This window comes from Capricornis sumatraensis, chromosome 17, assembly GCF_032405125.1.
Source record: "Capricornis sumatraensis isolate serow.1 chromosome 17, serow.2, whole genome shotgun sequence".
Taxonomy (NCBI): Eukaryota; Metazoa; Chordata; class Mammalia; order Artiodactyla; family Bovidae; genus Capricornis; species Capricornis sumatraensis.
In genome coordinates, this window is record NC_091085.1 from 47,725,585 (window position 1) to 47,797,673 (window position 72,089).

The 72,089-nt window shown below is 39.0% G+C and overlaps 1 protein-coding gene and 1 pseudogene across 1 annotated transcript; one reads left to right on the top strand and one right to left on the bottom strand.

The window, feature by feature from the left end:
* Positions 1-6,630: 6,630 nt before the first annotated feature.
* TMEM144 (transmembrane protein 144) lies at positions 6,631-51,955 on the bottom strand. Its single transcript, XM_068990308.1, has 12 exons — positions 51,825-51,955; positions 41,844-42,015; positions 38,893-39,015; positions 36,036-36,135; positions 33,931-34,011; positions 26,672-26,753; positions 24,354-24,436; positions 22,168-22,286; positions 19,228-19,347; positions 16,985-17,082; positions 12,281-12,334; positions 6,631-6,714 (listed from the first exon to the last, which is right to left on the bottom strand). Exons 2-12 carry the CDS (start codon positions 41,950-41,952, stop codon positions 6,631-6,633), a joined length of 1,053 nt encoding a protein of 350 aa, XP_068846409.1. The 5' UTR covers positions 41,953-42,015; positions 51,825-51,955.
* LOC138093926 (ubiquitin-ribosomal protein eS31 fusion protein-like) lies at positions 28,846-29,314 on the top strand (annotated as a pseudogene).
* Positions 51,956-72,089: the final 20,134 nt, after the last annotated feature.

Consider the following 72,089-nt stretch of genomic DNA (forward strand, 5'->3'; position numbering starts at 1 on the left):
AAAGATCTTATTGCCAAATAAGGTCACATTCATGGGTACTGAAAATTAGGACTTGGACATACTTTTTGGGTAGTCACACTCAACCTGGTATAATGCCTAATTATTATCTGATGTTGTTGTTTATGAAAGTGTGACAGAAGAGAAGTTTCAGTAATTTAACCTGCTGCAATTTAGTAACAGAATGCTCACCAGAGGGCTTCTGCTTCTGGCAAAGATGAAATAACTGAAGTCACATTAATCTTCACACAATAAAGAAATTTAAACATGAGTAAAATATATAAAATATTGGGCCATAGGCAGGACAAGACTGTGATACCTGTTATAAAGGGAAACAAGTTGAGTTCTACTATTTGCCAATTTTACTTCCTGGATAGAGTTTGCAGGCTTCAGTGCAGTAACAGGCAAAACAAACAGACCCCAGAAATCTTCCTGAGTTGAGTAGACAGAGATAAGAATTTAGGAATGTCAAGGTAGGTACAGTAAGTAGGATTAAGTACTAAAGAGGGGGAAGGGAGAGAGTGAGATCGAGAGACCCAGCAATATCCAGGGAGTTTCTCAAGTCTTCAGGTCACTAAAGTGTTGGAGACTGGGCAAAGAACCAAAGAAAAGGAAAGAAACAGGTGGGGAAAAAAATCCCCCAAATGACCTAGAGTTTGGGAGATTTCAGGTTCACCACTGCCAAACAAAACAAAAAACCAACCTCTCCCAATACAAGAAACAAAACCTAACAAAGAGCAAAAAATCAAATAGCAAAACCACTAAAATTCTTATAATATAAAAGGATCTGAGTATCAGAGTACACAGAAGAGTAGTAAGTTCTGAACTATAGCTTAAAGATATTCTTCAGGGTATATGGTAAAAAAAAGTTACTTCCCCCCCCCCTCCCCCGGCCATGTGTCTATACTGTACTGTGCTCTTGAGATATAAAGATGAATTAAACAACATTCACATTTCATGATAATTTTAACTATCAATTGCCTATAAAGCTCATATAATTCTCAAAGGGAGACAAAACAGCTTTCTGTGTCAGAAAAACTTAGAGGTGAGTTTCATAATTCAGAACTTTATGGTCTATGTAAAAGACAAACTTATAAACCCTTTAATTATGGAAGGTATGAATGAGTTAAGAGTACTTACAAGCACCTTGTTGGTAAGAGAAAAAGGAAAAATAGATCTCTTTCTTAGCCATGTCACCTCACACTGGTCAGAATGGCCACCATCAACATATCTACAAATAATAAATACTGGAGAGGGTGTGGAGAGAAAGGAGCCCTCTGACACTTTTGGGAGAAATGAAAACTGGTGTACCCACTGTGGAGAACAGTACGGAGATGACTTAAAAAACTGAAAACAGAGCTACCATATGATCCAGCAATTCCACTGCCGAGCATATTTCCAGAAAAGATGAAAACTCTAATTTAAAAATATATACACAACTCAGTGTTTATAGCAGCACTGTTCACAACAGCCAAGGCATGGAAGCAACCTAAATGTCTATCAACAGAGGGATGGATAAAGAAGATGTGGCCCATGTATCCAGTGGAATATTACTCAGCCATTAAAAAGAATGGGATAATGCCATTTGCAGCAACATGGATGGGCATAGTCAATCCTAAGGGAAATCAATCCTGAATATTCATTGGAAGGACTGATGCTGAAGCTGAAACTCTAATACTTGGACCACCTGATGTGAAGAACTAACTCATTGGAAAAGACCTTGATGCTGGGAAAGACTGAAGGCAGGAGAAGGCAACAACAGAGGATGCGATGGTTGGATAGCATCACCGACTTGATGGACATGAGTTTGAGCAAGCTCTGAGGGTTGGTGATGGACAGGGAAGCCTAGCATGCTGCAGTCCACGGGGCTGCAAAGAGTCACATGACCAGGCAACTGAACTGAACTGGATGGACATAGAGATTATCAAATTAAGTGAAGTAAGTCAGACACAGAAAAACAAACATTATATAATATCACTTATATGTGTATCTAAAAAATGATACAAATGAACTTATTTACAAAACAAAAACAGACTCACAGACATAGAAAACAAACTATGGTTATCAAAGGTGGGGAAGGGATAAACTCGACATATACATACTACTATACATAAACTACATAATTAATAAGAACCTATTGTATAGCACAGGTGACTCTAGTCAACACTCTGTAATGACCTGTATGGGAAAAGAAGCAAAAAAGAATAAATATATGACTGATTCACTTTGCTATACACCTGAAGCTAACACAATGTTGTAAATCAACTATACTCCAATAAAATTTTTTTAAAGAAGAAAGAAAGGCATATAAAAGAGAAAAAAATAGCCAGTGTCTTAAAAGACTCTCTGAGGTTCTCCAGAAAACCATGTGGAATGCTGTATTTGTGACTTATACCTGTAATACGTAGTAAGTTGGGGTCAGGCTTGCAGCCTGCTGTCTCCACACATGAAACAATTTTCACCTTCCTTTCCAGTTCATTTCCAGTGATTTGTTTCACTGGATCTTGCTGCAAAATATCCATTTGGAAGTTGGGATTTTTGTTTGTTTTCATGAGATCTTGTCTATATGAATTGTGTTAGAGATTTTATTATTAAAGGAAGAAAGAGTCAGTTTGCAGAATCTGAAGTAAAAATAGATGTGGCCACTACCTGGAGATGATTTAACATATGGAAATTAAATGTTTGAACCAAAAATAATAATACAATGCTCAGTTATTATTGTTGTTATTTTTTGCTAAAAATACCACTTAAATGGAATGGTTTTAAGCATTTTGTGTTTTTCTCCCCCAAACCATCATAAAATTAAATGAATACCTGTTTTTTAAAAATAACTTTTCTCTCTTCCTCTAGAAGTAGAAGACAATACTCTTTATTTTGTAAGAACTTAGTACTTTGAAATTCTTTAAATATCAAGGTATAAGTCATCACAGGTTCAAAAGAATTTAGAGTTCAGGTGTGATAAGAATCACCAAGAGCACTTGTAAAAAGCGCAAATTCATACTGTCCAGCCCCAGACATAGTAATCCATTGTAGGAAAACCAAGAGTATGCATTTTTTTTCAACATGCAGAAAATGGAGGTGATCTGGTTTAAGCAGCTTAATATTTTACAGCTCCTCAAAAGAGAACATTAAAGAATGGGGATGGACTCAAAGAGTAGCTAAGAAGTCTTTTTAATTACACTTAATTTAAAACAGTGAATTTCTGGAGCAGGATAACATCACACACTTAAATATAATAATTCCAAATGTTAGTCATTTTTGCTTTTGTTATTTTGAATACACACATATGCTTTCTTCCACTAGGGAAAATAATTGAGAATGAATTATAATTGTTTGAGATCAAGAAAAATTGTTCAAGAAGGGCTAGAACATGGAAGAAATCAGATTTGAAGGGTACATTATATATGATCTCATTTATATGAAATTTTAGAATAGGCAAAAAGTAATCCAGAATGACAGAGAACAGACCATTCGTGGCCTGGAGCATAAAGTTAGCTCCAAAGAGGCAGAAGGGAACTTTTGGGGTTGATGGAAATGTTCTGTGTGTAGTGAGTAGTGGTGCTTATATGAGTGTGTATTTGCAAAAGCTCATATAGCACTGGTCACTTAAAATGGGAGAATTTTATTGGATGCAAATTATACCTCATTAAAGTTAATAAACAGACTGTAAGACATTTGTGTGTGTGTGTGTTTTTTTTAATGAGGCCAAATTTCTGAAACAAGCATGTTCGGTAGCTCACAGGATCTCAAGCAGGACCATGGAACTAGGCTTAGATCCTACTGCACGGAGGCCATGAAAGTGAGTTTCTGGCATCCACCTTCAGGAGGTGGGATTCCCAAGCTGGAAATTTTCCCAACTGTCTCGATTTTTGCTGCTTTTATTTGTGTGTACCTGTGTGTATGCATTCTTGTTTTGAAATTTTAACCAGTACCAAAAAGGATAAAGAGGAAAATAACATTCCTCCACACTCTCTTTGCCTAGTTTTAATTACTTCAACATTTAGACATATGCTTCTAAACTGTTTTGCTATTGATTCTTTAATACATATTAACAAACATGTAGATAATTCATTGCCATAAAAAGTAGAGTATTACAGGTAATGCTCAAGGTTACCTTGACCCAGTGTTGCCATTTTTATCTCATGTATCCTCACTAGAAGCAAACCTTATGAGTTTGGTGTACATGTTTTTCTAACATGTTGCATACATATGAATTTATAGAAAATGTATACATTACTTTGATTTTTACAATTTTTTAAAAATGGTATCACAATACTGTGTACATGGTTCTACAACTCATCTTTTTACTAAGTGTGTTTTTCAGAAGCTCTCCCAATATTGATACACACAAGGGTAAGAGGTAGCAACTCTATCAGTACAAATAAATCAGTATAACAGGGCTAAAAGAAGATTTGGTAGCTCAGAGGAAATGCTGTATTATTCATGCTTTAACACTTGTTAGGGAATTTTAGTAATCAGGAATTTTGGTTGTGGTAGTAGAAAATTCTTACTCTGGATGCCAGTTTCACTGGGAATAAGTGTTGCCTTTCTGCACAAAGAGACAGAAAGCAAGGACAAAGTTAATGCAAACACAAGAAGCTGACCATACTAAGCCCCAGACTCCAAAAGACATGGGCGTTAACTTCCTAAGGCAAGCAAAAAAAGTGGAGATCTACAATTGCCCATCGAGACTAGCCTCTACCTAAAAAGGTGCTGGTTTGGTAAGCATTTCGAAAAAGCTTCTTTTCTCTAACTTTTACTAACACTACTCTCACTAACGCTATAGGCACTTGCCTGGTAGCAGAAACTATACAGTGGTAATGAGATTTTTTTTTTTTTCTTTCATTTTTCCTCTGCAACTGCTTTACTTCACATTTAAAATTTTGCATACAAATTTGCAACCTTAACTAAGAAGTAATTCAATGCCATTAATATAAAAACATTAAATATATTTAAGTGAGAAAAATAGTTTTGCTTCCTATCAATTTAATCAAAGCCATCAGTATAATTAGTGATTTTCAGGTTAAAATTAAATGAGATTTTGGAAACTGTTAATCAAATATTTACTTATACTTGCAATTCAACAATTAAGCAGTGTCATTTTTAAATTGTACTCATAGACAGGTATAGGTAGTTGCTTGGGTTGTGGGGGAGTGGTAGGGGAAGCAGTTCTTACAATGTATTCTCTGATCTACAGATACAGGTTTTTTTCCCTGAAACAAGATGTAGTAATAATAGCTGAGAATTATACAATGTTTGCCAAGTGCCAGACAATCATGAAAACATAGATTTTCACTAATTTGAACTTCCTGGTAACCATGTGAGACAGATACTAGCAATAGCCCCAGTTAACAGATGAGGAATCTGACTCAGAACATTGATCCCAAGTCACACAATTAAGATGAAGCGGAGGTGAGATTTAAACCCACACAGATCAGCTAGAGAGGCACACACATCTTGCCCCTCCAAGTAGCAAAGTAATGTGATATCATCAAGTGGGAGTGGGTGAAACTTACACTGCACTATTCCAGTTTTTTTTTTATACTATTATTTTAAGAGTTTGGGAACCACTGTAATAAACATTGTAATAGCAGTTCCATTTCAGTTTTCTTAAAGACAACTATCACGTTCGGTGATTTTCTTTGACCTAGTGTAAACCACCATTTAAAAATTGAAGAAAACCACTGGTTACAAGAGGAGTTTTAGAAAAAATATATTTCAGAAAAAAATTAAATTGTACATCTAATGGAGTGTATTGGTTCCTTAAAATTCTCACTGTGATAAGCTAGAACCCTGCTTCAGCAATTCTAGAATTTCTCCACAAGTTAGAGTACATACATATATGTGCGTGTATTCATGGGTGTGTAATAAGCTAGAATCTTGCTTCAGCAATTCTAGATTTTACCCCCAATTTATAGTAGAACATTCATATATGCATGTGTATTTACAGGTGTATACTTGTAAACATATGTATATGTGTTACACACATATTCTCAACAGTGGGAAGGTTTTGTTCCCGAAGGATAGATTTTATCTGGAGATATCAAAGGCATTTTGAGCTAACTGGGTGGGTGATTGAGAATCGGGCAACACTAATTTGAAGTAAAAGTAAGTCTGGGCTGAAAATAATGAAATGGCTTTTTTAACACTCACTTGTCAACTCTGACATTTACTTTTTCTCACAAAGGCTCTAAATATCTTTGGATCCTAATTCCATCATAATATGTCTTCTTCCTGCTCCATCCCCCACGTTTTCATGCCTGTCTTCATCAGTGAGGCTCATATTTTGGAAATGCGGACACATACAAAATTCTTGACATATGAATGCCGCACTGTTTGCTAAATTATGCACCGGTAAACACATATTGTGGTCAAAGCAGCATCTTCAGATACAATGAGGTCAAGTCCTACCTTCATAAACAGTTCATTAGAAGAACTTCTCATGTTTACACTTGACTGAAAGCTGGTTTTCCTTCAATGTCACATTTGTGGGAAAGAAAATCATTTACCCTAATCCAGGACGGATGAAGATCCACTTGCTGTGTGAACACGAACTCTGTTCTCAGCACAACCTCTTGTGTCCAGGAGAGAAGTGTTCTCAAGTGCTGCTGCCATCTGCTGGCCTCGTGGTTGTCAAATTTTAGAAAAAGCTGTGCATAAGGCTCCAGTCAAGATGATGCAAAATGCAAGCATCATCAGCAGGTAGTTTTTTCGACCCTGAGTAATAAAAAGAACAACTGTCATTAAGAAGACCTGAATCAAATATGTGAAAAGCACAAACTCTCAAGATTTCTGTGGACCTTGCTAACCATCTGGTCTACCTCCTGTATGCTTTTCCATTATCCCTCTGTATGAATCTTCCAGATTCTCAGGCCCTCTGCCATTACCCATTCAATAAATACATGTGCACTCCCACTATCCATCCCCATGTTCTGGGATTAAAATGGGAAGCAAAACGTGCCCCTGTGCAGTGACTTATGTAATGTGGGAGATGGGAATGAGTACCATGTAAACAGCGGTGGCTGTGGTGAGTGCATCACATAGAAATCTTAAGAGGCAGATCTAGAGTTGAGTTGAGCTCCTAAGTATCAGTGAATTGGGGGAAGAGGAGGGCAGCAGATACAGATTTTGAGTAGAAGGAATGTGTGTGCAAAGCTCTGTTTTAAGAGAAACATGGTACTTTCCAGGGACTGAAAGGTCTGAGAGGGTGCAGCAGTGAATTAAGTGCAGCTCAATGAGGCTGGAGGCTATGCATGTGCCTGAGCAGGCGGTATCTTAGAGGCCATGTTATACTTTGGATTTACTTTTCAAGCAATGGGAAGACATGAGAGGAACAGGCAGAGCCAAGTATGTTGAAAAGACAGGCTTGCATTTTGTAAAGCCCACACTTTTGCAGATTAAGACCAGATTGGAGGGGGCCAGAATGAATGTGAGGGGACCAACAAGGAGGTGACCACAGTCCTCCTGGAAAGAGAGGATGAAGTGCAGATGCAGAGACAGAGACCAAGCTAAAGGGCAAGGGAGAAATAGAAACAAAGATGACTCCCCCAGCTACATGTGGGTGCACTGGTCTTAAAGGTGGAACCACGGAGGATGCCAGCCAATCTTCATATGAACAAACATATACCACTCTGTGTTCAGTAGAAATACTGTATTTCTCACAAGTTCCATCTCTAAGAGTACAGATAGATCAATTCTAATCTCTCTCCCACAAGGTAAACCCCCAGACACTGGAAAATAAGTGTACTGTATCCCTGAAGCATCTTTTCCCTTGGTCAATATTTTAGCTCCCCTGACCATCTTTCATAGGGAACAATTTCAAGCTCCCACATAGTCCTAGCTGACTAGTTCTCCTCTGAATGATTGCCAGGCTAAACAGTCTATATGACTGTTTAAATGTAGACCCAATACTCTGAGGCAAGTGGAACAGGATCTCAATTACACTGAGATCTCCTGGTAGTCAAATCATATGATACTATTATCAGCTTTCAGTAAAACTAATGACAATTAATATATAACCAAAATGTCAAAAATGTATATCCCCATTTTTCATCTGAATAAAGAATTGGGTTAGAGTAGGTGATTCTGCATCTATCTGATGACCAGAGGGGTCTTTTAAAGTTGGATTTGGCTGGCTGAATTGTCTGATTCACTGCCAGCACAAACTCTACAAAAGTCACTCTGGTATAAGTTCTACAAGTGAAAGACAGCATAAAACCTTGCCAAGCACAGGGCAGCTAATTTACTCACACCCACATACAACACACACAGACACATAAACACACACACACACTCCTGAAGGCTTTAAGGTTTCCTGACAACTTTTTCTTAATGGCTGCAGCCTTTGCCTAGATACCAGAACTGGTGCAGAGTAGGCACTCAATAAAAATTTGTTCAAGGGTCAATACACTCAATTTCCAAATGTGCTGTGTGAATTAAACAACTGATGAGATCATTGACATAAGGAAAAACAATATATGGGGTCTCAATTATTAGCACTTTACACCCAAATTATGTGAATATGTTGTAAGCTCTCTGTTTTATTGTCTTTGGAGACAGAAGAACAATGTTCTCAGGGACTGAAATTTTTTCCCTTTTAAGGTTAAGAATCTGAGCAAACTTCCTAGTCTCCTAGAGAAAAAGACCAATTATATTTGGGCAAAAGCAGTAGTTTTACTTTGTCAAAGGTGAATGCTAACTCTTAGAAAGAGCATGCTAACATTCTCCCCAAAGCAAAAAGTGTTAAACGTGCATTTCTGAGACAGGTACTAAGATAACAAATCATCTCATTCTTTATCTGGGAGTCGCTATTGACTTGTAAATTGTGGTAGCAATTCCCTGCTTTGGGATTACTGTGCACATTCTGACTGAAGTGTGTTGCTAAAAATATACTGGCGGTCTAGCTTAAAATAGCTAAATATGAGATTCTAAAACAAACTTTCCAAAGAGGAACAGATAGTAGATATAAAAGAATGTCACAAGGGAAAAGCATCCAACCAGAACACTAATGGCACTGAAATGAAATAAAATCTTTAAACTCTTCCACACAGTGCTCGGATCTCCAATTAAGTCCTCACTGTTGTAGGTTGTGGACTTTTAAATATGTGTCTTCAAGGACTGCTTCAAGACATAGCTGACAGGACCTACAAGTCACAAACATAAAATGTTTTGCTAATAAGGACCTACTGTATAGCATGCGGAACTCCGTTCAGTACGCAATGACCTATATGGGAAAAGAATCTAAAACAGGGTCGATATATGTAGATGCATAGCTGATTTAATTTGTTGCACAGCAAAAACTAATAGAACATTGTAAATTAACTATACCTTAATAAAAACTTTTTAAAAAATTGCTTTTTTTCCCCTCTAGGGTTTTGTTTTTAAGAAAAATAATCTTAAAAATTCAAATAGGATTTTGGTTTCAGTGTCTAGTTAAGCTCTTTAACTCATTGGCATATAAAGCATTTAAAACTGTCCCTTAGGTCATCTGTCAAGAGGCAGTTAGGCATCTGCTTTGAATGATAAGTACTGCGGACACTTCTTAAGTTCTGCCTGGAGACAGATTTGTAAGGTGTTTGAACTAGAGATAAAAGGTCAACAAAACTCACTGAGCTTTCAGCTGTAGCCCTCCAGGCTCCTCTGTCCATGGGATTTCCCAGGCGAGAATACTGGAGTGGGTTGCCACTTCCCTCTCCAGGGATCTTCCCAACCCAGGGACTGAACCCATGTCTCCTGCTTGGCAGGCAGATTCTTTATGACTGAGCTATCAGGGAAGTGCAAAAGGTCAACAAAATTTGCTGTGCTTTCAGCTTGCCTTCCCTCTCTCTATTTGGATACATACTTGGCCAAACTCAAGCACTCACCTGCACATCTATAGATGGAACACCCTGGGATTTTATTGGAATTACACTGATGGTGAATGCAGATGCTGCCCAGTAACAACAGGGAGCTGTTCTATCAGGGATATGGTGATTGCTCATTTGTTATGACAATCTTTGACGTTCTGTAGTAAGCTTCTGCAGTATAGGAATTTATTTCATAAATCCAGCACATTTCTTGCTATTTTCTTACATTTTTATCATTTTTGTTGGCATTAATAGCATTTATTTTTTTCTTTTTAATTGGTTCTTGACGGCATATTGGAAAGTTACTAATTTAATATTTATATGTCAGTGCCTTACAAAGTGATCTTATTGGTTCTCCAGAGTTTCAGCCAATTCTTTTAAAGAAGAGAATATTATATGCAAACAATATTTTTTCTTAGTTTTCTCTTATGTCTTAATTTTATCTTAGCCCACTGGCTATGATCTCCAGAAAATACTGAGTAACAGCAATGATGGAAAGATCTTTGACTTATAGAGAACTCATATTCTTTCAGTTCTATTGAGATATAATTGACAGAGAATGCTTATGTGTCACTTTAGTTATGTATTTACATAGTTTTTGAGAGACATCTTATATCAACTAAGCTTCCTCTTATTTCCTAGTCCTCCTATTGTTAAAGGTTGTTCTCTCAATTAAAAACTGGTTTTTAATTTTAGTAAATACTTTTTGAATGTATACTATTATACAGTTTCTTTTCTATCTAAAAACAGTACAATAAATTACATTATACATAATATGATCCATCATTGCATTCCTGAATTAAACCCTACTTGAAGTGAAGTGAAGTCACTCAGTCGTGTCCGACTCTTTGCGACCCCATGGACTGTAGCCTACCAGGCTCCTCTGTCCATGGGATTTTCCAGGCAATAGTACTGGACTGGATTGCCATTTCCTTCTCCAGGGGAATCTTCCCAACCCAGGGATCGAACCCGGGTCTCCTGCATTGTAGACAGACACTTTACCATCTGAAAAGCCCCTCCTCTAACTGGTCTCAGCTTTTTTTCCAGGTATCTTAAAAAGTCATTTTGTCTTTTACGTGTCTCTTTAAAAGACTCTCAAGAATTAACAGTAGGCCCAATGGTTAGATATTCTCTTGCTCAAGTAAGTTCCTCTATCTAGGGAAGAAGATTTTTAATTCAGTATTGTTATACTGTAAAATAATTTTTACATGCTTCATAATAAATCTATTCTTAGTTTATGTTTATTTATACCCACAGTTGTAAATAGGCTTGTGATTTTTTAAGGTTTCAGCATGTTATGCTGAATAATACCCAGTTCTTAAATAGGAATCGTTATCCCTTCATGAAGCAGATGAAATATTTGTGAAGAGATTTAGAGTGTGCTTTGGCATAAAATTATTTTTTTGTGTGGAAAGCAATCCTAACTAAAATAAGTAAAAAACATATTCAAAAGAATAACATCTATAAATGTTTTAAGTTGTCTTGTAAATTTAAAAACACAGCAATCAAGATTGTGATCCAAATATCTTCTAAACAAATTTATTACTTCTTTAACCTGAAAATCTTACTTGTATTAACATCTTATGACTTTCTAAGTCAACACATTTCATTTAAAATGAATGAAATGACTTTTTAAATCTAAAACTGAATAATCATTTTAAGAATTTTCCAGGGACATGTTCACTTTATGGCTCCCAGAGATTAGCAACATCAGATCTTCTTAGAGATAGGAATTATTTGATTCTTGTTAAGGCAAAAAATATTATATCCATAATGCCTTGACAGTGTCTCTAATTTATATTGTTTTCAGTAAAAACTACTATGAAATATCATTCACATAGCCTCAACTGAAGGCTTTTGCCACAAATAAAGGTAAAGGGGAAAAAAATCTTAAAAACAATTTTTAATGAAAAAATTAAACACACACACATCCTAGAACTACTTGGTAAAAGCATTTTAAGTCACTATCATTTACACTTGAGAGGGTGTTCTCCTATAAAGATGCTGGTTGGATGTGGAGGACTTTGAAAGGTATGAGATTCAACAACAACAAAAAATCTATTTTCAAATTCCATTTGCTTCAAGGATGTTTTAATCTGGGGAGTAAAAATCTTCATCTTGTTTATCTAACATTTTTCACTAGATAAAATTTATATCTATCTTATTTTATTGGATGATTTAACCAAAATTTCTTAAGGGAAAATAAAGTCAACTAAAGCATTTTTCCTCTAAGGTTGGGGTGGAGAAAAACATATCCATAATAATTATCATATGGTTAGTATTTTCTTTTCTAATTAGAGACGGTAACACTTTGAATATCTGACCTGTCAAATTCATTCACATGTTTTCTGCTCTGGGCTTTGGTGTTGCAGTTTTCAGAAATAACACACAGTATTAAATATGTTTCTTGACTGGACCTACACACTTTGTGTACATACCTGTATTTCCTTAAACATGAAGACACCCCACATTGTAGCTATAAATCCTGGACCCTTAAATTAAAAAAAAAAAATTAAATTGGCTATTTTTCTGTGACTGTACTCTACACAAATACAGTAAGTTGGACACTTTTATCAAATAAACTTTGATTGTAAATCAATATAATAACATTGTTAGGAAAAACTATTCATAATTTCAATTCAAACTTAACATTAAGTTAAACTAAGCAGCATTAGGAGAAAAACAAAGACTTTTTTCCTTTTTTTCTTTATGGTTTTCATTTTTATTTTTTGATGATGATAGAATATTGTGTGCCATAGGATGTTTTTCTTCAATGTGATTTATAACAAAATATTTTCATAAGCAAATTGATAATCTTTTTCACTAGTTCCTCAAGATACTAGAAATGGGCTTAATAGGAAAAAAGTGTATGAATAAACATAACTTCCTTCAGCATGGGATAATTTCAAAGCTGAAGAAATTCTAATATGTTATTTTGGACCTGAAATATAGCACGTACTTTAAAGTTTTCCTTAATTGGAGAAGGAAATAGCAACCCACTCCAGTATTACTGCCTGGAGAATTCCATGGACACAGGAACCTGGGCAGGTACAGTCCATGGGTTTGCAAAACAGTAGGACACGACTCAGCAATTAACACTTCAACTGATATTACTGGACAGTAATCAGCTATATCTCACATCTCACTCTAATGAATGCTAAAGATAGTATTATGGCAAGATGGAAAAATCATGATGGAAAAATAAACAGTGGGTTAGTAAGCGGGAGACAAAGATAGGAATGAAATAATATAGGACAAAAGAGAAGAAACGAGATGGAAAAAAGGTTTGCAATTTGAAAATGTTAAGCTCTTAAAGCATATTATTATTTTGCTTAGAAAGGAAAACATTGGAACTTAGATCAATTGCCGTCTTTGTGGAAAAGAAGTATTACATCAGCATTCTGATGATTCCTTTTCAAGTCCTGCACAAACTCTGGAAGAGTTCCAAATGAACAATCCCAGCCTGTTTCCCCTGTTTCCCAGTTGTACATGACTGGATCAGCAGAGCTGTACTGCACTCCTGACGGGTAAGCCAAGCAATGGGAACACATTACATTCTGTTTATCAGGTTCCAAAAGAGTCAAGATCCAAACAGCTAGAGAAATAGGTCAAAGGAACTATCTTCCACCCTGATGTATGGTCTTAAGCCTCAAAAATCCAAACCAAACAAGAAACACCTGGGCCCTTTAGCAATTCCACACTGACTTTGGGCAGGATGGGAGGGAACAATAGCACAGGGCACAAAATACTAATGTTATCATGCCAATCACACTTTATCCTCTTCAATCTGGAAACTCATTTCCCTTTCAGAGTACGTGGGTGAAGACTATACCAAAAGGCACCGTTGACCTCTGCAGGTTTTTGGCTGATGATTTTTTAAAATATGAGTTTGGACGTGGCCTAAGGGTTATTGCAAGGAGCAATGCAGTGCTTTGCTAGAAGTAATCCAGGCAGAAGTCAATGTGCCTGGCTCAGCTCAGGCAAAGGAGATCCGAGAAAGGCTGCTGTCGGTCCCTAAGTCACACCTGAATCTTTGCGAGGAGGGAGGGCATCTTAAACAAAAGAGACAACTGTTTTGGCATTGGGATCATGCATTTTTCTGCTGTAAATTAACACAAATTACACATTTATAAATTGACCTTTGAAAAGAAGGTGAGCTGGAGCCATCTGGAGAGGCTGACCCTTCTGGAGAAGCTGATTTGGCTGTTAAGCTCCTTGAGGAAGACTGGAAACAGAGCCCTTGTCCTGCTACACGGGCTTTTCTTCTTTCTTCTCCTTTTTGCTTTTTAATTGAATATTTGCCAAGGAACTGTATAGATAATGCTTTCAAGGAACGCCCGGTTTAGTCACCGATGGATTCTAACAATGGAAATGCAGGTCCTTGGGAGGAAAAGTATGCTGCTGGGATGTGAAAAATGTGCTCTTGATGAAACACGATTAGCCAGATCCATACTTCCTAAAGCTGGGTGGTGGGTATTGTCGAAATTTTCCCTCAAAAAGTTAAGCTTAAAGCAAATCTAGCTCTATGTGAAAAATAAAGAGGAAAGCAAGATCCTGGAGGTTATGGCTGAACTTTTTCTGCATGTGGATAAGGCCATCTTTGAACTGAATAATGACAATGAAACCGAGCAAGAGCCCAGTAGCAGTAAAAACCTAGGCCCTCACCTCCCAAAGATACCTGTCCTTCCCAGGAGATAATCCTCAGGCACCAGAGGAAGCCACACCAGGGGGGTGAGATGCCTGCTTCCATCACAGTGGTCAAGAGTCATCCTTCTGACAGTCAGTCTCCAGATGCCACAGAGACCACTCCCACCAGCCCTCCACCCACACCCACCTGCCTCAGCAATATATTTCCACTCCATTTGGCTGTCATGTCTTGCCCTAAGTCTTCACTGTAATTTAATACAAGAAAGAATAGTAAGAAAATCATATCTATCTACTATAAAATTTTTGTGAAGAATATTATTTATTATTCTTCCACATCTCCTGTATAAGGACCCACAGGATAAATTCCATTAAGAATTCAGTATTTTTTAAAGAACCAGAAAAAAAAAAATTAGTGTTAGAAAATAATTTGTCTTTTCTGAGGAAATAATGTTACCAGTCAAAAAGAATTAACTATCTCACTGTCTCACCCGCTTCTATAAGCACAAAGCAAAACAATGTTTAAAAAAAAAAAAAGCTTAATCACATGACTGTTTAGCCTCTGTGCTATTTGCTGACGCTCTCATTTTCCTCAAACTTTGATTTTCTATTTGTGTTTGTATTTCTCTTTGCCTTGTGTGACTTAATTGTATCTGTGTGTTTTACAGAAAGTTGCCTCAAACTCATTTTGAAGAATCCACATTTGTTCAAGAATATAGCTTGACTGAATGACAAAATCACCATCACATGACCAAGTTTAAGTTTGATATGATTAATGACTTACCTATTTCAATATGTGCCATTCTTCCTTACGTAGTGGGATATGACCGTCACGCGGCATTTGCATCCCTAGTCGAGGTGCCTATCATATTGTATACTTTGCTTAAATTTGTTTAATTTCATTTATTTTTAAGTACTTCACTGATAAGTTTTATATCCCATTGCCCATTACTATTTTTCCTGTTCTATTGGTCAATTCTAGCACTACATATCTTTGAAAAAATGAAAAACAAACACTTTTTGGGGAAAAATTTGGGTTTTTACCACTCCAATGATGAGGACTTAAACTATTCCTTATAATTTGCTCAATTTTGATAACATTTTCCCTCAGTACAGATGAAGAATGTCAAAATGTGAGACCTTTAAGTTAAAAAAACCCCAAGCCTTTATTATGTGAATTTAATTGTACACTAAAGCTAACTATTTTATGAACACAGTAGAACTGTCAAAAATATGCTATTTGAAACCCAGATTCCTATTAAAATTGAAGGATGTTTCAAACTTTTATGTAGTTGTATTTTAGACTAGACAATGTATTTTAAAAATTCAGTTTTGTATGCTTGCGCAGGTGTGCGGCTAAAATGTTTCAGGCAAATTTTATTTATGATTATGATTTAGGAAGCAGGGGAGGCAGGTAAACAACTGAACAATCTAAGATACCAAGAGCAGAAATAAGAGCAATCAATTCGTGTGTAGGCATGTCAGTCCTGGAACCACAAGGAACCTGAAACATTCTCAACTGGATTTTATACTGAAGGCAGAAAGCAGTCCTGCATACAGTAAACTCTATACTAAGAAGCCTTGAGGTGTTCCGTGGCTGTGTCCCTTCAGATGCTGCTCTTAGCTACTGTCTCAATTTTCTCATCTTCAAATCGGGGACAATCCTATTAATACTAGTCCTATCTATATCAAAACAAACATTTTTGTTTTTCTGTAACCTGACTATGTGCTACATGTCTGGCACTCAAAAATATCAGATGAAGCAAATTACATTATGAATACATGATAAACGGCACCATCAAGAAACAATACTTTGCTTCAGCACTTTCTGAAAACCTTCTTTAAAACACTGACATACACTATGAAGAGGGGCTAAAGTACTCTCTGTCTCACAAGGATGCCATGAGATTCAAGTGTGACAATATACACAAAAGCATTTTTATATCTATAAACTATTACCTAGAGATACATATTGTTATTAATCAGATTCCCAGGTGACACAGTGGTAAAAGAATCTGCCTGCCAATGCATGAGACACAGGAGATGTGGGTTTGGTCCCTGGGTCAAGAAGATCCCTTGGAGGAGGAAATGCAAACCACTCCAGTGTTCTTGCTGGGAAAATCCCACGGACAGAGGAGCCCGGTGGGCTACAGTCCACAGGGTCACAGAGTCTGACACAACTGAGTAACTGAGCACACACATTGCTATTAATAGCAAATTACAATGTATCCCAAAAGAAATTAGGCAAAATGACCAAACAAAAACTGCAAAGGTATCGAAGATGAACAAACTTGTTAAAATGAAGTTAGTAACATTCCCTTAGCCATCAAGGACATGAGATTAAAGGTGTCAGTTTATCCACCTGAATCTGTTCTACTGCCTGTACTCCTGAAAAATCAAACTCCATGACAGACTTCAGTGATTCACTAAGAAAGCTTCAGAAAAGTGTGATTTACATTTGGAAAACAAAAATTTGGAAATGCAATACAGCTACTTACGGCAGTGATGATTGGAAAACTGACCACAGCACTGAGAGAGCGGTTCGCTATGAACCAACAGCAGGTGGCGATCGCCCAGAGGACTCCGGACAGGAACCCTGAAACACACAGACAGCACACGTTCGCCAACCACATACCTCTCCACACTCCTATCAACACCGACAGCCAACGTGGGTTTTTGAGTCATGTTTATGACTATTTTGGAAAACAAATCGTTTCTCTTTTTGTGACTGCACTAGGTGTAAGTAAGGGTCACCTTTTACCTTACTGACGTTAAGTCAAGTACCCAAAGTAACAGGTGCAGTAAAGACTAGGTAATGGAGCGGGACCCGGGGAAGGTACTGGGTCTGAACCTTTTCTGAAAACACCATTTACTCTAAGCCATGTACGTAAAAATATGTGAAATTCAGAATGATGCTTAAATAAGGGGTGGGGGACTTGGAATCTGAATAAAAATACCAGCTTAAAATGTTCAGGATACTTTAGCTAGACATTCAGTAAATATCCTACCATTCTTCTAAAACTGTGCAGTGAAGTAGTAGCACTCTGGCTTAAATGAATCAAGCCCTCAAAAGTGAATCTCTGATACATGCTTTGTTTTGTTCCTTAAAAAATTTTTACTTGTGGACCTACATTCCATATTGAATTACAATAAATTCTTAAGTGAGAAATTATAATTTCTTATTATATACAATTTGTTTTTATAATTAACTTAAAATATATTAATTTTAATCTTTTAATATATAACACATATTTAAATTGAATTATATATCTTTTAAATAATTACATATTTATAATTCTTATTATATATAATTTCTCATTGTATATGTGTGAGTGTATATATAAATATATATATATATATGTATGGTCTCATATGGGCTTCTCTGGTGGCTCAGATGGTAAAGAATCCACCTGCAATGCAAGAGACGTGGGTTTGATATATATATACAATTATATATAACTTTCTTTTTATAATTTACATATTATTTATAATTCTTATTATATATAATTTTTCATTATATATATGCATATATATATGTGTGTGTATATACATACATATATGAGCATATATGGGCTTCCCTGGTGGCTTAGATGGTAAAGAATCTGCCTGAAATGCAGAAGATCCATGTTCTATATATATATATATATATATATATCTATATATATATATAGATATATATATATACATACATACATTACCATCAATGCCTAATAGATTAAATTCAAAAGCATGTATATTTGACATAACTTTTTTTACACTCTGAAATAATTTCTCCTTTTTTGAGAAAAAAATACTTGTTTTCCCTAGTGACAATATAAAAATATGTGAAATTCATAATGATGCTAGCTAAGGGGGAAAAAAATCTGGAATTTGAATAAAGATAGCAGCTAAAATTTTCAGGACATGCAGTAAGAATTCTACCATTTTTACATCTACTAGCACACATTATACCATTAATATAATGTCTGAATTATAGTGAACATTCTGTACTATAAAATGGTACAATGGTGTAGTGGTATACTTTGGCTTAACTGAATCAGGCACTCAAAGTGAATCTCTGGCATATGCTTTATTTTGTTCTTTAAAAAATTTTACTTGTGGATCTATATTCCAAATTGAATTACAGTAAACCACTAAATAATTGAGAAATTATAATTCTTCATCATATATATATGTGTGTGTGTATATATATATATATACATATATATATAACCAATAATGCCTAACTGATTAAATCCAATAGCATGTTCATTTGACATACCTTTTTTAAACTCTAAAATAATTTCTCCTAAATTTTTGGAGAAAATGCCTATTTTCCCAAGTGACTGCAGATTTGTATTTGTGGACACCTTTAAGAATAAAAGAGCCCCAGCACGCTGACTTTTAATGTGCATTCTTAGTGAAGAAGAAATACTAAAGTCTCATGCCCGTCACACAAGGTATTTCAGCAGAGGAAACAATCTCAGACTCACTGGTCCAGTTCCAGGTTTAGTATTAATGACCTGGCATTTCAAATCCAGTTTCATAGTTTTTAAATCCTCCATATTTGGTGGTGAACTGAACCAGAGCAATTGAGGGAAGAAACACACATACACAGACACACACACACACACACACACACACACACACACACACACACACACAGAATGGCTTCATTTCCAGAAGATGAATATTCAAGCTAAATTAACAGGGAATGATGCTTTCAAAGTGTAGGAAGGTTTTCTGTAATAAAGATTCTTACCTGGCAAGACTGCTTCAGGATGTAGTTTAGGATTATTTTTCATGGCTACACAGTAGGCCAGAAAGTAGACTGTACTTGTGAGGAAGATGCCACTGAAGTGTGCAAAAACGTAGTCTAAATCTGGAAGTACAGATTATAAAAATCTCAAGCATATCATTTTAGTCATTTCAAATATATTTAGAGTTCCAAGAATAAAACAAGCTCACCAAAATTAACCTTAACTGTAAAGGAAGCATTCATTATATTTTATCATACTATTTTTCTGCATGCTATTTATACAGAATTTTAATTAACATATTTAAAATATAAAGAAGTTAGTTACTACAATCAAATCTAAAAGGCTGGCTTTTGTATTGTCTTGGAAAGCGAAACAAGAAATGACAAACATTATGTGAATATAACATTAATATCTCATTTTTTAAGAACAGGTATTCAGACTTAATATTACTGATGGCTATAGAAACTAGCAAATCTCCAAGTAGATGGTATTTAGGGGGTAGTATGTAAAAAATTTTGGCAGAGCTGATTTTATAGGTTGTATTGATCAATCTGGAAACCAGTGTCCAGGTTGCAGCTATACAGAAGGATATTCAGGAAGTTGTTCCAGAGAATTTAATTATTTATTATAAAACTAATTACATGGGGAAGTTATTACACAGATGGTGGCCTGAATTCTAAGAAACCCAACTCCACTGACTAAAGCAGATGGTCATTTTCCATAGAGATGGGTGTAGCAGGTTCTTGGCCGGGAAGGTCACTTTGGGCCCAGTGTTTTTCTCAATGCAATCTAGAGGATGGGCAGCCATGCTTAGAGAGGAGAGCTTGAAAGTCAAAGAGCTTGCCTATTCTTCTCAAGTCTTACATCCTGCTTCTGAGTCATATCACAACATGTCTGTCCCAAGACCATCACAAAAGGCAGTTTAATCTAGTGATCAGAAACACAGACGACCTGGTGAGACTCCTGAATCCACCATTTGCTAACTTGGAGACTTGAGTAAATTAACTTTTATCTCTCTGTCTCATCTTATTGTAAAACCAGGATAATAATGGTACCCAAACAGTAAAGCTGCTATGAGGATCAATCAAGTTATTATTGTAATTAGAAGAGTGCCCAAGACACAGCATACACTACTTATGTGATTATTAAATAAATGAAATAAAAACTATGCCCCCTTGAATTAGTTTTGAATGAATCAAAATAAAGTGTGTTTCTATCAGACTACATTTGAGTTGCCATAAAAAGATCCCTTAGACCTGATTGTACTATTTATGTGAAGAGATTGTTAAGGACATTGTTCATTATGCTCCAGGACCAAGAACAACTGTGCTTCTGAACAATCAGTTGTTTTTATCTTGTGTTTGCTGAATTCTGGGACTGATCTGATTTCCTTTGTGGCTTTAAGAATCTTAGAGCCAAATTTATGACTCATTACTAGCAAGTGTACAAGTGTGGTGCAGTTTTTAAGACTCGTTCATGGTTACATTTTACTTTGTCATTCATTTTCCCTTCCCTCTTAATTTTTCCTAAGTGATTCTATGTTTATTAGTTTTTATCCTTTAAAACAAAAAGAATAAAAATACAAAAAATATTTGCATAAAATCTTAAAAAACACAGAAGGTAATAAAAGTACTTTGGGAACTGTTTGTGGGGCTGAACATATAAGGGGGGAAAAAAAACCCATGGTATCTATTCAAAGTCAATCTGTTCAATTAGAGTTCAGATCCCAGTTTTTCCATCCACCTACCCCTCATGACTTGCCCTCAGATGACATTCATTTTCCATGCCACTGAGGTAGAACTGACTTAGCCATGATCTCTTCTTTTACCATCATAGATGTGAGCCACATTTCAATATAACCACAGGATCCTGAACTAGACCCTCTCATCTCCTTCTGAGCCTGTAGAAGAAGGCTGTTGCATGCAGTGTGGAGGTGACATCTGAGAGATGAATTCTATCACTAGAACCTGAGACAATTTGCAAGCATTACGTTGGGTCTTTCAATGTACTACTTTGTGCTTGAAAAATAATATCCTAAGCAGGCTATATTTTGACCTTTACTTGAATTGAAAGCACTGTATGCCTCACTTCAGTTTCTTTTTTAAAGAGGAGAAGAACACACATTTTCCCAGAGATCATCAAACTGGAAAATAACCTCCAAATCTTGCAGCAAAGCCAGAAACCATATATTAAGATCCAAGTAGCTGAAATGAATCTTGACTAAAATCGATTCCATTCATATGTTGAAGATCATATGAAAATATTGAAATAGTCCTTTATTTCTTTTAGTTTCCAGGGCCCTTCTAATTCACCACTTACAATGACAAAGTAAGATCAAATCTGATGAAAGGAAATTTATACTTTAAGACGGGATGAGAAAGCTTAAGCATAAAATTCTGTCTGTGTCTGTCTGGGCTTTCTCCCTCTCTAACACAAAGTGTGCACCTGCCTTTGACTTTAATCAGAGCTTCTCAAAGATGAGGGCACTTGCTTGACCATAAAGATCAATTTCTTTCTTTCTTCTCATGCTAGTGATGTATTAATAACTTCTTAAAAGAATAACATTCCTTCCCAGCTCTGCAGGGGGTCATGGTGACTCGCTGTTCACTTTGTACTATGCTTCCCTAGACTGTGTGTCCTTGGTGAACTTTACGTGAAATGTCAGTATGTCATTTTGATGTACATCCTTTGTCTCAAAAGTGCCTTCAACTTTTAACAGGTGGAATTGTTCTCAGAGCTTCAGAGAGTGGGTCTCCCGGGTGATAATGCTCAGTTTGGCTCAGACAAAATTTCCCTTTTTTCCTTCTTAACTTGATTTTTCATTGTATTTCCATCAACCAATCTATGTACCAATATCTACTACAGTCCGTTTCTTTTTATAGTCTTAAGTAGAAACACAGGTATTGAGTTTACTTATGAAGTAAAATGACTTTTCCTCTCACCATTCTGGCTTGCCCCTGCATATATACTATCATTTCTTTTGCTGTGGTCCTTGATGTAAATGATGGGCACAAATGTAGATCCATAGAGAATTCCAGATATCACTGCGAGACTGCAGCCCCTTAAAAAACAAATACATTTCTATTCATCTTGGCCCAAAGCAATATTTCTGCCAAACATAAATGGAATCATATCTAAAGCATGCTTCAAAATGTAAATCACATGGCATCATGTAGCAATTACCCATCTATCTCAATCGGGGTGATGAGCAAACGTCCCAGGAATGCCCTGCAGCATCCAGGTACCTTGCTGGGACACAGCTTCAGCCCTTCACTATCTAATGGTGGAAGGACATGATTTACAGACACTGTAGAGGATTATTATTATAAATTATCTACAATTATAATTATATTATAATTATATAATTATAATTAATTATAATTATATACAATTATAAATTGTCGTTACATAGCCGAGAATATTGCTATCACAGTCTACAAGTGACATGAAAAAACATGGCTCTCTAAATTAGGACTTCACTGATGGCTTGGTGGTAAAGAATCTGCCTGCAGTGCAGGAGACTCGGGTTCGATCCCTGAGTCAAGAAGATCCCCTATGTGATCCCTGAGTCAGGAAGATCCCCGTAGTAGGAAATGGCAACCCACTCCAGTATTATTGCCAGGGAAATCCCATGGACAGAGGAGCCTGGAGGGTTACAGTCCATGGGGTCCCAAAAAGTTGGACCATCCTGGGTGACTTATAGAATCTTAGTTCCCCAGACCAGGGATGGAACTTGGGTCCACAGCAGCAAAAGAGCCAAGTCTTAACCAATCGACTGCCAGGAAATTCCTTAATAAAATAATTTGAATATTTCAGATAAAACATTACTTTTATGAAAAGAAAATGTTTTGCCTTAAGCAGTAGAGTCATGTTGGGCCTTCATACTTGGGCTATATCTGCTGAAGCAACAGTCTTCATTGACTGTGGTGGGAGGTAATATTTTAGAACAGTCCCTTTAGCTTAAAATAAAGGAGAATGGCATGAAACAGGAAAGAATTTTAGGCAAAAACCATTCCTTTCTAAGCTTAAAAATAAGTTCTTAAAGTCTATTTTTGTGGTGCTTTGAGGAATATAAGACTGTAGGTACTCAAAAGACCAATGAGCTCTGTTCATGATGGAAACCTCTACATCGTGGTAAAGACCACAAATCCTGGAGGGTCCCAAACACAGACCAGACTAATGGGCTAGGCTGTCCAATGGACAACTGAAAGAGTGAACAAATATTCCCTTAATGAAGGTGATGCTTCGTAAAAAACGTTTTGTTGGAGAGATCGATTTTATTTCAAAGCAAAAATAACATATTTTTTGCTTCCAAAGCCTATAGGTTAGTTCATTCTTTCCTTCATTTAATTGATTCAAATATTTTTTATGTGCCCAGCACTGCTTCTTTCCACTGTGAAGACAGTGTCTATACTAACAGAGGACATGCTTTCTGTTCTTAAAGTATCACCACATAAAGTCTAAAATAGCCCTCAATTGAAAAATGCAAGCTACATACTATTATGTATTCATATTTCTTACATAAACATATAAAGGTTCATACATAAAACGTATCATTCTCATATTTCTTTGCTAGCCCCCCGAACCCCTAAATAGAGGAGCTATTGTTGAGTCTAAGTCTTCACTCTTTACAGAGACAGTGCAGGGGTGGGGACTAGGACCTACATGGACACAAAATATTCTACCGTATTTGACAATAAATACATAAGTGGAGGGATTCCTAGGGCACAGTGGTCATCTTGGCTAGAGCTGTGGATTGCCTAATTCGACAGTGATTGCTGGGAGCCTATTAGTTGTCACACTCTGTGGCCTGTACTTTTCCTTTACTTTGCTTTTTAAAAAATCTTTCCTTTTACTTTAGGCATGAAAGTCCTGCAAAATGAGATTGCTTCTGTGAGTAACTTATTGACTAGAAACACTGCAGGGGGTTGGGAATTCCTTGAAGCACTGAGATCAAGGCCCTCTGTGCTGTAAAATTCCACAAGGGACCAGAAAGTCTCTCTACCATGAAGTTAAGAAGTCAAAGCTTGTGTGACCATTTTTATCTTGAGCTCAAATGGATACAACTCCACTCTGCTTATCCTTGCTGTAACCATATATGACACAGAATAACAGAACCTCTTCTTACACTAAGCGGCTTTGTGTGGTGGAAAGTTTATCCACCCAGGAACAGTCAGGATCAGGATCAGGATCTTGAGTTTTGTTAATCACCTATTGAAAACATTGGAAAAAACAGAAAAAGAAAAAAAGAAAAACAGCATTCAATTAATAGCCACACTGGTGACAAGATTTTCAGTGTTTTTCTCTTCTGTCTTAAATACACTTTAAAATAAAATAAAACCATGTCACCCTGTATTCTGATTCTGTGGGCATCACTAGATCACATGTTTCCGATTCTGTTTCTCTTTTACTCAGAATGGTCTGGTCTCTTTTAAAATGTTTTTCACAGTTTAATAAATGGCTACTTTGATACACCTATCAAAACTAACGAGGTTATTAGTGCTTACATTTTATTTGCAAACTTTAATAATCTGTCAGAGGATGAGATGGCTGGATGGCATTACCGACTCGATGGACATGAGTTTGGATAAACTCCGGGAGATGGTGATGGACAGGGAGGCCTGGCGTGCTGCGATTCATGGGGTCGCAAAGAGTCAGACACGACTGAACGACTGAAATGAACTGAACTGAACTGAACTGAATAATCTGTAAAGAAATTAGAACTTAAGACTCTTCTACTACGGAGTACTTAAGATCGACAGGCATATTTTTATCCAGATTTTTAAAATCTAAATTGGTTGCTTAAACACTTCCAGCCTTGTTTCAAGATTAGCTCATATTCTAACTTAGGAAAAATTTGCCCAAGTTCATAATATTTCTATCAAAGCAATCATCTTTGTCTCTTAGCTGAGGTTTCCTTGATGCTATACTCCTAATAAAAAGAAATGAGAAATTAGAATTGAATTCTAATTTCAATGTGCTAGGTCAAGCTTTCTTCTGACAACGATGCTTTCTTCCCCCATGAAGACCTCTGGATGTATGGCTGCATCATAATCAACACTTTATGCATCTTTAATCTTAGTTGGCTTACCTACTGCCAGCTTGATGGAAAACTCTAAGGCAATTAGACTCCTATGCAGCTTCCCCCAAGTTGCATTTATTTCCTCCGCTCCTCCATTGTTTGAAGGGAGGCTGGTTAGGAGGTATCTGGAACACTAAAGTACACAAGGACACCAGACACCTTCTCCCCATCTCTCTTCTCCATCCTGTCTAAAGAGCTCCCTGATTAGAGGTGCCCGTGGATGAATACATCTCTTTGCTCTTACACCTAAGCTACTTATTATTTAACTTAACTCCCCTGGTGACTCAGATGGTAAAGAATCTGCCTGTAATGCAGAAGACCCAGGTTCGATCCCTGGGTTGGGAAGATCCCCTGGAGAAGGAAATGGCAACCCACTCCAGTATCCTTGCCTGGAGAATCCCATGGACAGAAGAGCCTTGTTGGGGCTACAGTCCATGTGGTCCCAAAGAGTCAGACATGACTGAGTGACTAACATACTTAGTGTCAATTTAACTAAGGTTTCTGTCACCTTAGTTGAGAAGAGTTTTGATATGGGAAAGATAAGAGGGGGAAGAAAGATTAATTTTGAAGTAAGGAGTAGAGGCTGTGTCTTCCAGGGGGGCATTGCCTGAATGTGGGGGTGGGATGCGGGATTGAGGCCAGCTTGCTAGCACTGGGCCCTGGCAGGTGGACAAGACACGTGACACAGGAGGACAGGAGTCTGTGCTCATGGCCGTGGGGGTTTGCCCTGAAATTGCTTCTGTGAGGTGGAGCCACTGGGACTGGTGCTGTGTGGGTTGTCTTGGAAAGACTGTCCCTGCTTAATTTAGGTTTGCTATGTTCAGACTCATTTAGCTTCTTTAAGGTCAAAACACAGACTCCTTACATAGTTCCTGTCTTCTCCTTTGAGTGGAAGAGATATGGCAGAAAAATGAGAAGAAAACCAAGTCTAATTCCTACATGCATACAACCTGATTTACCTTTTCATTAACTTCCTGTGATCGGTTACCTGCTGCCCTCCCTGGAGTTATTAAAACCTGCTCCCTCCTCCTTTCTATGTACTTTTCACTCCTCTGTAGTATTTAGAATTCCTGTACCACGACATCCTTAAGTTATTACAAAATATGGGCTTGTATGAACATCTCCTACTAGGGATCTACCATTTAAAAAAACAACTAGACCTCTGTGTTGGTTGAGAAATTTTACTGTGGAAATATGGACTGACTGCTACATAAACCTACCTATGATAAATATGCTAAGATATTTCAGATAGCCTTGATTTAACAACATACCCCACCACCCTCTCATCTGAGTTCAAATCCATGCAGTTTCCTTTTATCCTAATTTCACGTTTCATATCAAGGTGGTTCTCATTCTGTACTCACATGCTCTGATATCAGTGGTGTGGTGTCCACGGAATATGTGTTATTTGGTATTTCACTTTTGATGAACAAAAATATGAAAGCACTGTAAAGAAAATAAATTTTAGTGACGTTTATCATAACCCTGGTTCACATTAAGATGCCTGCATTTTAAGGGAAAACAGAGCTAAAATGAAGACCTAATGGTATTACTTCCAAACTTCCTTTGCAGGGATCCTGCCATTTCTCCAGCCCTGACATTCTCTTTGATGTCTCTCCTCAATCTTATTTTAAAGTTAAAAAAAAAAAAAGAAAAGAAAGGTGGATTCTTAACCAGTAGACCACTAGGGAAGTCTTCTCACTATCTGTATTTGTAAATAAAATTCTGTTGGAACACCAAGGAAAAAAAAAAAGCTAAACTCATAAGCTTCCCTCCCAAATCAGCTCTTTCTCCCAGTTTCCTTATTTCAGTCAATGACCTCATCCTTCTTTTTATTCCTGCTTAGTGCTGGAATTGCATGGCAAGAAAAATACAAATGAAAACTACATTGAAATATATGTCTCACCTATTCTATTGACAAAAACCCAAAAGCTTAACATGCTTGAACAACCTGGAGGAGAAAAGCACCACTGACATGAGTGCAGACTGTGCGACCCCCAAGGAGGAGACTCTGGGGCCAGAAACCAAGGGCACAGGTGCGTCCACTCCTGCCCTTACCAACGCTGCTCCAGGCCCTATAACACAGGCACAGCCACACTCAGGTGAGCTGATCTGCATGGTCGTGTGATGAAAGACAACACAGCCATACAAAAGGAACGAGGCTACCCTCTATGTTCTGACATGGAAAGACCTCCAGACTATATTTTAAGAGATAAAAACACATGTAAACCTAATGATCTTTTTTGCCCTTGAACCTCTCTCTCCTAATTTACTAACTATTCATGTCCAGCATCTTTGTAATAAATACCTCAATGACCTTGACTTTTAAACTATGCAGAAATGTTAAAATGTGTTAAAGTATTTAATTAACTGAAGGAAAGTGACAACTCTAGTATTCTTTTGCTATTTCTGTTTTTAAAACATTTGCATGGCTCAAAAGTGAAAGCAATATAAGAAGTTTTCAAAGCACACATGAGACTGAAATAGTATAGATAGGTGGGTGCAGACTGGGCACCCAGATATGCTATCATGTGTATAAAAATTAAAAATGTCTAGTGGCTTCCTTACTTCAGTCTCTTGTTTGCCTTATACACTTAACTGGCTCCATACTCCATCCCATAGGAAATTCAAGTTTCCTTTTGATTTTTTAAAAATGTGTTTATTTATTTATCTTGGGCTGTGCCGGGTCTTTGTTGCTGTGTGCGGGCTTTCCCTAGTTGTGGCAAGTGAGAGAGACTCTCGCTAGTTGTGCTGTGTGGGTTTCTCATCGCAGTGGCTTCTCCTGTTGCAGAGCACAGACTCTAGGGATGTGGGCTTCAGTAGTAGTTTTGACGCACAGGTCTATTTGCCGTCTGGCGTGTAGGATCTTCCCAGACCACAGATGGAATCGTGCCCTTGCACTGGCAAGCAGAATCTTAACCAATGAACCACCTGGGAAGTCCTTCTTTTATTGCTCTCTACTTCATGCCACACCCAACCTTCCTGAACATAACTCCCCCATGGACTTCTTTCTCTGACCAGTCCCTGCTCCAAGCTTTCATGTCTTGCTTGCCAGTCTTCCTTAGCTGAGCATACCATATTCTTGCCTCTTATCCAAACTACAGAAGAGGTGACTACTGACTGTGAGAGGGGAGCTCTCCCCAAGCCAATCCTCCCCAAATCCTCCTCTTTTCTGAATTCCTGCAACACTGAGAACCGTCATCACACAATCCAGACTATTTTCCGTGCAATCTTTTTTCTCTAAAGATGTTCCAATTCCATAGAAAATTGAATAGGAACGACATTTTCTACTCTTTCAAGGTCCTCAAAGTACTTGTCTATCTTAATTGTTAAATATGTAAACATGTGTGTGCTCATATATATGTTAATTCACAAAGCTAATATTAAGACACTACCTTTGCATTTTCTCCACAAAATTACCATGAAAACTTTGTACTTTGTATAGACCAGTCTGTTTTCTAATAACAATAGAGAATGATATTTTAGAAATACTTGAAGGAGCTTCGGATCTGCCATCTGCGGTGGAACGACCGCCAAGATGCAGATTTTCGTGAAGACCCTGACGGGGAAGACCATCACTCCTGAGGTCGAGCCCTCGGATCCCACAGAAAATGTAAAGGCCAAGGTCCAGGGTAAGGAAGGAGCTCCTCCTGACCAGCAAAGACTGATCTTTGCTGGCAAGCAACTGAAAGATGGATGTACTCTGTCTGACTACAACATTCAAAAGGAGTCCACTCTTCATCTTTTGTTGAGACTTCGTGGTGGTGCTAAGAAAAGGAAGAAGAAGTCTTACACCGCTCCCAAGAAGAACAAGCATAAGAGAAAGAAGGTTAAGCTGGCTGTTCTGAAATACTATAAGGTGGATGAAAATGGCAAAATCAGTTGCCTTTTATGAATGTCCCTCAGATGAATGTGGTGCTGGAGTTTTTATGGCCAGTCATTTTGACAGACATTATTATGGCAAATGTTGTTTGACCTATTGTTTCAACAAACCAGAAAACAAGTAATTGTATATTGGTTAATAAAGATATGAGCTAACATTAAAAAAAAAATACTTGAAGGATCCAGAGAAAGTCCTTGAATGCTTCTTCAAACACCTGTACGGCTTTCCAACAAATCAGTTAATCTCTCTGACCTTCAACTGTTTTCATCTAAAAAATGGGGAGAGACCCACGTTACAGAGCTGTGATGAGCAACTGTCCTCCAATAATTATGTTTTGGTCTATACTTCTCAATAGTGTACAATTATAGTCTTTGATAATTAAAAACAATTTAAAAAATGGTCACAAAATTCTCAAGGTACTTATTGGCACATGAAAAAAACTCAAAATTTGTTAATCAGTTGAGAATCTTAACTATAAACCGGATGGAAGAGAAGGGTGCTGAGCATATGATAGAAATCAAGACTAAGTCAGCCATCTGAGCCTGGGTGACTAGACACAAAATGGGTAAGTCAGAAAGAAGAATCCCAGCTAAGTCAGGTCAAGAGAGGATATGGTGGCACTAAGTTAGGGCAAGGTAATGAGGTATATCATATATGTCAATATATTAATATGAACATAAAGGTAAATAGATCACGTAGCCTTCTGGGCTATAGATACAAAGAACTTGGTGCGGTTTGTCAAACACAAAGTTCCATGAGAAAGTCTAGAAATCTTGTCAAAAGCATGGGAAGCAAAAAAAGAAAAAAAAATCAATTATATTACAGGCAAGGATGCTTTTCTACATTTTCAATCTTTCCAATTTCCCTAGATCTGCAACTTTCTATTAGGAAAACTCACATGCGTGTGTGTTTACACTGAAAACTGATTTCAACAAGCGTTTACTCTGAGTCAAGCACTGTCTGATAGTGATGGTGGGGGAGATGGTACAAAGAGCAGACTTTGTCCTTCAGGATCCCATGGTTTAAGGATAAAGATGGTTGTGTGAATAATACAAAACAGACCTGGGGGATGTGGATAATATCAATAGAGGAAGGGCAAAATACAGTAGGAATTTAGGAAGAAGAAAACATCATCAGATGGGAAATCTTAGCTGAAATTTCAGGGTGGCCAATGAAACAGGAAAGGGCTCTTGGGGCTGAGGGAAGTGCCAGGTATGCTGTGATAAGTAATTCCAGGTCAATGAGGTGACAACACAGGAGAAACCATGCTGGAAGGAAGCTCTAGATCTGTAACTATGGGGGACGTGCCAGACTAAGGAAACAGATTTATTGTGAATCCAGTGGGGAGCCTTCAGAGGTTCTTAAATAGAAGAGTGATGTCCTGATTTGAGAGCAGATACAAGCAAGTCATTCTGACCAAGGAAAAAACAGAACTAGGGAAATGAGATGCGAGATTTTTACAACTGTATACAGGTGAGTAGATAGAAAGGGGCCAAGGCAAAGGAGGGGAGGAACTTGTGAAACATTCAAAAAGAATTTTACAGAATTACATATGGGGGGGTTATAAAGGAAAAAAAAAAAAAAAGCCCGAGTTTCTGAATTTGGATGACTGTGACTGATATCTTCCATGCAGAGAAGAAATGCAAGAAGAGAAATCAGTTTTCAGGGAAGGCTAAAGTAAGAAAAGTATTCATTTTTTTAAGACAGTACTTTTAAAAATAATTAATTTATTTGAACATACATGATGTGGGAATCTTAGCTCCCTGACCAGGGATTGAACCTGTGCGCCCTGCATTGGAAGAACAGAGTATTAGCCACTGGACCACCAGGGAAGCCCTAAGAAAAGTAATTCTGATTGAAAATGTTGCAGGCAAAGAGAAAGGAAGCAACAGCCCAGGGTTTGCACAGTCCTGGCCTTGTTCCTGACCTGGCAGGGTCCCCTTCCACAGGGAACTCCACCTGAAATGGAATAGGAGGTGCCCAGAGAGCATCTACCTTAAGATGACTAGCCTGCTCCACAGTTCCATGTAAGGACCACAGCTCTGAAGAAAGGTAGGGGCTGGAGTCCAAGACCTGGGTTTCCTCACAGAGCCATTCCCCAAGGAAAACAAGTTAGGAAAGTAAAGAATGGAGACAGATTCAAGGATAATCCAGAGCCTGCTTTTAACTGAAAAGGAGATCTGTCTTTTTATGAATTCTGACTCCTGGATCTTCACTAAAGCATGTCTAAAAGAGTGTCTTAACTTTGTTTCTTGGCATCAGTTCCGCTTCTCTCCTGAACCATGGAGCCCAGAAGACTGAAAACTATGTTTTCCCAAACTGTGCTTCATCTTGGCTTTGCCAGCAGGAGACACATGAATAAGGCAAAAGTAGGGAGGCGCTATATTGCCTTCGTGGGGGCTCCATTGGTGGCAGTAGCTCAGGACAGGGGAGTCTGTCCCCACAGCGCCAGCAGGAACAGGGGCTCTGGGGCTTCTGGTGAGGCCACTTTCCTCCCTCTGCTCCTTTGGCCCTTGTAACACTTTTGTCATCAATTCCCTCTGTTAAATCCTCTGCTGCTTAGCATGCCTGGAGTGGTCCGAATGTGGAAAGTGACTGATCCTTACAATAGATATCATGTAGGAAAAATGTAATGCTAGACCTGACCCAAGCAACCCTTTAAAAATGATGGTCCGGAGGACTGAAGCAATCACTGCAATTTTAAAAAGAAAAGCAACATCCTAAACCAAGATGACCACATGTCAAGTTTCCTTATACTGACCATGAGACTCCAAGGTATTTCAGTGAATTCCACTCAGAATAAACTAATTTATAAATTTCTCTTAGGAAAGCATAAATTTTTTAAATAAACAAAACCTTTACTTAAACAGAGGGAAAGGAAATTTCTCACACCCTGTGAGGACGGTAGAGCCAACAGAAAGGAAAAGGCGCCTCTTCCTTCCCGGCCAGGACTCAGTCAGGGAAAATCCATGCACTCCTTGCTTACTCCAGCCTTCCCAGCTTCATTCTCCCCTCTATAGAATTCTCCTCCCCTTGATGTGGGAGACTGGTACTGGCTCGTCATGGCTGCAGACCCCGAATGGCAATTCTCTGTTATCCCGAATAAACCCATTTTTGCTGGGGACGACCTGGCTGTGTACTATTTATTTTAGGTCAACAAAAGAGAGCCAGGATGCACCACAGGCAGAGACCATTGCATCTCCCTGCCTCAGATCAAGCTGCAGGCCAAACTGGGAGACTCCCCAGGCACTCTGACTAGCTGACTGCAGGGATGGACACCACAGGTCCAAAGAGGAAAGAGTAACTGAGTATACAAAAGTTACTAACAAAAGAATGACTGCTGTAATTTAAATTACCCAACATATAGAGTATTAGCTACGTGCCTACCATATTTTATTTCATTTCATGCTCAAAATGTCATATAAGGCTGGTGCAATTATTATCCACACTTTATCTCCAGACAAAGAAACCAAGATTTAGAGAAATTAAGGTCACACAGGTGGAAGTGGTAAATCATGAATAATCTGTCATTTCAAAGAATGTACACTTTCTAAAGGAAGAAGGAATACGGAAAAAAAAAAAAACAACAATGTCTGATGGACTGGGTAAATTGGTCTTAAATTACCATTAAGTCAAGATAAAAGCATGCCACATTCCAATTCTAGGGAGTAAAGAAATGGTTTTTGAGAGAGCTATTCAAAGCTCGAATGCTATGTGAATTGTACAAAATGCACAAAATTGCCTCTAACCAAAAATGTCAAGAATCTGCTATTGTAGAATAATCTATGTTATTTCCTCTCTGATTGGCCTGGAACCACTCTTGAAGGCAACATTTCAATGACAAAGAGATTGTTCCTGAATGTGACTGGGTAAAAGTCATCACCACAGGAGGAAAAGAAATATAGTGTTCTTTCCCTGAAGAATAAAAAAGTACTAAAATCTTCGCAGGCAGTGTTATCCATTATGTGAGGTCCTGACAGGAAATATAGACGGCGTCTAGAGAGGAGAAGGGAGTGAATCAAAGGTGACCTAACTCAGCAATGATTTTTATGGACTGAACGCTGCCATGCAGAGACTCAGAGTCACTTTCACCCTCGTTCATACAGTGAGTATAACTAGACACCCCCAAAGAGGTAGCTACAGAAGTGTGTGTTGTCACAGGTGAGAGTGTGCTTATTTGAGCAGGCTGAGGAGATGGGAGTGAGGCCATGGGAAAGCAGAAACTGAGTGGCAAAGAATCTGTATGAAACAAGAAGAGAGCGCCAGTAGCTATTTCAGAGCAACAGGAAGCCAGCACAAAGCTGATTCATATAGGATTTTCTAGTTTGCAAAATATTGGGTTGGCCTAAAAGTTCATTGGGTTTTTCCATAAGTGCATATGGGAAAATTCGAATGAGATATTGGCCAACTCAATACATTAACTGCCATTTGATCCTCATTTATGAGCCATGTTTTAGAGGACTTTCTGAAAATTACAGATAATGAAAGTGAGCTTGACAACAGCCGAACAGTTTCCCGGGGTCTCGGAGCTTTCTAGCTGTGAAGCTGGGGCTCTGAACCCCAGAGCTGACATTTTCTATCCTCTGAAGTCATGGCTGTCAATGTAAATGAAGGATCTGAGGAAAAAAATCATGCTGATTGATGAGATGTGGATATAAAACAATGTAAACACATCAGGATCTTTAAAAATGGTTCTTGATGTTGGGAGGAAGAATTAAATGATGACACATGGCCACGTACCTTACTACAGACAGCCCAGCTCCAATATAATTGAGCAGCGGTTTTGCCACTTCTTCTGCGTTCATTCCAAACCAGCCAAACCTGGAAACGGAGAGAGTCACAGCAAAGCAGATGTTGCACTGTTTGCAGAGACATGGATGGGCCTAGAGACTGGCACACGGAGCGAAGGGAGTCAGAAGGTAACATACCATAAAAGATCGCATATTAGCGCATATGTGGAATCCAGAGGAACAATACAGATGAACTCTTTGCAAAGCAGAAATAGACACACAGGGGTAGAGAACAAACATATGGGCATCAAGAGGTGGAAGGGGGGTGGGATGAACTGGGAGCCTGGGACTGACATATATAACCACTAGGTATAACACAGGTAACTAACGAGAGCCTGCTGTATACAGCACACAGACCTCTACTCAATGCTTTATAATGACCTATACGGGAAAATGATCTAAAAAAAGCGGATATATGTGTAGGTATAACTGATTCACTTTTCTGTACAGCAGAAACTAATGCAACATTATGAAACAACTATCGTCCAATAAAATAAATAAATTGTAAAAAAGCAGATATTTTTGAATATGTGTGCATCACACTGTTTAAAGCCATGGACTCAAGGTCAGATTCCTGATTCAAAGCCTAGGTCCATGATTTATTAACTGTGACTTGGATAAGTTAACTCCCTTTATTGTGTCTCAACTTCTCATGTTTAAAATGGGGATAATTCTATCTATAATTATACCTAATTACAGGTTTCTTATGAAGATTAAATGAGTCAGTATATGTAAAAGTATTTGTCTAAAAGAAAACTCCCTTTCACGCTAAGACTAAGAAATAAATAAGAAAAAATAGGTTAAATGGCTAACTGAATGCTGATAAACTGACTGCAATTTCGTACAGAATTTGAAGTAAACTTCAGTGACTATTTGGTTAAAGATCTCTACTCTTTGGCATTGCTTTAAATTCTGTTTTTAATCCCTTGATCTTGCAGTGACCATTACCAATACTCACTGTGAACCATCCAAGGATGAGAAAAATGGAGACAAGAAGAAGAAGAAGAAAACAGCAGGCTGGGGGTGGAGAAAGGACAGGAGAGAATGTCTTCGAGGTTAGTTTGTTTCATTATTACTGAGGTTGCTGTAGTGCTTTGAGTAGGAAGAGGAGCTGGAAAAGTAAGGTTAGAATAAAATCCTCCTTCTATTTATCATCCCAAACTCAACTGGAATGTTCATCTTAATGCTGACAGAGGGTGGTGCAGTCCAACAGGACTTCTCTAATGTTCCATGGCTGTTCCATGGTTGCACAGGGCAGCTTCTAACCAGATTCAGTGATGGAGCACTTGAGATGTGGCCAGTACCACTGAGGAACTGAATGCTTAGTTTTATCACATTTTAATGAATTTAAATATACACAGCCACATGTTTTGTGGCAACCGCATCTGACAGCTCAACTCTAGAGCTGAGGGGTTGGCTACCTTTCCCATAAAGGGCAAGAGAGTAGATATTTTAGGCTTTGTGGACTGGATGGCCTCTGGTAACTGCTCACCCCTGCCTTTATGGGGTAAAAATAGCCATGCTGTAAATGTTCCTAAAATGGATGTGTTTGGCTCTGTGCCAATAATATTTTATTTACAAAGTGGAAGCTGGGCAATGATTTGCTGACCCTGGCTCAGACCCTACAGGGAAGAATACAGTCTCTAGAGCTACTAGGCCTGGGTTTGAACTCGGCTCATTAGCTCTGTGACCTTCAACAAGTCACTCATCTTTTTGCGTGTCAGTTATCTTCTAAGACAGCACATACCTCATTTGTTTGTGGAAATAAGATTAGAATGATGACGTGTACAACACGTGAAACAAAACAGTCACACACAGAAAAGGAAAATAAATATCAATGCCATTTCTCTCTCCCTATTTCATTCTCTAAAGAAAATTATTTATCTTGATTGGCGTGTTAGATCACTTCTTTAGAATTAAGGCAAACAATTCAACATAACACGTTACGTGTATGTCTTCCAAGAAGTGACCTCTGTGAGGGCAGGAATCAGCGTCTGCCTTACACAGAATGTGAGTGAAGAGAGTCTGAGTTGAAAACACCCTGTTTTGTGTTACCTTGAGCTTGCCCATCCAGTTAAGGCATTAAATGATCCCCAGATTAAGATTCCAAGGCCCAAACCAATGGTTTTGATAATTGGGACAACAGCTATGTTACCTGTAGATGAAATATACAGAAGAAAGGTGTTATTTTTCAATACAGAAAATCTATTTATAAATTAGATTAGTTTTAATTTCAGATGAAGCTTATGGGATTTGGACAAACTTAGTAAAGCCTAATTCCTCATTTTAAAAATAAAACAACCAATGTTTGGCATTAACCTCATGATTATGATTGCTAAAAGAGCCAGGCTTAGGGCAAAATCCTACAAAGCAAATGTTAAATTAGCTCTTTGCTTAACTGCGCCAATGTTCTTCATCTTTAGTGTAGGTCTCCATTCTGACTTTTTTGCAGAAGCTGGTCAATGATAAAATTAATGGTGACCATCCTCTTAGACTGGAACTAGACCAATCATTGGCAGATGTCCTTGGCTCAATATGGCCCCAGACTTTGCTCTCTCATGCTCATTTACTTGTCTTTTGGATTGCCCCACCCAGTGCTTTGTGCTCTTGAGGGTCACTCAGGACCAAAGTCATGGTCATTTTTTTTTTCCCCCCAGTTCCTGACCTGCTATCTGACTCAATCAATATCCTCTTGAAAGGTTTTCTCTCTTGGTTTTCAAGATGCCTTCATCATCAGCTTCCCTCCTGTTCTCTCATTCTTTGGCTGTTCTTTCTCATCATACCATCTGGACAGAGGTACCCTCTAAAGATTATCCCTAAAATACACTCCTCCTCTTGCTATATTCTTTGGGCACTTCACTAGTTTCATGATTTTAGCTATCAGCTAGAGACACATGCCTCCAGCACTAGCCTGCACCTTCTCCAGAGCTTTAGTGCTAATAAGAGATTACTGACCAGATGTCCCCCATTGTGGGAATATTAGGAACTTTAAACTAAAAAGGTTCCAAGCTGAAGTCATCATTTTCCCTTTCATCCATGTTCTTTTCCCTTTTCTCCTCATCCATGTCATGACACTGTCACTCTCCTAATCACTTACAATAAAATCCCTACATCACTGTTAACTCTTCCTCTTCCTCTACCAACCATATCCAGTCAGCTACTGTGCCCTACACTGTGAGATGGTTAGACAGCATCACTGCATCAACGGACGTGAATCTGAGCAAACTCCAGGAAATAGTGGAGGACACAGGAGCCTGGTGGGCTGCTGTTCATGGGGTCCCAAAGAGTCAGACACAACTTAGCAATCAAAAAACAATGCTACGACCCACATCATCCCAGTCTGCAGCAGTTTTCAAATTAAACTTTTCCCACCAACTCCTTGGACCATAAAGAAGCCCGAGGGCTGAAGGACTGATGCTTTTGAACTGTGGTATTGGAGAAGACCCTTGACAGTTCCCTGGACTGCAAGGAAATCAAACCAGTCCATCCTAAAGGAAATCAATTCTGAATAGTCATTGGAAGGACTGATGCTGAAGCTCCAATACTTTGGCCACCTGATGCTAAGAGCCTGACTCATTAGAAGAGACCCTGATGCTGGGAAAGACTGAAGGCAGGAGGAGAAGGGGACAACAGAGGATGAGATGGTTGGATGGCATCACCAACTCAATGGACACGAGTTTAAGTAAACTTCAGGAGATGGTGAAAGACAGAGAAGTCCATGGGGTCGCAAACAGACACAACTGAACGACTGAACAACCACAACAACCAACTCCTAGGATGAACAGCCGTTTGAATATAAATACTGCAGTGGCTGTCAAGATCTGCAGGATGAATGATTGGTCTCTCTGTTCCCCTCTCCTATTTAAAATGATGATCACAATCATACTAAAGTAGACATGAGGTATAATAATTATAACTCTAGCAAGGAAATGGCAACCCACTCCAGTACTCTTGCCTGGAAAATCCCATGGACGGAGGAGCCTGGTAGGCTGCAGTCCACGGGGTTGCTAAGAGTCGGACACGACTGAGCAACTTCACTTTCACTTTTCACTTTCATGCACTGGAGTAGGAAACGGCAACCCACTCCAGTGTTCTTGCCTGGAGAATCCCAGGGACGGGGGAGCCTGGTGGGCTGCCGTCTATGGGGTCGCATAGAGTCGGACACGACTGAAGCGACTTAGCTGCAGCAGCAGCAGTGCAAATTTAACTCTTTTGTCCTCCAACTCACCATCTTCACTAAATCACTTAATTCTGTAGAGATTCAAATTAATTAGGAGCCCAATAAGTTTTTAACATTTAAACATCTATTTGCTTTTAATCAAATTACCTCTAGAGATCCTTGATTTTCTTTGTTAAAGAAAAGAAAACTCTCCTGGGGTTCTATTAATAGACAAAAAATATTCCTGATAGGCCAAGCAAAGGCATAAACTCTAGTTATAAAATTTCAGGCAATAGTGATAAGGCAACAAAAGGAAGATTTTTGTTTGTCTTTGTTTTTCTGCCAGTGCTTTTGAAATGATACTGTGTTTGTGTTTGTCTACTTTTAAGGACAAGTCCTAGAAACGCTATTAGTAGAGAGGATTATTTAATAAGTATTTTCTGATAAACATGTTAGAGAAAGGGCAGAGCACTTATGCTTGAACAAATAGCAAGTGAAACATTTTTCCTATAATAATTTTATATAATAATATAAATATAATAATTTTGCTATAATTTTCTAGCAGGAACAAGAAAGAAATCATTAAAAGAAAAGTGTCAGGAAAAATATCTGAGTCAAAAATATGAACCAAAAGTATTTATGGAGCATATAAATGAAAGAAACAAAATCATTAATTTCTAGTATCTATCATCATTTCCTTCTATTATGATCATAGTATCAAATGATTAAAGGATAAGTTATATCATACATTACCTGTTGCCCAAATGCAGCCCCCAACCATTGCAAAAGGCCAAAATTTAGGGCAATGTAGTATCAGATTTACCATCAAGGCAACCAACCATATGGCAGCACAAAGTACCCACTGGAGAAACATTCCTAGAAATAAAAAAATCAGTGTCAGGGGGTCAACCTGATATAAGAAAGTTAGTGCTTAGGAATATCAATGAGATGTTATAATAACAGTCACAATTTATTGCATACCTATATTCCAGATGCTTTACACCTCTATTATAACACCTGGAACTACTACACATCATACTTAACCTTAGTTCAGAGACAGAGAAAACAAATCTGAGATGAAGCAACTTGTCCAAATAGCTAACAGTTTGTAAAACTAGAATTCCTTACTTGGCTCCAATGCTAGTTCTACATTGTGCATTCCTGCTTAACAGGGATCAAGAATTTTCTGCCAAAGAATAAGGGCAAGACCAAGTCAATATATTTTTATCCAGATGTCATACTTTGTGCCATTCCTGACCAAAGAGAACGGCATTAAGAATTTCAGAATAGCACAATAGTAATTTGAACCTCTGGAGATCATATGAGTCACTCTGAGATAAACATAAAGTCCTTTATGGCCACGTGTAGGATCCATGCTCTTGGAGTTGAGTGTCTGTGATGAGGCAGACATTCCAGACTGAGAATTAGCCTTTCTACTCCCCTTCCTATGCTCTTGGCTGCTATCTGTCAGTTCCTGGAAGGTCATGTGGTGATATGGGGTATATCTGTACCTTTCTGAGGCTCAGAAAGAAGGTTCAGGGATTAAAAGGACATAGAAACATCAACCTTGGAAGAAATACTAAGGTTGTTATAACTCAATGGTATTTATAGCACTTCAGACTCTATTGGAAGATTTTTGCTTATTTCTACTCAATCTCATGGTGGAGGAGAGAAAAACATCTGCTACCCTCTAAAATTAGGAACACAGAGATGAAAGGGAACTTCATTTTATAAGTCCTTCATTTTACAAATCAGAAACAGAACAAACGAGCTGATCAGGCTTCCCGGGATCACATGGTTCTTGTAAAACCTCGAAAGCCAGGTCCTCTACCCTTTAGCATCGTTTTTGTTCTTTTAGTACTTTTCATTCCTGTTCTGACTCCAGTGGGAAAAAGAAGAAAGGCTATGGAAGGAAAGGCTCTGCAACTCTATTGTCCAGGTAGTATAAAGACATAAGAAATTGGGGTGATAAGACAATGCTTCTCACCAGACTTTCACCATAACATCCTCAATTCCTTTTCTTGGCTTTAATAGGAAAAGCAAGTGGATGAAAACAACTATTACTTCTCCTCCCCTGAATTCACATTATAGTCAATTCTATGATAATGTGACACATATGTTTCAAAAATCACTACACTAGGTAAAATAATGTGATAAAACCCACAGAGCTCATGGGGGAAATGGGACTAAGGACACAACACTTGAAAAGTTCATAAAGAAAGGTATTAAAAAAGATAGGAGGGCTTCCCTGATGGTTCAGTGCTAAAGAATCTGCCTGCCAATGCAAGAGACACAGGTTTGATCCCTGGTCCAGGAAGACCCCACATGCTTTGGAGCAATTTAGCCCGTGTTCCACAACTATTGAGGAGAAGGCAATGGCAACCCACTCCAGTACTCCTGCCTGGAAAATCCCATGGATGGAGGAGCCTGGTAGGCTGCAGTCCATGGGGTCGCTACGAGTCAGACACAACTGAGTGACTTCATTTTCACTTTTCACTTTCATGCATTGGAGAAGGAAATGGCAACCCACTCCAGTGTTCTTGCCTGGAGAATCCCAGGGACGGCGGAGCCTGCTGGGCTGCAGTCTATGGGGTTGCACAGAGTCGGACACGACTAAAGTGACTTAGCAGCAGCAACAGCAGCAGCAGCCACAACTATTGAGACTGTGCTCTAGAGCCCAAGAGCTGCAGCTACTGAAGCCTGCACGCCCTGGAGCCTGTGCTCCACAAAAGGAGAACACTGCAATGAGAAGCACTCACACCACAGCAAGGAGTAGCCCCTGCTGCTGCAACTATAGAAAAACCTACGCAGCAGCAAAGACAGTGCTGTCAAAAATAAATAGATAAAATAATTGTTTTAAAAGAAAGCCTAACAAAAAATGGTAGTACAGCTTTATACTGGTTAAATGATTAAGAAATTCACAAATTCTGTAATAAATATGGCACTTTACCTTGTAAAAGGCATGAAGTTTACTTAAGCAAATAAGTGTCAAAAGTGTTGCAGCCCATGAATTATTTGCAAAGGTTGGGAGGGTTTGAACACCACATGTGGATGGGTGTGGTAGTTTGGGGCAGAGGGTGTGAGCACATTTTGTGCATTGCTATGCACCTTTATCCATCTGGGTGCAGTTTTCTATGTTCACATGTTTGTCAGTCAAAATTGTGTATGAGCAAGCACAAAATTTGTGTTATGAGCAAACTGCTTCCTTTTATATCATGTGTGTTGGATTTTAAAAAGCAAGTATTATTACAGAACTGACTAACTTTCTTCCTTTGTAAACATAGCTTTTGTTGCTGCAGTTGTTCAGCTCCTCTGTCCACAGGATTGTCCAGGCAAGAAGACTGCAGTGGGTTGCCATTTCCTTCTTCAGTGGATTTTCTCGGACCAGGGGTCGAATCTGTGTCTCCTGCCTTGGCAGGGGGATTCTTTACCACTGAGCCACCAGGGAAGCCCATAAACATAGCAGGTATGGCTAAAAAGCTTCCTTCATCCTAGCTTTACCATGAAACAGAATATTAAGGTTATCCTATACTGACTAGCACTTAGATAACCTGGCATGGGCATTATCAACTGCTTTAAGCTCTATTCACTTGGCATCTGGAACAGCAAAATTCATTTTTACAGTCATCATTTAAAGAAGACCTAAACAGTGAACTTCACATTTAAAATTAACCTAAGGTTAACAATGAAGAAAATAGAATTACCATCTCCAGTCTCATATTTTTTAAGTGGTACAAAGTTTGAGCCGAATAAAAGGATGGCTACAATAGAAGCGATGAAACCAGTGGTGAGGTCTGTCGCATTACTGTTCATGGCTCTGGAGCTGCCCAAGAGCAAGCTGATTCACTTTTGACTTGATCTTCTTTTCAAGAACTTCTGAAATAAAAGAAATAAGAATGAAATAATTAAGAAGTTGTGAATCTGTGAGCATGTTATGATCAATACATGATACTATTCAGTTTTTCAAAAGTATGGTAAGAGTCCTTCATCTAGATTAAAAACTTAGGACATTATGAATTTATGTCCACACCCCACATTAATTCATTTTCTTCTTTTATTTTGCCAACAAATATTTTCTGACTACTGACCTCAATTAAAAAAAAAAAAAAAACAAACTTTTTCTTCAGAGTTTGAAAAACCTAACTTCTTCCAAGATCTGGCTACAATTTGTATGATATTTTAGATAAATTCTCCTGTGCGGGTAGACTGGTATAATGAAGACTTGTGGACCAAAATTCTATTCATTTCAATTGGGTCTTGTGACAATTAAGTGACAGCACATGTGAAGACAGAAGGTACTCTGAGTACCTTCTGAGCACAAGCTCTTCTGCTATTTGAAACACAAGCTTAAGGGCATAATTAAGTTGTATTGTTGCTACATACTCAGGATCCCCTAGAGGTAAAGTCATTTTTCTTCATCAGTAGCACCCTTTCAGTGTGCAATAGTTCAAATAGTTTAGTTCATCAAACTATCTTTTATGACTTAAAAAAAAACAAAAAACAAAAACTGAACAGATAGAAGAATCTCCTACAGACCTCTTCAACAATCTCCTAAATCTCTTGAAGGTGGCCAACACGGTGGAGCGAGAAGACTCTGAACTCACCTCCTCTCATGGACACACCAAACTCACAATTATTTACAAAGAAACTATCAGTGAAAGTGACATGAATACTAGCAGAAACAATCTTTTACGACTAAAGAAATAAAGAAGGAACCACAGGGGGATTTCCTGGTGGTCCAGCAGTCAAATCTCTGTGCTTCCACGGCAGGGGGCATGGGTTCGATCCTTGGTCAGGGAACTAAGATCCCACATACCATGAAGTGCAGCAAAAAAGAAAGAAAGAAAGAAAAAAGAACCCAACAGGGATGGGAGGAAGGGTAGAGACACAGTAGAGTTGAGACCCATACCTGTTTGTAGGTGACCAAAAAAGAGTATGATATTCATAATTGCTGGGATTCTGACAAGGTGAGGGGCCCAAGTCCCACACTGGGCTCCCCAGGCTGGGGGTTCTGCATGGGGAAGAGGACCCCATGCTTTGGAGAGGACCCTTCCAGCTTTGAAGGCCAGAGAGACTTGCATTTGGGAAACCCAGAGGGCTGTAGAAAACACAGACTCTGCTCTTAAGAGGACACACACAAAACCTCACATGCTCCAAGACCCAGAGCAGAGGTTGTCATATGAAAGGAGCTGGGTCAGACCCCTTGCTAATCTTAAAGAGTTGCCTGGTGAGGAAGGAGGCAACTAACGCTCACCCTGGGGATGCAGATGTTGGCAACAGCCATTTTTGGGACCTCAGTCTGCCGGGAAGATGCTGGAAAGCATCATTTTGAAATCCTCCCACTAACCCGGCCTCATCCAAAGGCCTGCTGGCACCATTCCTGTGATGACCCAGGCCAAGCAACCAGCAAGGCAGGGACATAGCCTAACCCACTAGCAGACTAGCAGCCATAGGTAGGCCCCTGCTTAGTCCCCAGTATTCCCAGGACTTGACCCTGCCTACTGACACCAGGACTGGGACCATCAGGACCTGGCCCTGCCCATTGGCAAGTCCAGACTAGCTCCAGAACCTCTTGGCTTGTAGCTAGCTACCAGGACTTGACTCAGCATTAGGGGGGCCTAGAGCTAGTCCTAGCCCACCAGTAGAACACATGAGATTTTGCATTCACCTTTCAAAAGCAAAGTCTATTTCCACCAGTGCAGAGCACTAGCTCCATGATCTCCTGGTCCACTTCAGTCAGCTGTGTTAGGACCTGGTCTCACCAACCAGCAGGTGGGCAGCAGCCCTGGGATGACCTGGGCCCCATAGCCAGCCATGCTGGGACTTGGCCCCTCCTACCAGTGGCCAGTAGTCTATGCACTAGGCAGGGCCTGGCAAACATCTGATTTGAGGGCCAGCCATACCTAGCAGTGTACCCACAGTAGTTGGCTCTAACACAACAGAAGGGCTCATGCAGTCCCTATAGGGGGCACCACTAGAGCTCTGGTAATCAGAGAGGAGTGTTATACTGAGATGCATAGGATGTCTACTACTTATGGCTACTTCTCCAAGATCAGAAAATATAGCCAACCTACCTAATATGGAGTAACACAAACAAAGAACTGGAAAAATGAGGTGACAGAAGAATAGTTTCAAAATAGAAAAACAAGATAAACCTAAACGAGAAAAGCTAAGTGAAGTGAAGAAAGAAATTTACCCAATGAAGTGTTCAGGTAATGATCATAAAGACACTCAAGGAACTTAAGAATGGATGAAACAATAGGAATTTTAACAGTGAGCTAGAAAATCTGAAGAACCAAAGAGAGGTGAAGAATACAACAATTGATATAAAAAGTATACTAGAGAAAAATAACAGTTGATGATTAGATGATACACGGGACGGGATCAGCTAACTGGAAGGCAGAGTAGTGGAAATCACCCAAGCTGAACAGAAAGAAAGAATTGTAAAACTAAGGATAGTTTAAGAGATCCTTGGGACAACATCAAGCATCTAACATTCACATTGGGCTCAGTCACTTCAGTTGTGTCTGACTCTTTGCAACGTTATGGACTGTAGACCCCCCAGGCTCCTCTGTCCATGGGATTCTCCAAGCAAGAATCCTGGAGGGGGTTGCCAAGCCATCCTCTAGGGGATCTTCCTGACCCAGGGATCAAACCTGCACCTGTTATGTCTCCTACACTGCAGGCAGATTCTCTACCTCCGAGCTACCAGAGAAGCCCAGTACTCACATTAAGCAGTGCCAGAATGAGAAGAGAGAGAAAAAGGGTAGAAAACGTTATTTGAAAAAATAATAGTTGAAATTTACAAACAGCTCATGTAGCTCAATATGGAAAAAATAAAAAATAAAAATAAAAAAAAACAGGCAGAAGACCTATAATATGATCCAGCAATCCTGGGCAGAGAAAAATGTGGTTCAAAAGTATACATGCACTACAATGTTTACTAAAACACTATTTACAAAAGTCAAGATATGGAAGCAACCATCAACAAACGAAAGCAGAAAGATATGATACGTATATACAAAGGAAGATTACTCAGCCATAAAAAGAATGGAATAATGCATTTGCAGCAACATGGATGGACCTGGAGATTATCATACTAAGTGAAGTAAGTCAGACAAAGACAAATATCATATGATATTGCTTATATACTCAATCTAAAAAAAAAAAAAACTGATACAAATGAACTTATTTACAAAACAAAAAGAGACTCACAGACTTAGAGAACAAACTTATAGTTACCAAGGGAGGAAGGTGGAAGAGGAGGAATAGTTAGAGTTTGAGATTGATAGGTATACATTGCTCTCTTTAAAATAGATAACCAACAAGGGCATATTTTTAAAAAAATAAAGAATAATAATAATAGCTGAAACTTTCTATAACCTTGGAAAAGAAACAGAAATCCAGATCCAGTAAGCAAAAACATCCCAAACAAGATCAAATCAGAGAGGTCCACACTAAGACACGTTGTAAACAAAACAGTAAAAATTACAGATAAAGAGAGACTATTAAAAGCAGCAAGGAAAAAGCAACTAGTTACATACAAGAGAACTTTGCAGGCCACAGGGAGTGGCATGATATATTTTAAGTGATGAAATCAAGATGGCTTTATTCCAGGGATGCAAGGATATTTCAATATCTGCAAATCAATCAGTGTGATATACCACATTAACAAATTGAAGCATAAAAACCATATGATCATCTCAATAGATGCAGAAAAATTTTCTGCAAAATTTTCTACAAAATCCAATATCCATTTACGATAAAAACTCTCAAGAAAGTGGACAGAGAGAGAGCAAACCTTAACATAATAACAGCCATATATGATGAAACTGGGGCTTCTCTGGTGGCTCAGAGTTAAAGATCCGCCCGCCAGTGGAGAAGACACAAGAGATGTGAGTTTGATCCCTGGGTCACAAAGATCCCCTGGAGAAGGAGATGGCAACCCACTCCAGTATTATTGTCTGGAAAATTCCACGGCTAGAGAAGCCTGGCAGGCTATAGTCCATGGGATCGCAAAGAGTTGAACACGACTGAGCATACCTACACACTCAGATAGGTGGTGGTATGTGCAGCAGGCACAGGCAAGAAGAACCTACAGCTAACAACACTCAACGGTAAAAAGCTGAAATCATTTCCTCTAAGAATAGGAACAAGACAAAAGATGCCCACTTTCATCACTTTTATCGAATGCAGTATCGGAAGTCCTAGCCATGGCACTGTGGACAAAAAAAGAAATAAAGGGAATTCAAATTGGAAAGAAAGATGTAAAACTGTCACTGTTTGCAGATTACATGGTAATATCTGTGCTGCTACTGCTGCGGCTGCTAAGTTGCTTCAGTCATGTTCGACTCTGTGCGACCCTATGGACAGCAGCCCACCAGGCTCCTCTGTCCACGGGATACTCTAGGCAAGAATACTGGAGTGGGTACCGTTTCCTTCTCTAAAAATACATCAAAAATGTGAGAACTAGTATAGGAATTCAGTAAAGTTGCAGGGTACAAAATTAAAATATAGAAATCTGTTGCATTTCTGTACACTAGTAATGAACTATCAGAGAGAGAAATTAATTAAACAATCCCATTTACAATAGCATCAAAAAGAATAACATCTCTGGGAATAAATCTAACCACAGAGGTAAAAGATCTGTACTTGGAAAACTATAAGACATTGATAAAATTGAAGATGACACGAATGGAAGGATATACCACACTCATGTATTAAGAGACTTAATGTTGTTAAAATGACCATGCTACCCTGGGCAATCTACAAATTTCATACAATTCTTGTCAGAACAGCATGACATTTTTCACAGAAGTGGAACAAATAATTCTAAAATGTGTATGGAAACACAAAAGACCCCAAATAGCCAAAACCATCTTGAGAAAGAACAAAGTTTGAGTTATTATGCTCCCTAATTTCATACCATTAAGCTGCAATAATCAAAACCACATGGTACTGGCACAAAACTGGCACACAGATCAATGGAACAGAATAGAGAGCCCAGCTATAAACCTACAAACACACAGTAAACTATTTTATGACAAAAGAGGCAAGAATGTACAATGGGGAAAAGAAAACCTTTTTGATAAATGGTGTTGGGTAAACTGGACAGCTACATGAAAAAGAAATATCAAATAACTGTGTTGTGTACCTGGAAATAAGAGAGTGATATAGGTCAACAAAGCCAGTGGAGGTGATGGAATTCCAGTTGAGCTATTTCAAATCCTGAAAGAAGATGCTGTGAAAGTGCTGTACTCAATATGCCAGCAAATTTGGAAAACTCAGCAGCGGCCACAGGACTGGAAAAGGTCAGTTTTCATTCCAATCCCAAAGAAAGGCAACGCCAAAGAATGCTCAAACTACCGCACACTTGAACTCATTTCACACACCAGTAAACTAATGCTCAAAATTCTCCAAGCCAGGCTTCAGCAATACATGAACTTCCAGATGTCCAAACTAGTTTTAGAAAAGGCAGAGGAACCAGAGATCAAATTGCCAACATCCGCTGGATCATCGAAAAAGCAAGAGAGTTCCAGAAAAACATCTATTTCTGCTTTATTGACTATGCCTTTCAAAGCCTTTGACTGTGTGGATCACAATAAACTGTGGAAAATTCTTCAAGAGATGGGAATACCAGACCACCTGACCTGCCTCTTGAGAAACCTATATGCAGGTCAGGAAGCAACAGTTAGAACTGGGCATGGAACAGACTGGTTCCAAATAGGAAAAGGAGTACATCAAGGCTGTATATTGTCACCCTGCTTATTTAACTTTTATGCAGAGTACATCATGAGAAACGCTGGACTGGAAGAAACACAAGCTGGAATCAAGATTGCTGGGAGAAATATCAATCACCTCAGATATGCAGATGACACCACCCTTATGGCAGAAAGTGAAGAGGAACTAAAAAGCCTCTTGATGAAAGTTAAAGAGAGTGAAAACGTTGGCTTAAAGCTCAACTTTCAGAAAACGAAGATCATGGCATCTGGTCCCATTACTTCATGGCAAATAGATGGGGAAACAGTGGAAACAGTGTCAGACTTTATTTTTTTAGGCTCCAAAATCACTGCAGATGGTGATTGCAGCCATGACATTAAAAGATGCTTACTCCTTGGAAGGAAAGTTATAACCAACCTAGATAGCATATTCAAAAGCAGAGATATTACTTTGCCAACAAAGGTCCGTCTAGTCAAGGCTATGGTTTTCCACTGGTCATGTATGGATGTGAGAGTTGGACTGTGAAGAAAGCTGAGCGCCGAAGAATTGATGCTTTTGAAGTGTGGTGTTGGAGAAGACTCTTGAGAGTCCCTTGGACTGCAAGGACATCCAACCAGTCCATTCTAAAGGAGATCAGTCCTGGGTGTTCTTTGGAAGGATTGATGCTAAAGTTGAAACTCCAATACTCTGGCCACCTCATGTGAAGAGTTGACTCATTGGAAAAGACTTTGATGCTGAGAGGAATTGGGGGCAGGAGGAGAAGGGAATAACAGAGGTTGAGATGGCTGGATGGCATCACCGACACAATGGACGTGAGTGTGAGTGAACTCCGGGAGTTGGTGATGGACAGGGAGGCCTGGCATGCTGCAATTCATAGGGTCGCAAAGAGTCAGACATGACTGAGCGACTGAACTGAACTGATAGGTCAACTATATCTCTATTTTAAAAAAATTAGCCACTGGGAGGAAATATGTCAAAACAGTAAAGACAGTTACCACTGGAGAGTAGGGATTATGGGTGAATTGTAAATTTTTACTTGATGCTTTTATGTGTTTCTAGTAGAACATATGGGCTCCCCTGGTGGCTGAGCTGGTAAAGAATCCGCCTGCAATGCAGGAGGCCTGGGTTAGATCCCTGGGTTGGGAAGATGCCCTGGAGAAGGGAACGGCTACCCACTCCAGTATTCTGGCCTGGAGAATTCCATGGACTGTATAATCTATGGGGTTACAAAGAGTTGGACACAACTGAATGGTATAGCAGAACATATGTTGCTTACAAAATGAGAAACAAAACAATGTCATTAAGAATGAAAAAAATTAATCTCTTAAATCCCTTCAAGAGTAATGTTCTTGAAAAATACCTTCAGGACCATCTGAAAATCCAAGGTCAGCAGTTGTGTCCTGCATGATACTATAACCAGCCACTAGAATAAAGGGAAGCAGCTAACTAGCTGTCTGTGCAATCGGGTAGCCATGGGTCACATAAGGATAACTACATTTTCATTAAAATTGATTAAATTTAGCAAAAGAAAAAAATTCAGTTCCTTAGTTAAATTAACTACATGTCAAGTGCTCAACGGCCACATAGAGCCAGCACCTATCACAATGGACAGTGCAGATTGTATGCAGAATATTCCTATCACTGCAGAAAGCTCTACTGGACAATACGCCTAAGCTTATTAAAAAGCTCTGGTTTACTATGAAGAAAAGGACCAAAACTCAAAGAGCCAAGACCCAGACATTTTTCACAAGATAATATCTGGAAAAGGTTATTGAACATTATTCACTTTTTAGCTGTAAAAGCTACATGAGAAAAATGCAACAGTCGTTTTATCACAAGAGGTAACCAGAGTCATGCCACAATACCACTCTGAAATCATATTTGGCACACAGACCTTTTGTTTCACTCACTTCTGTATATAAATCCTCTGGAATGTAATTTAAAACAATCCACCTCTTCCCCCCCCCCCCAATTTAATATTATAGTGATATCTTCCTATGAATATGTAATGAATAAAGCATTTGATACATCTAAAATCACTTTTATTATTTTATTTTACAATAATAAACATTTACTTTCAAGGTGTTTCATTTTGTTCACTGTCAAAGAATAATGCTCTTTGCAGAGAATATTTTATATACAACTATCTACTTATCTTCTTTGGTATTATTACAGGGATAACTTCAATACTGATCAATAAATTTTAGTAAGAAAGCTATTTGAAATTTTGTGTGCTTTCTTAAAATGAAACAAAATGCCGGTTGGACAATATCCTTCATGAGGATGTAGTTGAGAAAGAGGTGCTGACATATTTAACACCGACAGACTAAAAAAAGTCAATAAAAATGCTACAAATCTTCTCGTTAGATGCAAAGAAAGTTTCAGCCCTGTGGCTTCCATCAGTGGCTTACCTGAGTTTGGTTCAAAGATTAAGCTGGTGGATTGTTGCTAAATATCAGAGAGGCAATAGTTCAGAGAAACAGGAGATATCCAGGAAGGATATCACAGGACTAAAGACACATGATTAGTTTCAGCTAAGAAAGCAATTTTGTTTCCATTTTAACTACTCAAGGAAGGGGCTGGGGTGGCGGGCGGGGTTGGGGGGGTGGGAGTCGGAATCCTTGATAAGCACATTGCAAAGAGAATGCCCACCCTTAAAAAACAGCAAAGTGAGCAAAAAGATGGTTCTATTGAAGAATACTGAAAGCCCAAAACCGCTTAGATTTCCTTGAAAGAATAACCTGGCATACTAATCACAATGGATACACTGCATTTTGACTGCTGGGTGAACATTAACTGAGTTACTTAGTTATTACGGGCAGATGCAGACAAATGAAGTTTACCGCGTGCGCCTCTGGTACATTGCAGAAAGCATGCGATCTAATCTCATCGTGGGTTGGCAATGTTCATTATCTTTAAAGAGTCTATTCTTTCTAAATCAATGAAATTTTTTGTGGAAAAGAAAACACCACTCTAGCACATTACTCCCAGGTTTTTTTAGTGCAAACAGCGAGTTAACCGGAGAAGGCAATGGCACTCCACTCCAGTACTCTTGCCTGGAAAATCCCATGGACGGAGGAGCCTGGTGGGCTGCAGTCCACGGGGTCGCTGGGAGTCAGACACGACTGAGCGACTTCATTTTCACTTTTCACTTTCATGCATTGGAGAAGGAAATGGCAACCCACTCCAGTGTTCTTGCCTGGAGAATCCCAGGGACAGGGGAGCCTGGTGGGCTGCCGTCTATGGGGTCGCACAGAGTCGGACACGACTGAAGCGACATAGCAGCAGCAGTATCAAGTTAACAAGGCTCAAACTTTTAATTATAATGTTTAATTTAATTTAAATAATTGAAAATATTTAAATTAACATACTCTCGACTAAAGTTTTTAAATGGCTATCTACTGATACATTGTTAAACCATATTTATTTATTTTTGTTGTAGTACTTTTGATTTACTGAGTAGTACTTCTTTAAATCTCTCATGGTAATTTAAACTTTTTCCTCTAAGTCCCTCCTAGCAATTGAAAGCTTTTCCTCTAATTCTCTCCTAACAATTTAAACGTCTATAGAGACCTTTTTTTTTGCTAGTCTTTGGTACGCTCTGATCAATTTTGCTTGCTCCACTTCACCTAAGATTTCGGTTTTAGTTTCATGTTAATTTCCTCAAATCTGGCAGGCTGCGCCGGTGTCTTGGCTAAGATTAGCAGTCTTGAATTTACTTACTCTGAGACTTGTTTTTTATTTCAATCAGGAGCATGTTCTAAAAAATCATCAGACCCTCCCCTGCCCAGCTACCCGGGTTTCCTTAAGTTGCTGTCCCCACGCTGCTCTGTGCTCCGGGCTGGGCTGAAATGCCCTGGCGCTCTGCAGCAGCACAGCCGCCTCCCCAGCGCAGAAGCCGAACCAGCACCGCCTTACTCTTCCGGCGCCCAACCAGCCTGGACTTCCTGCGCGACCTTCCTTACCTGTTCACCTGCAGAAAGTGAAGGCAGGGCTCCTGCACCCACGTTCCCAGGCTCGTCTGGCCTCCTTTCCTTCCCGGGAGGCAATGACCTGCACACCTGGCCACAGAGGACTGAGAAGAACTTAACAAAGGAGATCCCGGACCTGCGGGGCGTTAGGTTGGGAAACACCTTCCTTCAGCTGCCGGGCAGTGCAGGTCATGTGACTTTGTTGTGCGGTCAACAGGCCCCTTGTCAATCAACCAGCAAACTAGAAAGGCTTTTGTGTATTTTAAAACGTGATTGTTTTAGGGAACTCAAGGAGTCACCCTCACTAAATCTCCCAGCGCATGGTATGATTGATACTGTTAATGGATAAAAGGACAAGGAATTTCACAACTGTTAAAGATTATCTAAAGCTGTGTTTTCTTTTTTACAGAATGTGAAGAAATTCATCTGAACCACCAATGTCACTAATATCTCTTGCAACATCACAAGATTTTACTTGACATCACCACCCTTTATAAAAGCTCCCAGACCACTTATCTGTATATTTATTGGGTCTGTTTTGAGGAGCAGGTGAGAACACATCTACTAGACTCAAGCTTGTCTGCCCATCACAGTCCTCTGGGGAGATTTTCTGTCTTGTTTCATTTTTTAAAAAGACTAATACCTGGGGGTTTTCCTCGTGGCTCAGTGGAGAGGAGTCCACCTGCCAAGGCAGGAGACATGGGTTTGCTCCCTGGTGAGGGAAGATCCCACGTTCCATGGAGTATCTAAGTCTGTGCACCACCGCTACTGAAGCTGTGCTCTAGCCTGGGAGCTGCAGCTACTGAAGCCTGCCCTGTGCCTACAGCTTGCACTCTGCAACAAGAGAAGCCACTACAAGAAGCCGCCCCCGCTCATTGCAACTAGAGAAAAAGCCTGCATGCAGCAACAAAGACCCAAGGCAGCCAAATTAAAAAAAAAAAAAAAAAAAGAACAAAAAATAATACCTGGACCCTGCTCCAGGCCAACTGAAATATAATCTCTAGAAGTGTGATTGGGACATATTTTCTTTTAAAACTTCCTTCAGGTTAGTCTAATGTGAAGCCGGGATTGAGAATCCCATTCTAGATCAATAGTTGTGAAATTACGTTGAATTACCCAGCGAATGGGTCACTAAGCATCTTAGTGACATCTTGATTTAAGATTTTGAGAAACATGGCTCTAGTCCCCCACTATCAGAGATGTGACCACAAGCTGAATTTAGCTATTTAAATTTAAATTAGGATAAAAAATTCAGTACGAGTAGCCACATGTGTGGATTACAGACCATTTCTATTCCTGCAGAAGTATCTAGTGGACAGCACTGTCCTGGACTGTCTGTCCTGGGGATCAGCCGTGACTTGTGCCCAGTCTACCCTCGTGAAGATTCCAGAATAGCAAGGGACAGAGCTATGAACACACAGGTTCGGAAAGAGGAAGTTCAAGGAAGGCGTCTCTGAGGAAGTGACTTTGCACTGAGACATTTCAACGGTTGGTAATGGTTGTGGAGTTACAATGAGAAAGCCTAAGGACAGTTCAAAGACAAAGGAAACCCTGGAAGGAAGTCTTGTTTTAAATATCAACCACATTTATAAGCTATCATTGTAATTAAGCAGATGGGAAGGTAAAGTGTCATCCCATTTAAAGAATTAAAGGAGCTAAGGCTTTTCACTTCAGGGAAAGAACAAATTTAACAGTTCAGAAAAACTCTGGAGAAACAAGTTCCCCTTTCCACATATCCATAGCCACAGATACACATATACAAACTGTCTCTCTTCCAAAAATGCAGAGCCTAAATATAACCTAGAATTGCTTCTTTCTGTGATTACAAAAGACCTCAGTGAATGATCACATGATTAGGTCTTGCTCCAAATTCACTGAGAAACTGAGACTCCCATTGTTGTGAATTCCATAAAATCTGAGTATGAGTTAGGGACTGAGTCAGGCTTGAGGGATGTTATGGAATATCCCTCTCCAGGGCTTTTTACATCAGGCTGCAGAGACATCTGAAACATGGACAACCCAAATGCTTTTTTCAAGTTGTTTCGTGTGTATTAATGCCCGAGCATGAAGTTTTGCGTTGAAGGAGTCTTGGTAACCTCTAGAAGATGTGGCTTACCTTCACCTTCTGACCCTTTATTTTGGCAAAGTCATTCATTCTCTCTCAACTTCAGTTTTCTAGTATGTAAAATGCCAATAATAAGACCTGTGTACTTTGCCCTTGTGAAATAAAATTCATATTTTATGGCAAGACAGGAATTCCCAGATACCTTAGGGGTAAAGAATCCATTCTCTTGCCATTGCAGGAGACCATCACAGTCCTCTGGGGAGATTTTCTGTTTTGCTTCATTTTTTTAAAAGACTAATACCTGGGGGTTTTCCTCATGGCTCAGTGGAGAGGAGTCCACCTGCCACCTGGGTTCAATCCCTGGATCAGGAAGATCCCCTGGAGAAGGAAATGGCAACCCACTCCAGTATTCTTGCCTGGAAAATCCCATGGATTGAGGAACCTAGCAGGCTAAAGTCCATAAAGTCACAAAGAGTCGTACATGACTAAGTTGCCCACACATACACATACATGGGAAGACAAGAAAATTTTAAACATAAAATTTCTCCTCTGACCATTGACTGCTCCACACTCTGCATTGTGGATGTGCATTTATGCATGGACCAGACCTCCCAAACCAGCAGGAACACTTCTGTTCAGTTCAGTTCAGTTCAGTCACTCAGTTGTCTCCATCTCTTTGCAACCCCATGGTCTGCAGCACACCAGGCCCCCCTGTCCATCACCAACTCCTGGAGTTTACACAAACTCATGTCCATCAAGTCGGTGATGCCATCCAACCGCCTCATCCTCTGTTGTCCACTTCTCCTCCCAACTTCAATCTTTCCCAGCATCAGGGTCTTTTCAAATGAGTCAGTTCTTCACATCACGTGGCCAAAGTATTGGAGTTTCAGCCTCAACATCAGTCCTTCCAATGAATATTAAGAACCGATTTCCTTTGGGATTGACTGGTTGGATCTCCTTGCAGTCCAAGGGACTCTCAAGAGTCTTCTCCAACACCACAGTTCAAAAGCATCAATTCTTCAGCACTCAGCTTTCTTCACAGTCCAACTCTCACATCCATATATGACTACTGGAAAAATCATAGCCTTGACTAGACAGACTTTTGTTGGCAAAGTAATGTATCTGCTTTTTAATAAGTTGTCTAACTTTTCTTCCAAGAAGCAAGTGTCTTTTAATTTCATGGCTGCAATCACCATCTGCAGTGATTTTGGAGCCCCCCAAAATAAAGTCTCTCAATGTTTCCACTGTTTCCTCATCTATTTGCCATGAAGTGATGGGACCAGATGCCATGATCTTAGTTTTCTGAATGCTGAGCTTTAAGCCAGCTTTTCCACTCTCCTCTTTCACTTTCATCAAGAGGCTTTTTAGTTCTTCACTTTCTGCCATAAGGGTGGTGTCATCTGCATATCTTAGGTTATTGATATTTCTCCCGGCAATCTTGATTCCAGCTTGTGCTTCATCCAACCCAGCATTTCTCATGATGTGCTCTGCATGTAAGTTAAATAAGCAGGGTGACAATATACAGCCTTGACGTACTCCTTTCCCGATTTGGAACCAGTCTGTTATTCCACGTCCATTTCTAACTGTTGCTTCCTGGCCTGCATACAGATTCTCAAGAGGCAGGTCAGGTGGTCTGGTATTCCCATCTCTTTCAGAATTGTCCACAGTTTGCGGTGATCCACACAGTCAAAAGCGTTGGCATAGTCAGTAAAGCAGAAGTAGATATTTTTCTGAAACTCTCTTGCTTTTTTGATGATCCAGCGGATGTTGGCATTTTGATCTCTGGTTCCTCTGCCTTTTCTAAATCCAGCTTGAACATCTGGAAGTTCACAGTTCATGTACTGCTGAAGCCTGGCTTGGAGAATTTTGAGCATTACTTTACTAGCGTGTTAGATGAGTGCAGTTGTGCGGTAGTTTGAGCATTCTTTGGAATACTTGCTCAATCATAAAGAGTAACATTCTTCCAGCATTGATAAGACAACTCCTTAAAAGATAACATTTTTCTCAATCTTGTAAAGGATCACGTAATCTACTATGATAATGTTTAGTCTGGATTATATAAACTGTCATTAAGATGTCATTTGATATATAGCTCTCTGTCTCAAAAAACTTACATAACTGTGCCTTGACTTCTGAGATGCTCTTCCTGGTTATAATCCTCAAACTGGGCTCAAATAAAAATTTTCATTTCTTTCTTTGATTGACTGATTAATTGTCCATCAACACCCTTTTGTGTGGTCAAAAGATATAATGGATATAAAATATTATTATTACAACTTTTCATTTCTGCTCTGACATATGAAGATCTTGGAAATTGTCACTACTGCCAGAATAAGAAAAAAGTTGAACCAACTGAAAATCAGTGATTTTTTTTTACACCTGCCAGAGAACTGAGGTCACCGGCCAAATCACCTGTCTGGAAATTGAAGCAGACAATCCCAGCTGACTAGGAGCAAAAGCCACTGTGGCCAGTCACGGATAGGGGCAGTAATCAGAGAACAGCTTGAGACCAAGTGTGAACTTGACTCAGAGTGGAAAACTCTGAGGCAGCAGGATTTAGGCTTAGGTCAACGCCCACACTTTCATGATTTTTACATTGAGGAGTTCTACTGGTTTTTCCTGTGAAGATAAGAGAGGAATTCCCTCTTGGGTCCGGCAAGGAGGAGGAGCAATAGCTTTGAAATGCACATAGAACTTCCTGTCCCTGAAACAAAGACTGCATGAACACTCAGTTGCTCAGCCATGTCCGACTCTTTGGGACCCCATGAACTGTAGCCCACCAGGCTCCTCTGTCCATGGGATTTCCCAGGCAAGGATACTGGTGTGGGTTGCCATTTCCTTCTCCAGGGAATCTTCCCCACCCAGGGATCGAACCAGCATCCCTCACATCTCCTGCAGTGGCAGCTGGACTCTTTACCACTGAACCACTTGGGAGTTGAAACAAAGCTAGTCCTCAAAGGTTATTTCTGTATCAGAGCTCTATCTGACCTTGAGGGAGAATAATTAGACAACTTCTGCTCCTTCAAGCCTGTCTCACGTGAGGAGAAAAAGAACTGCTGGTTCCCACTTGGATATTTGAAGATTTTGCAAGTTGTCATGCCTGTCATCACAAGAAAGCTGAACAACTATTCATAGCCCAGGGATTTCAGCTCACTAAAAATGGAGATTTAATCACAAGATTATAGAATGCATCCCCTTCCCAATTCCTGATGATCGTATTAAAAGTTTCCCAGTTACAGTAGCAGTGGATTATAACTGAGAGCTGCAGGACAGAGACACAGTTCAGGAAGAAGTTTCTAAGGAAACAGAAGAGCAGAGAAGACAAACGGCATTAAAGGAAAGTGAAACCTCTGCTCAGCAAATACTAAACACAGCTTAACTCGTGGCCATTTTGACATGAAAGGTCACACTAAAGACTTGCTTATCTCAGTTCCTATTACCTGATACATTATGCCTGGCTTATAAAAAATTGCAACACATGCTGAAGGGTGAGCAGGCTGAACAAATAGAGCAAGCATCAGAAGCAGACTTGAAATTGGTAGAGGTTTTGAAATTATCAGAGTGGGAACTTAAAATACTTACAGTTAATATGCTAAGAGGTTTACTGGAGAAATTAGACAACATGTAGGAACAGATGTGCAACATACGCAGAGAAATAAAAAACTCTAAGGATCAAAAGAAAGTGCTAGAAAACAAAACACTGAAACAGAAATGAAGAACACTTTTCACAGCTGAGAAATAATCCATGAACTTGAATATATGTCAATAGAAACATCTCAAATTTCAGTATAAAAACAGACTTTTTAAAAAAAGAACAATATTCAAGAACTATGGAAAATTACAAAAACGTGTAAGATATAGGTAATGTGAATACCAAACAGAAAAGAAAGGATACGAATATTTGAACTAATAGTGCCTGAAAATTTTCCAGAATTGATGGTAGATACCAAACCAGAGACTCATGAAGTTCAGAAAACACCAAATGGGATAAATACAAAATTATCTACATGTCAGTATATCATATTCAAATTGCAGAATGTCAGACAAAGAAAAAAAATACTGAAAAAAGCTGGAGCAGAAAATTACCTTACCCATGGCAAAGCAAGAATAGAATTACATCAGATATCTCTCCGGAAACCAGGCAAATGAGTGGAGTGGAACATTTAGAGTGCTGAAAGAAAAATCCACCAATGCATGATTCTGAATCAAGTTAGTTAATTATCCTTCAAAAGAGAAGAGGAAATAGACTTTCTCAGACCAAAAAAAAAAAAGAAAAAAAAAAGGAGGGGGGAAATCTCTCACTACTATATCTGCCTTGGAAGAAATGTTAAAATAATTTCTTCATAGATAAGAAAATGCTATAGTCAGAAACTTTGACCTACATGAAGAAAGGTAGAACATGAAAAAAAGAGTAAACAAAGGTAAAAATAAGATTTTTATGTTTAATTGATTTAATAGATAACTTCAAAATAATAATAGCAACAATATATTTGATAGGGACAGAATAAAAGGACAAAGTAGGTGATTATATTGTTAATCCCACTAGGGGGTTGTAAGTAAAAAATATATATATATATATTATATATATATATGACCCCTGTAAGTTAATGATCACTCAAGAAAACAAGTTTGCTAAACCACAAAGCCAACCATATTTGCTTAGCAATAAAACCATGCAGTAGAAGCATGAGACATTCCCCAAAACAACAAAGCAGTGGTGCCTGAGAACCGCACACTGCCCAGTGTGCTCAGTAAGTTAATGATCTCTGTGACATGCTGTCTGCACACATACGAAACAATAATTTCTGCAACTAGCTTGACCATGTAGGGACAAGGAAACTTCCTGCTCAACCTGGAGGAGAAACTGCCTACTCAAGAGAGACAGATAAGGTCTTCCTCTCCCTCTCCACTTTTCTTTTGATTATAAAACTGGAGCCCAGTAGGTTCTCAGAGCATAGCATTTCTTGCCCACCTGCTTGTAAGCCTCACAAGCATCCAATTCTAATGCGTCACTTCTTATCTACCACTTTGCTCTCATTGAATTCTTTACACCGAGACCTAAAGGACTATGGTAACGAAGTTCTTTGGAGCACTCCTGAAATGACACTTAAAGATTTCACAGTGGGTGATTATAGCTTATGGGTAAGAGAAATGAATGACAAGAGTATTATAAGAGATAGGAAGGAGGAGCTGGAAATAATTTATAATAAAGAGATTGCATTACCTGTGGAGAGGTATAGTGTTATTTGAAAATGGATTTAGATTAGTCATAATTGTACTGTATATTCAGGCAATTCTTAAAATAATTGTGCAGAAAGAATAATTAATATGCTGAGAGGAGAAAAATTGGAATCACATAAATCTGCCTAAAAAAAAAAAAGGCAGAAAGGGGGAGGGAAGAAAAAAGAAAACAAAGCACAAAGGCAATAAGTAGAAAAAACTATATGGTAGATTCAATCTACCTCTATCAATCACTTTAAATGTGAGTTGTTTAAATACACCAACGAAAAAATAAAGACTGACAGAGTGAATAAAATATAGGACTCAGTTACATGTTGTTTATAAGAAACCAACTTTAATTATAAAGACACAGATGAAAAAGGATAAAGATCAGAGGAAAGTTGGATTAACCATTTTAATTTCTGACAAAACTGACTTCAGAACAAGGAAATTTTTAAGGATATATAATGATAAAGGGTCATCTCCCCAAGATGACATGACAGTCCTGTGCCTGCATCTCACAGTACAGCATTGAAGTATATGAGGCAAAGCCAGATAAAACTGCAGGGAGAAAGAGACGTAAATGCACTATTACAGGTGCAGTCTTCAGCAACCCTCTACTGGTAGCTGACAGACTCAGCAGGCATAAAATCAATGAGGATATAGTTGAATTGAATGCCGCCATCATCATCTGGGTCTAACTGTCAGTTGTATATTTCACCCAATCTGAGGAGATGATGCATAAAACACTAACCTTATACAGAAAGTTCTTCAAGCGTGCATAAAACATTAACCAGAATAGGCTACATTCTAGGCTGTACAGCACATCTCAACACATTTAAACGAATGAGTATCACACAAAGTATTCAGAGTTAAAGCTTAAGGCCCTTTAAGGGGGAGGTGAACATTCTTGCTCATGCTTAAAAGCCTTGTGCAACAAGGTATCTTGTCTGAGAACTGGCCTTTCTTTAGGTCTGGAACTAATGATCACACAACACAATGTATTATTCATGGAAATGCTTTTTATGTTAATGATTATCATTGTAACAGATCTTGCCTGGGAAACTTTCTGGATACTTGTACGCATGATTGCACAGCAATAGTATATCTCATCCAGAGACATTGCCCAAGTTATCTCAGGGTGTATGCCTTGGGAAAAGGTCTAGTGGAACACTTACAACCTCAAGGTATTCTTTTTATCTATTATCAGCAGCTAGTTGAGAAATATATAAGGTTGTGCTTAAACTAGTGAGGCAGGTACTCTCCTGCCCCCTTCTGATGTCTATGTCAGAAGTTTTCTCTGTCCTGTCACTTTAAGTAAAATTTTGCACACAAAACTCTGAGTGATTGAGACCTGTCTTTGGTCCCGGAGTTAAATCTCTTTCAGATACCACGAATCCAGCAGTACCATTCACCATAAGCTATCAGTATGCTCTCAGAGCACACAAAAAATTAAGTTACAAATAAATATGGAAAATACACAACACATTTCTGAATAACTCATGGATCAAAGAAGTGCTCTCAAAATAAAATTTATTTCAAGCTAAATGAAAATACTGCTCATCAAGCTTATGGGATGCAGTGAAAGCAATATATATAGAGGAAAATTTATAGCACCTAATACATACATTAGAAAAGAAATATCTAAAATCAACAATCTAAGTTTCCATAAGAAGAAACTAGAAATGGAAGAGCAAAATAAGTGCAAAGTAAGAAGAAGAAAGAATAGAAATCAATGAAATTGAAAACAAGAAAACATTACAGAAAATAAAGGTAACAACTATTTATTTGAAAAGATAAATAAAATATATAAATCTCTAGCTTATGCTAACTAAAGAAAAAAAAAACAAATTACTGTCACTAGAAATGAAAGTGAGGACATTATTACTTATCCCAAGGATGTTAAAAGGGTAATAAAGAAATGTCATAAACAGTCCTATGGGCATACATTTGATAACCTAGATTAAATGGACCAATCCGTAAAAAGAAATAATTGCCAGAATTCAACTAAAAAGAAGCACACAATTTGCATAAGAAATGTTATGTAAAGAAACTGAATCAGTAATAACTTTTCAAAACAGAAAGCACCAAGCCCAGATAAGTTCAAAGGTGAATTCTACCAACATTTAAGGAAGAAATGTATGCTTATTATCTATACTCTTTCTGAAAATAGAAACAGAAGAACACTTCCTAACTCATTCTACAAGACTCACTTCAGTTCAGTCGCTCAGTCATGTCCGACTCTTTGCGACCCCATGGTCTGCAGCACGCCAGGCCTCCCTGTCCATCACCAACTTCCGGAGTTCACCCAAACCCATGTCCATTGAGTTGGTGATGCCATACAACCACCTCATCCTCTGTCATCCTCTTCTCCTCCCCCCTTCAATCTTTCCCAGCATCAGGGTCTTTTCAAATGAGTCAGTTTTTCACATCACGTGGCCAAAGTATTGGAGTTGCAGCTTCAGCATCAGTCCTTCCAATGAACACCCAGGACTGATCTCCTTCAGAATGGACTGGTTGGATCTCCTTGCAGTCCAAGGGACTCTCAAGAGTCTTCTCCAACACCACACTTCAAAAGCATCAATTCTTCGGCACTCAGCTTTCTTCACCGTCCAACTCTCACATCCATACGTGACCACAGGAAAAACCATAGCCTTGACTAGATGGACCTTTGATAGCAAAGTAATGTCTCTGCTTTTGATTATGCTGTCTAGGTTGATCATAATTTTCCTTCCAAGGAGCAAGTGTCTTTTAATTTCATGGCTGCAATCACCATCTGCAGTGATTTTGGAGCCCAGAAAAATAAAGTCTCTCACTGTTTCCACTGTTTCCCCATCTATTTGCCATGAAGTGATGGGACCGGATGCCATGATCTTAGATTTCTGAATGTTGAGCTTTAAGCCAACTTTTTCACTCTCCTCTTTCACTTTCATCAAGAGGCTCTTTAGTTCTTCTTCACTTTCTGCCTTAAGGGTGGTGTCATCTGCATATCTGAGGTTATTGATATTTCTTCTGGCAATGTTGATTCCAGCTTATGCTTCCTCCAGCCCAGCATTTCTCATGATGTACTCTGCATATAAGTTAAAAAAGTGCTATGAGGCTAGCACTACCCTAATAATAAAACCAAGTAAAGACATCACAAAAAAAGTACAGACCAGTATCACTTGTGACTATATGTGAGAAGATCCACAACAAAACATTAGCAAATAGAAGCCAAAAATATTATAAAAAGAATTATACCCAATGTCCAAGTGAGACTTATTGCAGGTATGCAAGAATGATTTAATATTAAAAAATCAATTAATGTGATGCATCATATTAACAAACTAAAAAAATTTGCATGATCACATCAATAGATATAGGAGAACCATTTGATGAAATCCAATACCCATTCATAATGAAAATACTCAGTAAACCAGAAATTGAGAAAGGGGAAATTTCTCAGTTTGGTAAAGAACATCATTAAAAAGCTACAGTTATGATCATACTTCATAGTGAGAGACTAGAAGCTTTTCCACTGAGATCAGTAACAAGATAAGAATAGCTCCTCTCACAACTACTTTTCAACACTGTAATAGAAGTACTAGCTAAAACAATAAGACAAGAAAAAAATAAAAGATACACAGATTGGGAAGGAAATAATACAACTGTCTTTGTTCACGAATGATTTGATTTTGAATGTAGGAAATCCCAAAGAATTACAAAAAGAACTCTCAGAACAACTAAGCAATTATAGCAAGATTCCCATATACAAAATTAGATTATAAATGTCAGTTGTTTTCTATATGCCAGGAACAGACAGTATAATTTGAAGTTAAAAGTACTATACCATTTACATTATCATTAAAAAAATACTAGTATAAATATAACTATATATATATAAGCCCTATATGAGGAAAAGTATAAAATAATTTTGAACAAAATTGAAGAACTAAAGAAATGAAGAAATATTCCATGTTCATGGATAGAAAAAGTATTGTTGAGATGTCACTCTTCTCAAGTGGATCTGTAGATTATAAGCTATCCAAATAAAAATCCTAAAAACTTATTCTGTGAATATTCATGAATTGATCCTAAAGTTTATACAGAAAGACGAAAGACCCAGAATTGCCAACACAGTACTAAAGACAGCAAGGAAAAATGATAATACCAAATTTCAAGGCCTACTGAAAAGTACAATAATCAAGATACTGTGGTATTAGTGAAAGAAGAGACACACAGATCCATGGAACAGAATGGCAAGCCCCAAACAGGCCCATATGTAGAGAGTCAATTTTTTTTTTATCAAGAAGCCAGTAGAGAAAGAATAGTCCTTTCAAGAAATGGTGCTGGAACACCATGTGCAAAACTAAGTTAGCTGCAGACCTTATAATTTTTACAAAATTTTAAGACAAATCATATACCTAAATATAAAATATAAAACTTAAAAACTTGTAAAAGATAGCATAGCAGAAAACCTAACTGACATAAGTCTGATGATGAGCTTTTATATGCAATGCTAAAACCACAATGAATAAAAGAAACAATTAATTGAACTTATTAAAATTAAAAATAGTGCTCTGTGAAAGATGTTAAGAGAATGAAAAGATAATCCTAATATGGGAGAAAATATCTGTAAAATTCATGTCAGACCAAAGACTTGTATCCAAAAATATACAAAAAAATTCTTAAAATTCAATAGTAAGAAAGTCAGCAACACAATTAAAAAAGTGGACTCAAGAACTGAACAGATAGCTCATTAAAGATTTTAAAATAGCAAATAATTATATAAAATGATGCTTAGTATCATATGTTACTAGGAAGTTGAAAGTTAAAATATTTGAAAGTTACATCACACTTTTAAACCACTATACACCTACTGCTGCTGCTGCTGCTGCTGCTAAGTCGCTTCAGTTGTGTCTGACCTACTGTGTGACCCCATAGACAGCAGCCCACAAGGCTCCCCCATCCCTGGGATTCTCCAGGCAAGAACACTGGAGTGGGTTGCCATTGCCTTCTCTAATGCATGAAAGTGAGAAGCGAAAGTGAAGTCGCTTAGTCGTGTCTGACTCTTTGCGACCCCATGAACTGCAGCCTACCATGCTTCTCCACCCATGGGATTTTTCCAGGCAAGAGTACTGGGGTGGGTTGCCATTGCCCTCTCTGATACACCTACTGCTGCTGCTAAGTCGCTTCAATCGTGTCCGATCTGTGTGACCCCATAGACGGCAGCCCACCAGGCTCCCCCATCCCTGGGATTCTCCAGGCAAGAACACTGGAGTGGGTTGCCATTTCCTAGTCCAATGCATGAAAGTGAAAAGTGAAAGTGAAGTCACTCAGTCGTGTCTGACTCTTAGCAACCCCATGGACTGCAGCCTACCAGGTTCCTCTGTCCATGGGATTTTCCAGGCAAGAGTACTGGAGTGGGGTGCCATTGCCTTCTCTGATACACCTACTAGGATGGTTCAAATCCAAAACTCTGACAGTAGCAAATTATGAAAATGTCTTAGAACAATAGGAACTCTCATTCATTGCAAGTAGGACTGCAGAATGGTGTGGTTACTCTGAAAGACAGGTAGGTGGTTTCTTACAAAGATAAGCAGTCTTACCATATAATTTGGTAAACATGCTTCTAGTTACTCACACAAAAGTACTGATACATATAATCTTTCTAGCAGCCTTGTTCATAATTGCTAAAAATTGTTAGGCAACCAAGATGTCTATCAATAGGTGAGTAGGTAAGCAAGCTGTGGTATATCCATACAGCAGAATATTATTTACTAATAAAAAGAAAGAAACCATCAAACCACAACAAAAACAAGAAGAAACTTTAAATGCATATTCTTAAGTCAGAGAAGCCAATCTGAAAGAGCTCCACACTGCATGATTTTAACTATATGATATTCTTGACAAAACAAAACTATGGAGATATTAATACTAAAAAGACCAGTAGTTGTGAGAAGTTCAAGGGGAGGAGGGGAGTGATGGCAGAGGATTAAGGATAGTGAAGCTATCTGTATGATAATGTAATGGTGGGTACTTGATATAATACATTTGTCAGAATCCATAGAACTGAGCAATGTAAAAAGTAACCTCTAATCAAATAACAGACTTTGTTTCATAAAAATGTTTCAATAATGGTTCATCAGCTATATTGAAGGTATCACACTAATGCAAGATGTTATTAACAGGGGAACTGTGAGAGAGGAGGGATGAGGTATATGGGAACTCTATCCTGTATGATTAAATTTTTCTGTAAATGTAGACCTGTTCTAAAGATAAAGTTGGAGGCGGAAGGATAAATAGGAGTTTGGGACTAACATGAACAGTTCAGTTCAGCCAGTTCAGTCGCTCAGTCCCGTTTGACTCTTTGCGACCCCATGGACTGCAGCACACCAGACCTCCCTGTCCATCACCAACTCCCAGAGTTCACTCAAACTCATGTTCATTGAGTTGGTGATGCCATCCAACCACCTCATCCTCTGTTGTCCCCTTCTCCTCCCACCTTCAATCTTTCCCAGCATCAGGGTCTTTTCAAATGAGTCAGTTCTTCGCATTATGTGGCCAAAGAATTGGAGCTTCAGCCTCAACATCAGTCCTTCCAATGAATATTCAGGACTGATTTCCTTTGGGATTGACTGGTTGGATCTCCTTGCAGTCCAAGGGACTCTCAAGAGTCTTCTCCAACACCACAGTTCAAAAGCATCAATTCTTCAGCACTCAGCTTTCTTCACAGTCCAACTCTCATATCCATACATGACCACTGGAAAAACTGTAGCCTTGACTAGGTGGACCTTTGTTGGCAAAGTAATATCTCTGCTTTTTAATATTCTGTCTAGGTTGGTCATAATTTTTCTTCCAAGAAGCAAGCGTCTTTTAATTTCATGGCTGTTGTCACCATCTGCAGTGATTTTGGAGCCCCCAAAATAAAGTCTGACACTGTTTCCACTGTTTCCCCATCTATTTGCCATGAAGTGATGGGACTGGATGCCATGATCTTAGGTTTCTGAATGTTGAGCTTTAAGCCAACTTTTTCACTCTCTTTAACTTTCATCAAGAGGATCTTTAGGTCTTCTTCACTCTCTGTCATAAGGGTGGTGTCATCTGCATATCTGAGGTGATCTTGATTCCAGCTTGTGTTTCTTCCAGCCCAGCGTTTCTCATGATGTACTCTGCATAGAAGTTAAATAAGCAGGGTGACAGTATACAGTCTTGACGTACTCCTTTCCTGATTTGGAACCAGTCTGTTATTCCATGTCCAGTTCTAACTGTTGTTTTTTGATCTGCATACAAGATTTCTCAAGAGGCAGGTCAAGTGGTCTGTTATTCCCATCTCTTTCAGAATTTTCCACTGTTTGTGGTGATCCACACAGTCAAAGGCTTTGGCATAGTCAATAAAGCAGAAGTAGATGCTTTTCTGGAACTCTCTTGCCTTTTTGATGATCCAGCGGAACTTGGCATTTGATCTCTGGTTCCTCTGCCTTTTCTAAAGCCAGCTTGAACATCTGGAAGTTCACATTTTACATACTGTTGAAGCCTGGCTTGGAGAATTTTGAACACTACTTTACTAGTGTGTGAAATGAGTGCAATTGTGTGGTAATTTGAGCATTCTTTGGCATTGCCTTTTTTGGGATTGGAATGAAAACTGACATTTTCCAGTCCTGTGGCCACTGCTGAGTTTTCCAAATTTGCTGGCATATTGAGTGTAGCACTTTCACAGCATCATCTTTCAGGATTTGAAATAGCTCAACTGGAATTCCATCACCTCCACTAACTCTGTTCATAATGATGCTTCCTAAGGCCCACTTGACTTCACATTCCAGGAGGTCTGGCTCTAGGTGAGAGATCACACCATCGTGATTATCTGGGTCATGAAGGTCTTTTTTGTACAGTTCTTCTGTGTATTCTTGCCACCTCTCCTTAATATCTTCTGCTTCTGTTAGGTCCATACCATTTCTGTCCTTTATCGAGCCCATCTTTGCATGAGATGTTCCCTTGGTATCTCTAATTTTCTCGAAGAGATCTCTAGTCTTTCCCATTCTATTGTTTCCCTCCACTTCTTTGCACTGATCACTGAGGAAGGCTTTCTTATCTCTCCTTGCTATTCTTTGCAACTCTGCATTCAAATGAGTGTAGCTTTCCTTTTCTCCTTTGCTTTTTGCTTCTCTTCTTTTCACACCTATTTGTAAGGCCTCCTCAGACAGCCATTATGCTGTTTTGCATTTCTTTTTCTTAGAGATGGTCTTGATCCCTGTCTCCTGTACAATGTCATGAACCTCTGTGCCGGGGTCCAGCCCCAGTGGATCCAGGGAATTCGAAGGGTGGACGGCGTTGGCGTGAGAAAAACTTATTTATTGATTGATATAAGATTAGATTAAGAAACAATAGTGTAGTAGGAAAATTAAGTGGAGGAAGAGGGCTGAATAGCTTGGATTACGCGGAAGACCAATAAAATTCCAGACAAGGAATTTGCACCATCTATGTTGGGCCACCGGTGCTCGCTTGAATATCTAAGGATGCCTCGCCTTAGGCTCCCTTTCGTGCGAGTCTTAACATCCAGGGCAAGTAAGTAGACCTGGAGAGCCTCTGCACACCAGGTGGAAATTCAGCCTGAAATTAAAGTAAAGATGGAAAGAGAGAGACACGGGGGAAACCAGTCCAGCAACTAGCTCCAGCCCCTATTGTTCAGGAGGCCTTTTATATTTTTGATAAAACATGGGGATCAATGGGTAACACAAAGTTGTGCAGCGTTAGCAGTTCAAACTCTTATCAAAACCAGGTTTCTCTCTCTGCATACCTAATTGTACACACAAGTCTTAGGTAATTTACATCATCTTCTGGCTAAGAAGGGCCAATTCGCATTTTACAGCCTTTTTGTGATAAGGGTTTGTCAACCAGAGGACTTATTTGTGTTGATCTTCCCAAGGTCTGGTGCCACTCTCAGAAAGCACTAAATAAAGTTACATTCTTACACAGCAAAGATACAGCAACTTATAACAAGTTGAGGGAATACAGTGATTTACAGCAAAAGAGAAGAAATTAACTCAGAAGTCTAGTGTTGCTAACATCAAAACTACTATGTATCTTTTTCTATATCCTGCTTACATTGAGTAACATCCTTCCAGGTGCCTAAAAGGTAAAGAATATGGAGGCCTGGCAGCAGTCATTGAGTCAACAGTGAAAACCCTCTACCAATTGTTAGGGACCAAACGATGGGCTCTAGGACCTGAGTCATGTTTACCAGAAAGAGACAGGATATGCGCTCATCCTGCCTGGCCAATCATGTAACGCCAGCTACTCCTGTAACTGAGACAAAGAACTGCCTGTATATAAGCTGCCATACTCTGTTCGGGGCTCTTGCCGGATTCCACTGTGCTGGAAGAGACTTGGGCCCTAGCGCGCTAGAAATAAACTCCCTTCTTGCCTTTGCATTACTGTGGTGGACTTGCTCTCTCGGTCGGTTTGGAGATACGGGCTCGGTGCATAACACAATATCATTTTTAACTCTTTAGAAAAGGCTCTGTATCTTTAAGATGCTTTCAAGCTTTGTGCCTCTCATGGTTGGGGGGCTGTAAGCAATTCACAGGCTGTAAGAAGTCTGGGGAAACTGTGAGGCAAGCTGGAGAGCTATCAGAGGAGGTTTAACTGAAACAATCCCTTTCAAATGCAGAAGGCTAAAGCCTTGAGTTGACTTTTTTCCAGAGAATATCAGAAAAGTGGAAAAGCAGAGTACAAAAAGCCGGCAGATTCTTATTTTTTTGGGGGGGTGGATGCTCAGGAAATTCCAGGGGGAAAACCTGAGGTCTGATTAGCCTTGCCATCAGAGGTCTTGCCACATGATCTTGTCACGGGTGGAATTCCTCATGCTGGCTCCCGGCAGCTCTGTCCATAGTTCACCAGGCACTCTGTCTATCAGATCTAATCCCTCAAATCTATTTCTCACTTCCACTGTATAACCATAAGGGATTTGATTGAGATCATACCTGAATGGTCTAGTGGTTTTCCCTAGTTTCCTCAATTTAAGTCTGAATTTGGCAATAAGGAGTTCATGATCTGAGCCACAGCCAGCTCACAGTCTTGCTTTTGCTGACTGTATAGAGCTTCTTCAACATGTACACACTACTGTATATAAAACAGATAAACAACAAGGACCTACTGTATAGCACAGGAGACTGTTTTAAGTATCTTGTAATAATCTATAACAAAAAATAATCTATACGTGTATGTGTGTATGTAAGTGTGTGTATAACTGATTCATTTTGCTGTATACTTGAAACACTGTAAAACTATTTACAATGATTGAAGGCAGAAGGAGAAGAGGGGGACAGAGGATGAGATGATTCAATGGCATCACTGATTCAATAGACATGAACTTGGGCAAACTCTGGAAGATGGTGAGGGACAAGGAAGCCTGGTATGCTGCAGTCCATAGCATCACAAAGAGTTGGACATGACCTGGCGACTGAACAAAATCAACTATATTTCAATAGCAAAATAAATAAAAAATAAAATCTTCAAAAATATTAAGTCTGTGATTATTTTGTGAAAGTTAACACTATTTCGTATGCTAGGTAAAGTACATAAATATGAAAAGATATATATATATATATATATATATATATAGACAGATAGATATGTTTTTTAATTTGATTATCTTTTTTGACCATTCACTGAATACAAGAGACAAGTTTATAAAGTGAAACATATAGTGAGAAGTACCATTTTATCCTTTCCCTTAGAATCAAAACCAATTACTTCCCATTTTGATCTCTGAACACCTGTTTATCATTTGATGGCTCTTCTGGGTGAGTATGGATGTAAGATCTAGGCTACCTTTCTCCTTTCCATAGCTGCTAAGTGACCTTCTCAGATCCTATAATATGTGCTATCCTGATCCCAAATTTAGACTCTATACAGAATGAGAACTGTGAATTGTGTGAAGGCAGAAAAATCCTGTTTATTCACTAGATAGTGCAATCATTCACTTCAGTGTTGAAAAGAACTCTCCCGGGGTTCTTTGCAAAAGAAGGCATCAATTTAAAACAACTAATATTCAAGAAGAGTTTTATTATATCATGAAAGCAAGCAAAAATTTCCAAGAATAACGTGACACTAGAAAAATATGCTATGAGCATTGATGATGCAAAATGCTAAAAATAAATGTTCCTTTCCTGATCCGAAGCTTATTTATCATGTAAACTATTTCACAATAAAGCTTACTTCAATGAAAAATAAAACAATTACATTTTATTGAGTTTTTAAAATAGGGTTCACAAAAAAGCTAGACCTTTATTCTTCAAAAAGCTTAATATACTGAACCAGTGATAGTTTTAATCACCTATTTTGAGTTTAGGAGAGAACTAACACTATTTATTTGCCTTTATTTATTTATATTAATTTTATGAAGTCTTGGAAGCAGTGTAGAATGAGAACATAATAATTGTAATGAAATATAAACAACAGAGAACTTCTAAATGAGAGAAGAAAATCAAGATGAAACAAAAGATACAGATTCTAAGAACCCATATATTTGCTATGCAAACTAGTAGTAAATTTTAGAGGCATCTTTATAAGGTGGGAGCCAGTCACAAAAGCCTATATCTGAGGCATTTTTAAGGCATTATTTTTAAAAATCTTTTGACCATGCTGAGAGGCACATGTCATCTTAGTTCCCTGACCAGGTATCGAACCTACAACCCCTGCAGTGGATGCCCAGAGTCTTAACCACTGGACCACCAGAGAAATCCCCTGAAGTTAATATTAATTGGATATACATGCATCCTTGACTCTCATGTATTCATCTGAGAAATCTTTATGGAGGACACACAATAAATTGGGGAGTGTATCTGCATTGGGAAGAGACAACAATCCATGCACCAACATAGCTCTCAGCCACCCAGTGCAGAGGCTTCATCTATAATGAAAGTGAAAGTGAAGTCCCTCAGTCTTTTCCAACTCTTTGCGACCCCATGGACTATAGCCCACCAGGCTCCTCCATCCATGGAATTTTCCAGGCAAGAGTACTGGACTGGGTTTCCATTTCCTTCTCCAGGGGATCTTCCTGACCCAGGGATTGAACCCAGGTCTTCTTCATTGCAGGCAGATGCTTTACCGTCTGAGCCACCAGGGAAGCCCATCATACATGATATATGAGGCCTATTAAACAGTAATGCATGTGAAGGAAAAACGAAAGGAAAGAGAAAGAAGGATGTGCATGGCTGTGGGTATATGTGGGGAGTTGCGTTTCTGGAAAGGTCATCAGGGAAGGCCTCCCTGAGAGTGGAACACCGAGGGATGGGCTAGCAGGGGGAGAGGGAAGGGAACAGTGATGCCCTGATGCTCCTGAGGAAGGCAACGGGGTCACTGTGGGTGGGCCTGGGGTGGTGAGAAGAGGGTGGAGCCAGGGAGGAAATAGGAGGCAAGCAGGATAGGAAGGGGGCTTCCCAGGTGGTGCTAGCGGTAAAGAACCTGCCTGCCAATGCAAGAAATGTAAGAGATGTGGGTTAAATCCCTGAGTAGAGACGATCCCCTGGAGGAGGGCATGGCAACCCACTCCAGTATTCTTGCCTGGAGAATCCTATGGGCAGAGGAGCCTGGCAGGCTAGAGTCCATGGGGTCAAAAAGAGTTGGATACAGTGAAGTGACTTAGCACACAGGCAGGATAGGAGGGTCCTTGTGGGGTCTCCAGAGGACCCTGCTTTTCCTCTGGGGAAGGTGGGGAGAAGTTCAAGTCCTGTGATCATAGAAGATGTATTAGTTATTTATTGCTGCATAACAAATTGTCCCAAATACATTATTTTGGGAAACATTAGACATTTTTCCTCTCTCACAGTTTCTGTGGGCCATGAATTCGGGAGCATCTTGGGTAGGGTTCTCACTCAGAGTCTCTCCTGAAGCTCCACAGAGATGCTGGCTGTGGTTCCTGGCATCTGAAGACCCGGATGGGCCCCGAGACTCCACCTCCAAGGAGGCTTGCTCGAGGGATGGGCACACTG

Excerpts from the sequence above, each read along its gene's own strand:
- TMEM144 (XM_068990308.1), bottom strand. The coding sequence starts at position 41,952 with ATGAACAGTAATGCGACAGACCTCACCACTGGTTTCATCGCTTCTATT. Across the intron at positions 36,136-38,892 it reads GGGCTGCATTTGGGCAACAG|GTAACATAGCTGTTGTCCCA; the intron begins GTAATGTATGAT and ends TTTCATCTACAG. Across the intron at positions 12,335-16,984 it reads GTTTTCCAATCATCACTGCC|GGTCCAGGATTTATAGCTAC; the intron begins GTAAGTAGCTGT and ends TTTTAATTTAAG.